The 72,089-nt window shown below is 46.3% G+C and overlaps 5 pseudogenes; all 5 read right to left on the bottom strand.

Moving 5' to 3' along the window:
- Positions 1-15,029: 15,029 nt before the first annotated feature.
- LOC134367862 (melanoma-associated antigen B5-like) lies at positions 15,030-20,590 on the bottom strand (annotated as a pseudogene).
- Positions 20,591-25,440: 4,850 nt separating this feature from the next.
- On the bottom strand, positions 25,441-34,438 carry LOC134367861 (melanoma-associated antigen B5-like; annotated as a pseudogene).
- Positions 34,439-36,538: 2,100 nt separating this feature from the next.
- LOC134367860 (melanoma-associated antigen B5-like) lies at positions 36,539-44,925 on the bottom strand (annotated as a pseudogene).
- Positions 44,926-49,775: 4,850 nt separating this feature from the next.
- Positions 49,776-58,779, bottom strand: LOC134367859 (melanoma-associated antigen B5-like; annotated as a pseudogene).
- Positions 58,780-60,879: 2,100 nt separating this feature from the next.
- LOC134367858 (melanoma-associated antigen B5-like) lies at positions 60,880-69,268 on the bottom strand (annotated as a pseudogene).
- Positions 69,269-72,089: the final 2,821 nt, after the last annotated feature.

The following is a 72,089-nucleotide window of genomic DNA, read 5'->3' as shown; positions in this document are numbered from 1 at the left end:
ATTGGTGTGGAGATAAATGATAAAGGCTTATAATCTCTAAACACACCATAATAATTGTATTGACCTCATAGGTCTGTTGTAAGAAATGACATGAAGCACATAAACCATGTCTGGTACATAGTAACTACTCAATAGAAGTGATTTGTTATTGCTAAAAAAATCTTCTACTGAAAGTATCAGAGAGGTTTCAAGAAAACAATCCTTTCTATAATTTCAAGATTATATCCCAAGAACAAAGAAGGATGTAAGAAGGAAACACAGAGGAAGTCTATCTAATTCGGGCTCACAAGGGTTCACAAGGTGAGGATAGCAAGGGAAGGCTTCCTGAGTATCTTGTTGTCACACCTCATGACTCCATAACTAGGCATGGCTTATGGGAAGGGTGAAAAAAGTCCAGGGAGAACAGAGCTATAAGGAAATCTGACAAATGTACCTGGGGAGAAGAGACACCCAGGTATCTAATCCTCACTCTCCAAAGTCAACTTTTACATTAGATGGGGCTATTGCCATGGGGGGAGCATGATTAGGATGGGTCAGGCAAGGGTCGTCTTCAGAAAGTAAGAAACCTCTAAGTCAAGTTAGGAAAAAGGCAGGTGATTCTAATTTCTTTTTCACTGGGAGCAGTAGAAGAGGCTGTGAAGAGCTGGTTAGCAGGTCAAGATACATAATTTGACAGAAAAACACACTAGGAAGACTGAGGTGAAAGGTCCTCTGATGTGGTATCATGATGGATACAGATAAAATATAGCTTCCTGAATAGTGTCTGCTTTCAAGAAACTCTGGTATTGGGACAGGAAAATCCATGAGTCCAATTGATAATCCCAAAATTATGTTATTTATATTTGCATTTATTTCACATTTTTCCTATGTTCTTTAGGCTTCCTTTTAGGAATGCTGGCCACAGAATTATTTTTATCATATGAGAGATATTATGAATAGTGGGAAGAGCACTGAAGAGGAGACACAAGGCCTACTTCAGGCTCAGAGGAATGGAGACAGTTTGAGATTTACACAAATAAGAGAATCCAACCTCTGTCACTAACTAGCTTTGTGTTCTTGGGGAAATTTCCTAAGATCTCCGAGTCTTTAGTTCTTCATTTGTAAAATGCACTGCCTTTTGTAGCTGTTGGAACGATTAGAAATAATGTATGCAAAAAACCTAGCCAACTTCTCAGCATATATTTAATCTTTAATAAACGAATGTCATTACCATTATGAGTGTTGACTGCAGACACTGCTAACTTCCCTTCCAGATTTTTTTAAACTGTTGAGCAGTTCTCAGAAAACCTGAGGTATTTAGAACCCAGGGTCAAAATTGCTATTTATCAAATAAAACTAAACACCCTAGAGGGGATACTTTAATTTTGGTGTGGGCTAGTTGTTCGTAGCTGGATACAACTCAGATTTCCTAGTAGTTGTACAAGGGACCAAATTCTGTTGTGTTTTGCTCCTTTTTATGCTCCCAACTGTATCTTCAGTCAAACCATCCCAATTGCCACTCATTTTACAGCAAACAAAAATCCAGCCCTTGTAACTCTTTTGAATTACATTTAAAAAATTCCAATGTTATTCTAGTTTACTGGAATCAAATGCTCTCAAGCCAAGGGAAAGAGGGCCCACCACCTGATTTCCAGAGATTATCTCAGAATAATATAATACTTATTTTTCAGTAAATCTTTTAAGAAGGTATAGATAAAACAATTACTTTGGAAACTATTCAAATGCAGTGAGAAAGTGCGCGGCACACCTACTTTGATTCTACCAATGGGAAGTTTCTTTATACTTTATCCAGGATTAAAGAGCCATTTTGCATTTCAAGTCTTAGTATCTCAACTCTGAGATACCCCATCCACAGGGCTGGGCCTTGTTTACCATTCCCACAGCCCTACTTCCCCATGACATAACTAAACTTAAACTTCAATCCCACTGATGAACTTGCGGTTTCCCAAACTAACTTGCCCTGGAGTGTTTCCACTTAATTGACACTTTATTGGACTCATTTGGACATCATTCCTTCTTTTTAATGGTTCCTCTGGTCTACCGCATCTCACAGTTTTCCTTGTGGGATTACTGCTCCTAGACACAATATCCTGGCATCCTCAGCAATAGCAGTGTATTCCAAAGAGCAGATGCCCAATTAATGTTAAGAGAATAAATGAGCCAATAAGCACAGTATCTAATTCATTAAGATTTAATTTCTCCTAAATTCTTAAATAAGCTAAACAAACCCAGGTGTAAGTCATTTAATTGTACAGAACAACAAACTAAAAATAATAGCAAAGAAAGGAATTGAGAATCTTTTATTTTATTTTGCTTTATATCTTGGTCCCAACCATTTTACTGCTGAGTCATCTCACATTTCCAAAAAAACACCCATTCCCATGAAATGTTATCCTGCTCTGGATCACAAAATAAGAGGGAAAGTTTCCCAATTTGTTTTACAAAATATGAAAACTCCTGGTTTTAAACTTAATACATTGTAATGAACATGTAGACAAAGTGATGCATAAACTTATATTCAGAAACCATACCATCTATTAAAAGGAACATTTGAAAAATAAGGATGAGAAAGAGAGAGAGGAGAAGGAAAAGAGGGAGGAAAGGGAGGAAGATCTCCAAGTTATCATATGAACAAGTATACAAAGATAATATACATCCATTGTGAAGAAAGTGACCAACAGGTAATTGGAATGCTCTAAATCAGGGGAAGAGAAAGTGATGGGGTTGTCTGCTCCACTGACAACAGTGGGTAGCCTTCAGGAAAGGACTTAGTGAAGAGTTGGCCATGGGGTCAGTTTCCATATTTGGAAGGAGCACACTCTGGAGAAGTTCCAGGGGAAGGGTGCTATAATGATGGAAAGTGCAAGAGATGAACAAAATACTAGCTCCTAAGCATAGTTAACTCTCAAAAACCATGGCCTAGGAGCAATAGAATCGTAGGAAAATAAAGCCCAAGGACAATCCCCCAAATTTGACTTATTCTCATGTTTCCTTCTCATTATAGTCCTGCCTTTAGTACTTTGGCTACAAGTGCCATTTTATTGCCTGAGATATATTTTGGAATTGTGAAGAGAAAAGTGACAGAAGGTCTGCCTCAGGAGATAGGAGTGGAACAGTATGGATTCTAGATATTCAGAGCAGGGCTCTAGTCCCAGTTCTGGTACTTCCCAATCTTGTGAAGTAAGAAGATTTCAAGTTCATCTGCCAAGGGAATTGATAAACTCTATCTTCTAGGACTGTTGGAATGTATAAACCATATGGCAAGAGGACTGGAAAATAACAGCAAATATTTAAATAATGGCAGTTATTAATATCATGGTTTTGATTCCAGATGAGACCATCCAAAACACTTGGAATTTTTTTAATCTAGGAGATGTCAGAGAATATAGAATACTCTTGTACAAACAAGACTGAGTCAGCCAAAAATTCTCCATAACAAATAAAACTGTAAATTTTTCCCAGGGAGAGAACGTGTTATTTAATTCAGGAGTGAAATTGTCTTTCTCAGCTAGATGCAACTCAAGCTCCTAAAATTTGTGTCAAGGCATGAGTCTTTCTATCCCTCCCAGATGCCCTTCCATTCAAAACATCTTTATTTACACTCATTAGGCCCTTAAAGAAATCTAGCCCTCACTTAGAGTTTGTCAAATTACACTGAAGATCACCTAACTAAAATGCTCTTTTTTAATGGAAAGAGATCTAGTCCACCACTTAAAAAAAAAAAAAAAGTGCCAAAATAGTGGCTTCTGTGCAACTCACCTCAAGGGTTGATCACACTTATTTCTCAGAAACTCCTTGAAGAAAATGTACATAGAACACCTAGTTTGCAAATTGTGTTCACCGGCACGGAAACAAAGACCACAGGACACTTACTTTCCTGCCTAGGCAGAGATTTGTCTCTGGTTTATCAATAATCACAAAGAAACTTGTAGGAGCAGTTTTCCATAACGGAAAGAACATTTGTCTGCCCCTCAAATTCATATGCAGAATCAGTAACATTCAACGTAGTGGCATTTAGAGGTGGGGCCTTTCTTTGCTTGGCAATTAAGTTTGATTGAATTTTAAGGTTGGAGCCAGCGTATTGAGATTAGGGTCCCTAAAAGAAAAATAGGAGAAACTAGCTCTCTTTCTCCCCCTCTCTCTGTCTCTGTCTCTCTCTCACTCCCTTCTATCTATCTCCCCCCTCCCTATCTTTCTCTTTTTGTCTTCACTCTCGCCCTCTTCCTCCATGTGAGGATACAGTGAGAAGGCAACAGTCTGCAAGACACCATTAGGGGCATCAGAGGAAATGAGGGGCCAACCAAGGCAGAAAGCAATATATAGTTTAGGAGGCCCCAACAGCTCCGGGGTGAGCAGTTCCTCATTTCTCATATAGGGTCCCTATCTTGATATTTATTACAGGCTGAGATTTCTCTCTTACTGAGCTGAGGGTACCACAGTTACCAAAGGCTCTGGTGTCCCTGAGAACCTTGAAGAGTAAATGAGATTCACAGCTTATAGCCCTGCCTTGGGCCCTCTAGGTCTGACAGTAGGCAAGGAGCTGGTTTTTTAGTGACCCCTATATTCTAGGCCACTGATCTCCAGAGCCTTTAGTTTTGGTGTTCCTCATCTTGCCTCCTTTCTCTGATTAAAAGCTTCTGGGAAATGTCACACACCATTGAGCAGGTTCTCTCCTGCAAACCTTGCAGAAAATGGCTCTCTGTCCTAGGCTCCATTTGAGATGGGGAAGCTATAGCAGAAGGCAAGAGGCCCGTGACAGGTGGTAGGCGGTCAGAGAAAAAACATTGTGATCTATTCCTTTGCTTCAAAAGCCAGACATAGCCAGTCACGTAGCTTTGCTTAGAAGAGATTTGATTTCTACAGGGAGAGGGCAGACCAGGATGATTTGGTGAGCTCCTGATCTTTTTAGGTTATCGGACATTGCATAGGGAGATGATCATTTTGTCACTAGATATGATGTTTTCTTTTCTTTAAATATACCATCTGTTTATTCAACATTATTAATACTCTAGCTGTGTAATACAAAATTGATTTGTGGACAGGGTCCTTTTTATCCTCTTAGATACACTTAGATTACACCCAAAATAATCTAATTAAAATGCCCTTTTAATGGAGTGTTCTCTGGCTAGTCCTAGCCAACGACAAGAATGTCAGTTGTGTGACTTCTCGGCATCTTATCTCAAGGTGGTGTCACTCTTATTTCCCAGAATCTCCCTAGACATCATGTACCCAAAACACCCAGTTTGTGCACTGTATGCACCTGCACTGGCACATGCGCATGGGAAGCCTTCCACTCCTACTGCAGATGGGGATTACTTTCTGGTGTGCGTAGAATTGCAAAGTAACTATTAGGCACAGTTTCCCATACCTGGCATAGTCTCTGAACGCTGAGATGAAGCATCTGGGGGGGCCTGGCCCCTTTCCATTCAAACCACCATAATTTTTATTCATTTCATCACCACCTGAAATCAAGCCCTCCTTGAGAATTTTACGTGTTACACTCAAGATAATCTAATTATACCAATGTCCTTTTAAGCAGTGGGCTCTGACTCTCCCACCCCCGGACAAAGAATACTGGCACAATGGTTCTTGACATCTCATTTCAAGGGAGTATCACCCTTATTTCTCAGAAACAGTCTGGAGATATAGTGCAGAAAACACCTTGCTTGTGCACTCTGGTCACCTACATTGGGTCAAGAGTTCAGGACACTTACCATCCCTGGCCCAGGTGGAGATTCCCTCTGGTTTACCCACAGTTCCAAAGTCATTGTTAGGAACAGTTTTCCTTCCCAACTTTTAGTCTCTAAACTCTGAGGGTCTGTCCCCCTGCTCACAGTTCTCACAGCCTTACCTAGCCCACCATCCCGCTTAACTTGAAATGTCTTTCTTTAAAGAAATTGCAGTGTCCCAGAGCTTCAGACTGCCTTGCTTCAAGGTATTTCAACTTGATTGCTCTCATCTGGGACCTCCCCTCTTCCTCACCCCTTCATCATAGTTGTAATTAAGTTAGATCCTCGATTCTCACCGTCGTCTTTTACAATGGCAGCCTGACTCTCAAACTCTGTGGGCAGTGGCTAAGTCTTTTTCTTACCATCCTCAGTACTAGCATGAGGCCTTCCAAAGAAGAGATGCTAAATTAATGGTTGGGGAATAAGAGACACAGGAGCAAGATGTCTGATTTATTATGATTTAATTTATCCCACAGTCTTGAATAAGTTAGGAAAATACAGGTATATGTCTCTTAGTTTAACAAAAATCTAAAATAACAACACAACCAAACCAACACTTACTTATCATTTTCTCTTTTTTTTCTTTGACTGTAGGGATTTGCCGGCAGGATTTGTTTCCAGATCCATGAAAATCCCTGTTCCTTTGTCACGTTACCATGTTCTAGGTTATAAAAAATGATCAAACTTCTCTACAAATTGTATAATGTCAAAACTCTAACTTATAAACCCCATAAACAACAATAAACGCGTGGTCCGTAGGATTTATAGTCTTAGGTTCTGAAATGAAGTGCATACGTAAAGAAACAATTAGAAGGCGATAAAGCAATACGTCGGACAATTTTCTTTGAAACTTGATATCTATGCATGTTTTCATGTAAAGGACACGTGGGGGAATGTGTGAATAGTTTATTTTGAATTATTCAAACACCTCATGTTATCTTACACTTTTCCAAGCTTTTAGAAATATATTATTGTCTTCCTGTGAGTATTTCACTTTTTTTCCCTTTTATTTGAGCTCTGATTTCTGTGGGGTGACCTTCGTCCTTTGACCTTAAGTGTTCATAAGCTGTAGCTTATATGACAGTGTAACTTAACTGCCACTCATTCATCATACCTACCCTGCAAATGTTTTCCTTTAGAGTCTTTTTTGAACAGGACCTGGGTTTGCTGGCATGGAGGGACCATTTCATGTTAACCTCAAAACAAACAGATAAACGGGGAGTACTTTGTGTTCCTTCTCACCCCTTCCTTTTACCCCCAATCGCCAACTATTCAAGTGTTGTTATTCTTTTTTCTGTTTATTTTTTTTTTTTTTTCCTCCAAATGCAGGTAAGGAGAGTCTTGCTAAACGCCCTTTCCTGGCTTCTAGAATTGCTGGCTTCTTTGTGATGAGGTGTGAGGCTTGCCTTGCCTCTTTTTTCTTGCTAGCTACAAGCTCATTCTGAGGAATTTTGAAGACATCTTAAGCTCCAGATACTCTCCACTCTGTCTTTCTTTCTATTTATTTGCTTGTTTGTTTGTTTGTTTCTTTCTCTCTTTATTCTGTCCTTCTTTTTAGAAATCATCACCTGCCTCCTCGATTCTGAAGCCCAAGTCTCCAGCAAATATCTATGATGTGCTTGGCTGGCCACCTGCCATGCTTGGCGTTGCCATAAACTTTAGGCCAACCTTGCCTGGGAGATGCCCATAGAGGAGAAATATGCTTTGACAGTTCATGCGGCAGCCCTTGACTGCTGAGGAGCCGTGGGCTGAGTTTTCTAGTTGTTTAATATATAGCACTGGATAGATACAGAAGTGGGGGGCACATAGGCCCTGCTGTAACTTCCATAGTGGTGACAGTTTTCTTTGGTAAATCCATTATTTGCAAATGGTGTTAAAACATGTCTATTTCTTCTCCGTGGCCACCTCTCCAAGACTATCCATTTGTATCCCTGTTTTTTTCTCCTTTATCTCCATTTACTATCTCTTCCCTCTCTTGTGGTGGAGTCAGGAGTGGATCACAGTCCTCTCTTTTTCTCTTTCTCCCGATTAACATCTGTTCCCTGGTGACGAGCTGTGGTTCATCACTGGGGACAGTGAATACACACCGTTCCCCCCCCCCCGCCCCGGCCCAGTCTTGTTGGCTAAAATTTGGCTCCTTATAGGCAGTGGTTGGATCCTGTCACCTCTTCTACCCTTTGCGTTCGGAAACCTCTTGCATATGTGTATGGAGATTTGGCCCTACTTGATAACAGTTTGTATTCTCTGTATTCCCTAAGTTAGTGGGGAATCAGTTTCCTGTGTTCATTTGGGGATTTAATTACTCTGTGAACTACGTTGGTTGACGTTTTAAAAAAAGATCAAGTTTGTGTTTTATAATCATTTCGATGTAATGGCTTTCCAGGTAAGTAGGACCATTTTGAAAGACACTCCTAGTGTTTTGACCCTGGCTTCTTTTCTTGGCTGCTGTCAAGTAGGAAGGGCCCCTCAGTACCAACTCAGGCAGTAAGAAATAACCTGCTCTGTTCAGTGAGATTATTGATACTCACCATGTCAAAATCTCAGTTCTTCATTTTAACCCAAGTATATTTAATAGGAAAATGAGTTTGACTTGAAGATACTTTGCCTAATCTCTCATATCTTGGTTGGAAATAAAAATTTTCTTACTTTGTTGGAGATTACAGCATACCAAATGCACCTACTTGAAACTGACTAGAGCAAACCTTGGAGATGCTCTTCAAGGATTTTTATTTATTTATTTAATTTTATGACCTCATCTCCAGGACCACAGAGCAGATCATCACAGTGGATTGGTGACTTAGTCCATTTTCTGCTGCTGTAACAGAACACCTGAATCTGTGTAACATATAAAGAGCAGTGATTTATTTCTTTCACTTCTGAAGGTGGGGATGTCCAAGATTGAGGAGTTGGCATCTGGCGAGGGCCTTTGTGCTGCGCCATCCCATGGTGAAAGATGGAAGGGCAAGAGAGGGCGCGAGAACAGGACACTGAGAGAGAGAGAGAGAGAGAGAGAGAGAGAGCAAGACGACGGCCAAATGTGTTTTTTAAAATAAGAAACCCACTCCCGCAATGACAAACCCACTTAAACCCACTTGCGTGATAATGGCATTAACCCATTCATGAGGGTGGAGCCCTCAGGTCCTAATCACCTCCCATTAGACACACCTCCAAACGCTGTTGCATTGGGGATTAAGTTGCCAACACATGCCTTTTGGAGGACACATTCAAGCCATAGTAATCATGAATGACCATCTTAATACATGTTTTCCGTGACCTCTGAGTTCTTCTTATGATCAATGAAATGACGTTAAAAGTGACTGATGCTAGGCATCCTTTGAAGATATTTGGGCAAGTGGGTTGTTTCTCCTCTTTCTAAACTGGGTGGTTTGTTTGAGGCTAAGCAAGAGGTTGGACACTAGTTTCTCAAGGCTGCCTGAAACCCTCTTTGCAAATTTGTCTCCTTTTAAGCTAACTTAATATGCTTTGATCATTTGTGGGGAAAAAAGTCATCTGCTCATCATCCAGTCCTCCTTCCTGAGGTCTTTGGCTCTCCATAAACTAAAATCTTACACCGAATGCATATTCCCGTGTAGGTACAAACTCTCTCTCTCCTTTGTGCACCTCAGCATTTTGACAACTGGTCTTTTGGTAAATCTGTATCATTTTTCCCTCCGGTAGATACCTTTATTCGTGGTGGCTTGCCTAGTGAAACAGAGGCCTTTGGCTTGTGAGATTTCACAGTGAATCCCCAAAAATTAGTGTTGTGGAGAATTGCTCAATACCAGCAGAGAAATTCTGGTGAAAGACACACTTCATGGTGATGGAGACATTGGGAGGTTTGAGTGAAGCTGACCTGAGAGTTTCAGGTTGTGTAGGATTCAGGGAAAGGATAATCAGATAGGGATGTGTTTCAGAGGAACAAACCAAGATATATGCTTTCAGATAAATGTTTTTACCTCTGTGCATCTGGGTAAGTGAGGCAAACTTTAGAGTATCGCTAAGGAGCGAGAATAGAAATACGCATAAGGCTGAGATCCTAAGCCTTAGAGGCTGAGCAATGGATTTGGAAAAATTCCTAGTGTGATTTTTCGAAAAGAGACTTCAGTTACTCTCACCTGGTGCTAATAACTGCCTTGCTGATTCACACTCTTAAATTTTTCATCATGATGGCCCCAGATTGCTCTTAGGAGCTAAGCATATTTACAAAGCTAACAATCCACAGGTGTACGGTTGGATCGCCAGCAAACCAAAGGGCTTCTTGAAAGTGACTGGGCCTGAATGGAAGACAGCATCCCACCCAGGGAGAGAGCTTTCAAACCAGCCTCTCCCTCACCAGTCTCTGCAGGTCCCCGTCGGTCCCCATGGTCCCACGTCTACTGCCCTGTCCCTTAATACAGAAAGTTAGATTACTGTTTCCTTTTCGTAAACTGGCATTTCAGGGTGAAATTTGAGGAGAGTTTGGGAGGCAGGAGAAAGGATCTATCTACTAGGAAATTATCCCCCTCCTCCCCACCCCATTTAGATATGTAGGCTGGGCCAGATCTCTATACCTCATGGAGAGACATTCTGTAACCTCTCAATGTGCCTTTCTTCCTCCGTCATGTGCTAAAACATGAAAACCAAAGTCCCGTGCCATTGTTATTTTATGGGGTAAGATGGACAGTATTGAGGTGGAGGAAGCACTTAAAGTAAGCAGGACCCATTCCGCATCTGGAAGGGGATCTGTCTTGGGCCTGATCTCTTTAGGGAGTAGTGAACCCTTGGTCTGTGCCGAGAAGGTGCTCAAAGTGACTCTGATGGAATTGTGGGCAGGCTGAGGCCCTGGGAGCTCAGAGCCACATAGAAAGGCAGTAGGCATGTATGTGCTGGGTCATATCTGTCTGTGTCTCCATTTCCCCCGACCACAGAAGAGCAGTTGGAAATCTGATTTCTTTTGTCTGGGTTAGTTCCTGTAGTGAGAGAGGCAGAAAGCTGGGCTCTCTGCTCTGGAAAATCACCCTGAGGTTTCTGGCAAGTTAACCCTTGAAATTGACACGTCTCAGCCTCTCCCCCTTTGCCCTTCAAGAATCTCCATAATGCGGTTACCCTCTCACCTGGTGCCGTAACATCCTCCATGGCTCAGACTGGAACTTGCTTCACAATACCTGGTGGCATCACACCTGCTAATAATTACGCAACGGTCTAAGGAAGAATTTGAGCATTTAAATTATCTCATTCCACACAGCCTTATAGATTCTGTAAATAAGAGATTACAAGGGTTATATATTGTGTTGTGAAAGATATTTTGTGTTGTTTTCGAAATCATACCAATATCCTAGAAGTTACGTACTCCCCAGATGATTACCGTTCTCAAAATGCTTTGTAAGATGGGAGAAAGGGAGTGGAAAAAAAAAATATATATATAGTGTATGTTTTCCTAACCTTTCTTCTGGGTGTCTCCTTTGGCTATTGCAGTTATGATAGAAGAGGAACTCGAGTTCTGTGTTAAGATAGTGGGATAGGTAAGTCTCCTGCCTGCTGATGAGCTTACAATTGCGGAGTTCAAAAGCTCTAAGAGTTTTGAACAGAAGGCAGATGAGAGGCACTTTATCCAGTCCCCCAAAGAATGTCTAATCGCGTAACTGATAATTCATCTAGAAAAACCTGTATTTTTCATCTTTGAAAACATGGGGCTTCCTGGACCTCACAGAATATTATTTGTCTACAGTGCTCTTCTATTTTATACTCTGATGAGGTTTCTTATGCACAAAAGAGCAGTTGGAAATCTGGTCGCCTGCAATAAAACAAGAAGACCTTTGCGTGTACAAAGATGTTGCATTAATAAAACGGTATGAAAATAGCAAATCAGGCTTACATGCAACTTGCAAAACAGGTTTGTAATTAAGTAAGTCAATAAGTAAAGGAAACAATATTTGAAAAATAACGACCCAAAAAAGTTAATCATGTAGAACCGGAACATGAAGATGTACACTGCAGTCTTTCCAGTCCGGCCTGGGTCCTCTATTACTTAGAACATTAACTGCTTTCTTCAACTAAGGGTGGAGAATCTCCCTCAGCCTTCTCGTGCCATTGGAGAAACTGTTGGGCCCTTAAAGTTGCACTGGCCGTCGCATTAATGCAAAACCTGGCTGCACGTAGGTTTTTTCAAAGCCACTTTCCAAAGGGACGAGAAGACACTGGGGACGATATCATGGACTCTGGCCAAAAAGCACTGACCTTTCACCTTGCTGGTTTCAGCCTGGTCTCCTGAACCCCATAGGAATTCATAGCGTGGAGGTTCACACTTGTGCACCTGCCACTGCTCCAGGTACTTTTCCTACAGGAAATCTTTGGTGATGAGCTTCCTGGGCTCTTCATATATAAAGTCGCTCTCCCAGTATATACCCAAATCTTATTCAGAAATTCTCAGATCTCGTCTCTCTAATGCAGCTGCCCTTCATGAGGATCATACCCAGGAGCATCATTAGAGACGGGTCTTAGGCAACACCTTATGAACACTCAGACTCCCATTGTTGGGGAGGTCCAGTTCACTGACAAGAGCATCGAAGTGACCGCTGGGGTCAACTTCCTTCCGCTCAAGGCCAAAGGCAATCTCTGTGCACTCGGAGGTTCTCCTGAAGATTTCAGGGAAATTTCCCTTGCACTTTCTGTTGACAATGCTGCTGTTGTAATGGGCTCTTTCATTTTATACTTCTCCAGCAGGAATTGTACCAACCATTTGTGACCCTGATTAGGAGGTCTCTGCATGAGCTCTGGGTGGAGGGTGCTGCCAGGGAGGTGCTTGGTCTTTCCTCATCTTGGCTCTTGGCAGCTTCATCAGATCTTAGGCATGAAATACTTGCAGAAGCAGTGGTGACGGACAGGCTCTTTGAGACTCCTGGGACACGTGAGCAGCAGGGGAGCCCTGAGGAGTACCAGGCAGAACAGGAGAGAACGAGAAGGGAGACTCTTCTTTCTCTCCTTCAGTGGGCCTTGAGACCCCAGTGGCATTTCCCATGGGCACGGAGCATACTCTTCCGACCCTGAGGCAGGACCGTGGTGAGAGACAGCAGACCGGAGAGTGGGCAGGACGGCTGGTAATGCGGGCACCTGGAGAAGGGAGAAGGAGATGGTGTGAGCACTTTCAGCAGGGAGATCCCACCTTGGCTTTAATCAAGGCCCCCTCTGCAGATTTCTGGGAGGGCACTGCTCTAGGAAGCCAGAGGGTTCCCTTGGTCAACCTGTCCCCTGATAACCCCGTGGAGGAACTTAGAGTGAGTCTCAGGCTGCAGGCTGCCAGCTCAGCTTGGGGTTTATGGGCTGAGAACAGGGGCTGGTCATGGAGCTCCCTGCGTTTTGGGGTGGGGAGTCCTCTCAGTTCACATTCAGAATCGTCAGGCCAACTGTTGACAGGGCCAGGGACCTTTTTCCTACGCTGCAATAAAGATGACAATTCAAAGCTCCCTGGAACCCACGAAAAATAAGTGAAGGTGTTTCTCAGCCCACCATCTCTGCCAGGGCTTACCCAGGGCTGTTAACTCTTGGGACCCTGTGTGTTCTGGGATCGCTGGATTCTCATTCTTATTCAGAGTTCTTATCTTGGCTCCCCGTGGGTCTGGGACCCACCCTTCCACTCCATGGTGGCTTCACCTTAAGACTAAGGATCTTTCCCTTAGACCCAATATAAAGAAGCAATGTCAGAGCCTCTGGCTGACAGCCCTGCCCTGGCTCTTTAAGTGCCGAAGGCAGGACTGGGGCTGGATTTCTTGGTGTCCCCTCTACTGGGAGGGAAAGTTTTGGTCCCCTAAGCATTCACTCAGGTTTCTCCTTCTGGCTACTGAGAAGGCCTGTAGCTCCTCTCTTCTTTGACCTGAGGACATCCCCTCATGGTAAGGTACAGAACTCTCTGAGACCCAACAGAGGGAAGCGAGGGCAGCTTTATTTGGCCACACCTGCCTGTAGCCCCTCAAGACAGAGAGCTGTGGCAGGCAAGGTCTGGCCTTGTGAAGGTGAGCTTCCTAGTGTGACTCGTAGGAGGGACTAAAATTCCTCCTTCTCTTGGCCTGTTACTGTCCGCCTCAGAACAAGGCCCTCATTTCTCTGTCATCCTGAGGAGGAATTGAGGGCTGCCTCTGCTCCACGTGTCATCTATGCCTGTATCTCCAAGGACTAACGGTAGGGGAGACATTACGTGCCTCCCCCGTTGTTAGGAGTTTTTTGCTCCACTCCTTCCTCAGGGCCCTCACCCAGACCGGTGGCACAATCTGGAAATTTTCCCAATGCTGACTCAGCCAGCCTCAGACCAAGATCCTCACCCCCCACAGTCCTCAGAGATGGAAGTCAGAGGGCATCACATCCATCCACAACTGTCTGGGTATTCTGAGAGCTAACAGCAGGGGAAAAACTCTATGTGACTCCACTGTTCTGGGGTTGGTGACCCTTTTAATTCTCCCTGAGTCAGGGTCTGGTCCTCTACCCTACAGTGACCTGAGTCCTCCAGAACTGAAAGTGAGTGGGTGACACATGTGGTTACCCCTTCCTGGGCCTTCCCAGGTCAGAAAGGGGCAGGACTTTGTGGATTCCTGTCTTTTCGGGGTTGGGTGCTCTCCTCAGTCCTCACTCAGGGTCCTTGCACTGAAAACTCATATGACCTAGAGTCCTATCCCCTTATGCTATGGCCTTTATTTCCTCGAGACTATCCGGAGGGTGTAAGAGTTGACTCATCTGGGTAGAGCTGCCTGTGCTCACCCATTGCTGACAGTAGAAGGATTCTGTGATGTTCCTGCTTATACGGTTTGAGTGGTTCCTTCAGTCCTCAGGCTCCTCAGCTTGGCCCTTGGCATGACCTGGAATTCCTCCCTGTGCAAGCCTGAGGCTGGCCCCTTAGACCAAGTGCCTCACATCCTTGAGATGGCCAAAAGGGAAGTGAACGGGGCTCATCAGTCCAGCATTTCCAGGTCTGCCAAGGACAGATATCAGTGCCAGGGCTCTGTGTGGCCACATTTGTTCTGCGAAGGGTAACATCATCCTCACTTAGGGTCATCAACTTCAGTCCTGTTTTTTTTTTTTTTTTTTTTCTTTTTTTTCGTTTCAAAAATGACCAGGAAGGGGATCCCAACCCAAGCCCCAGCGTCATTAGCACCATGCTCTCCCTAGTGAGCCAACCGGCCACCCCTACACAAGGATCCGAACCGGCGGCCTTGGTGCCATCAGCACCACACTCTCCCAAGTGAGCCACGGGCCAGCCCTCAATTTCAGTCCTCTAAAGGACTAGTTTTCCACCCTCGGCTGAATGGAGCTGCTCCCATTAGACTAAGGGCTTCACAACCCTGAGACCACTCTCAGATGAGATGAGGGGGCACCTCTGCCTGCTAGCTTTGCCCTGCGCCTCTTAGGGCTGACAGCAGAGGCAGAACATGGTGCATTCCCTCTGTTCTCGGGTGAGTGGCCCCCACTCTCCTCAAACATGGTCTCACTTTGACTCCGGAACAGACAGACCTGGAACTCCACTCTCCACTGACCTGAGGCCACGCTCCTCACACCAAGGCCATCACCTTTCCGGAATCTCCAAAGTAGAAGTCAACAGGAACCACAATTGCCCTTGGCTATTGGGGTCTTCTGAGGAATGACAGCAGGGTCAGAATTGTATAAGACTGCACACTTTTGGAATTGGTGGTTCCCTCAGTCCTCATTCAGCTTTCTGTCCTTGACTCGGTGTGGGACGTGGGACGCCTCTCTACTGACCTGAGCCTGCCGGCCTCAGACCGGGGCTTCCACCTTCCTAAGAAACCAGAGGGGGAATGTCAGGGTGCGACGCTTTGGATAATTCTGCCTGGGAACTCTCTGTGGCCCCCTCTGTTATGGGGAATCCACCCATCAGCACTCAGTGTCCTTAACTTAAATCTAGGTAGGTCCTGTTAGGATCTCGTACCTGGGCACAAGTGAGGCTACTACCACCACTTCAAGGCCTTTACCTCCCTCAAACACCATTAGGGGGCACCAGACGAAATGAGAGGCCAACCAAGGCAGAAAGCAATACATAGTTCAGGAGGCCCCTACTGCTCCGGGGTGAGCGGTTCCTCATTTCTCCTTTAGGGTCCCTATCTTGATATTTATTACAGGCTGAGATTTCTCTCTTACTGACCTGAGGGTGCCACACTTACCAAAGGCTCTTATGTCCCTGCGAACCTTGAAGAGTAAATGAGATTCACAGCTTATAGCCCTGCCTTGGGCCCTCTAGGTCTGACAGTAGGCAAGGAGCTGGTTTTTTAGTGACCCCTATATTCTAGGCCACTGATCTCCAGAGCCTTTAGTTATGGTGTTCCTCATCTTGCCTCCTTTCTCTGATTAAAAGCTTCTGGGAAATGTCGCACACCATTGAGCAGGTTCACTCCTGCGAACCTTGCAGAGAATGGCTCTCTGTCCTAGGCTCCATTTGAGATGGGGAAGCTACAGCAGAAGGCAAGAGGCCCGTGACAGGTGGTGGGCTGTCAGAGAAAAAACATTGTGATCTATTCCTTTGCTTCAAAAGCCAGACATAGCCAGTCACGTAGCTTTGCTTAGAAGAGATTTGATTTCTACAGGGAGAGGGCAGACCAGGATGATTTGGTGAGCTCCTGATCTTTTTAGGTTATCTGACATTGCATAGGTAGATGATCATTTTGTCACTAGATATGATGTTTTCTTTTCTTTATATATACCATCTGTTTATTCAACATTATTATTACTCTAGCTGTGTAATACAAAATTGATTTGTGGACAGGGTCCTTTTTATCCTCTTAGATACACTTTGCAGTGGTGAGCAGAAAAATGAATTACAAGATCCAAGATCTAGCTCAAACTGGGATGACTGGAACGATGTGGGCTCTAGACGAATCCAGACCAGGGATCTAGTGCTGGCTTTGTCAATTACAAGCTCATGAGCTTGGGAAACTCACAAGTTGCTCATCTGTAATGTGAGTCTGCTAAGTCATGCCTATCTTGGAGACGTGTTGGAGTGTATGCACTGTAGATAAAGCAAAAGGCATACGGATTAGGAAATATTGGGTATTCAATGAATGGCAGTTATCGTATGATTATTTTAGTTTTTATATAGCAGTATTATTTTCTATTTTCATAATGATATAATGAGAAACAAAATTGTCAAAAGTCTTGCAAACTTTTGAGACAATTTAAACCTACAGGTGTCCCTTGAATTTAGCAGTCTTGTTTTAAAAATGTTTTAGTGAACTCATTCTGGTTCTTATTGATCACTGGATTTAATATTGACCGTTTTAAACCCAGACAATACTACCTTCCAATCAGACTTGTTTTGTTTGTTGGTTGGTTGGTTGGTTTTTATCCACTAGAGAGCAGACAATATGCAGTGCACTAGAACAGAACATTCTCAAACAATCTAAATAAATCAGGTATCTTTTATTTATACTAAAAGAAATACTAAAAGGTATAAGGCCAACGAAGATTTAAGCAGCTTTTACATTTCCGTTTTTTACTCTTTTGTTCTCCTCATATTGTGATCTCAATTATTTTACTGTGAGTTTCTTTCACATTTCCACGAAAACAGTTTGCAAACTGTGTTCACGTGCACTGAATCCAGAGCACAGGACACTTTCTTTCCTGCCCAGACAGAGATTTGTCTCTGGCTTACATATAACCACAAAGTAACTTGTAGGAGCAGCTTTCCATAGTGGAAAGAACATTTGTGTCCCCCTCAAATTCATATGCTGAATCCCTAACACTCAATGGAGTGGTATTTAGAGGCGGGGCCTTTGGGTGGCAATTCTGTTTGGTTGAATTTTAAGGTTGGAGCGAGAGTGTTGGGATTAGGGTCCCTATAAGAAGAATAGGAGACAATAGATCTCTCTCTCTCTCTCTCTCTCTCTCTCTCTCTCTGTCTCTCTCTCTTTTCTTACTGTCCCTCTCTCTGTCTCTCAGTCTCTCTCCCTCTCTTGCTCCGCCCCATTCTCTATCTCCCCCCTCCTCTCCCCTCTCTCCCTCTCTGTCTCTCCCCCGCTCTGTCCCCCCTCCCTAATGTCCTCTTTTTTTCTCTTCTCCCTTTCCCTCTCTCCTCAATGTGATGATACAGTGAGAAGGCAACTGTCTGCAAGTTAGGATGGGCACCGTCATCAGGAACCGAACCTGCTGGCACCTTGATCTTGGATATCCCAGCCTTCAGAACTGTGAAAAATCGATTTCTATTGTTTAAGACACCCAGTATACGGTATTCTGTTAGCACAGCCCCAACACGCTAACTTACATAGTTTTGTCTCTCAACTCTGAAGCACACCATCTGAGGGTATGGCCGCTGCTCACCACTTCCACGAACTCATCCTGCTCACCTCACAGTTTAAATAAAAATTACATCCCACCGAAGACTTGAATTTTTCCAATGCCCCAAAGTGCCTTGTTCAGGAAATTTCCACTAGATTGCATCATAAGGAACTCCCTCAACCTCACTCATTCTTGTTACTTTACTGATAGGCCAGAGGAGAGTGCAACATCTTGTATGATGGCAGCTTAGAGGCTCAAAAGTTCTATGAGCGGGGGCTGTGTCTTCTTTATTGCAGCATCCCTAGTTCTAGCACAGAACCTTCCAAAAAGCAGATGCTCAATTACTGTTTTTGAATAAAAGAGGCAGTAAACATGAAGTCTAATTTATTCAGATTTAATTTTCCTACTACCTTGAATAAGCTAAGATAAACAAAGTATGAATCATTTAATTTTACAAAACACTAACAGAAATTTGGGAAAGCGAGGATTAACTATGTTTTAATTTTATTTCTCCATTGTATTACCCACTATTACATTTAGTTCTCCACTGTAGTTTACTGTAGGGTTCTTTCAAGTGTCTAAGAAAATTCCTATTCTTATATCATATTTTCTTATCTGGGTGATAAAAATACAAACAATCAAACAAACAAACAAACCAACAACAACACAGACTTCAATAAGGGTGAGAACATTTGCTGGACTAATGGTCCAGGAGACCGTACTCGCATTGGCAGATGCCATGCCTGGCTGGGTCTACGGCTGGGGCTGTTTCTTCCTCATCTTCCATAGGCTCTGCATAATGACATAAGTAGTCCAAGGTGATGATTTCCTTGATCTTTCCCAAATGCTCCAGGACTTCCGTCTCGCTGGTTTCAACATGTGCTCTTGGACCCCACAGGAATTGATAGCACGGAGGATCACTTTTGGGGACCTGCCGGTACTCTAGGTAATTCAGCCTCACCAAATCTTGAGTGATGAGCTTCCGGGGCTCTCCGTAGATGAGGTGCTTCCTTCCAGCATATACTTTCATCTTATTCAGGCATTTCCAGATGTGTTCCTCAGTGGCACAGTTGCCATTCGTTAAGATCACACCCAGGACAATCATTAGGAGACCGGTCTTGGGAAACCCTCTGCCAGGACGCACCCTCCCGTTGTTGGGAAGTTTCAGTTTGCTGACTAGGTTATACGAGTGACTGGGTAAGTCGACTTCCACCACCTCAACTGCAAAGGCAGCGTCGACGTGTTGGGAGGCCCTCTTGAGGATCTCAGCAAACTGGTGTTTGTACTTACAGTTGATAACCTTCAGCATGTCTGCCTTCATAATGGGCTGTTTCATTCTATACTTGTAGAGCAGGAACTGCGTCAACAAAACAGCCTTCCTCATTAGAGGGTCTTCGCATGAGTTGTTAGTAGACAGTGGGTCCTCAGAGGTGCTTTTCCGTTCGTCACCTTGGCCATTGCAGCCTTCTTCACATCTAGTGCAAGAAATGCCTTCAGAAGTAGTGGTGGTGGATGGTGCTCTCTGAGGCCCCTCGGAACTGCTACATGACCCAGCAGCAGGCAGGCTCTGGCTATTATCTCCACAAAGAGAAGAGGAGGGACGGGACTCCTCTGCTGCCGCTGCTGTTGCCTGAGCACCTTTCTCACTGGCGTGGAGCTTACTTTTCCGTCTCCGAGGCATGATGACTCTGGTGAGGGACAGTGGGAAGGAGTGCTGGCAGGACGGCTGGTGATGCAGGCACCTGGACAAGAGAGAATTACATCATGTGAGCATCTTCGGCGACAGAGACCACCTTGGCTTTAACAAAGGCACCCTCCGCAGGTTTCTCTGAAGGCACTTCTCTAGAAACCTACCCAGCTCCTGTTCTTCTGGTCAGCCTGTCTCCTGACAACCCTATGGAGGAACTTAGAGTGTGTTCTAGACTGCAGGGTGCCAGCACTGCCTGGGGTGTACTGAGGAGATGGCAGCAGCCGGTAGTGGGGGGCCTTCTGTTCTGGGGGGTGAGGGTCCCCTCAGTTCATCATCTGAATGATCCCGTAAATTGTTGCCAATCCTGGGCCCCCTCTATTCTGCTGCCCTCAAGTGGACACCTCAAATCAAAGCCACGACTCACTGAGACCACAGAGGTGGAAGGGAAGGAGCTTTTCGCCCCGTCATTCCTCTTAGGGGGCACCCAGCTCAAAGCCAGGCGGACTCCTCTCTGTCATGGGCTGTTTGGGGCTTCAGTTCTCATTCAGGGAATTCACCTAAGCTCCAGATAGTGCCTGTTATACATTTCTCTGCTGACCAGCGGCTGTGCCCTCACACCAAAGATATCATCTCCTTTAGATTGAATATAAAGAAGTGAGGGGAAGCCTCAGTCCGACAGCCCTGCTGTGGGCCTGCAAATGATGAATGCAGGGGTGGGGCTCAGATCGTTTGTATTCCGTTCACTGGCGGGTGGTCCCATCACCCTTTCCTTTGAGCCTCGGCATGGCTTGGAACATCTCCTGAGGCCCCCTAGTAGGATACGAGGGCCGACTCACCTCCACATGGTATCCCAAGGCTGAGAATAGGGGATGGATTTGGTGGTACCCTCCTCGTCGATGTTCCCTTCAGACGTCAGGGTCATGCCCTTAACTCAAACCCTCCTACCGTGGACGTTAGGCCGTCCCCTTTAGACAAAATCCCTTACCACCACCAGCAGCAGCACCCCTCTCCCCCCTTCCCCTGTGATACCATATAGGCTTTCCTTCGCTCACTTGAGGACCCTCCTCTCAGACCTAGGACCTCACGTTCCTGAGACTCTCCTTGCAGAAGTTAGCCTGACAGCCCTGCCCAGGGCCTCCCAGGGTCGACAGCAGGGGCGGGCTCTGTGCCACCTGACTCTTCTGGGAAGGATAGTCCCCTCAGAACTCACTCCGGGTTCCACTCTTGATTCCCTGCAGGGCATGCTACTCCTTCCTCTGTTGACATCAGGCCCCTTCACTCAGGCCCAAACCCTCAGCTTTCTAATATCATCACATGGGAAAGGACGGCTCACGTAGGCTCGGCCTCTATGATTGGGACCTCCGGGAGTTGCAAACAGGAGCTGGGTGTGACTCTCGCCTAAGTTTTCCCCCTAGACTGTCAGGGTACGATTCTCCTCCGCTGAACAGGGGCCTCCCACTTTTACCACAGCCCTCCCCTTCCCGAGACTCGAGAGGGAGGATTGAGCGCCCATCTTGGCCGGCCCACTCCCTTCAGAGCTCCTGAGACTGAGAACGGGGGCGCGGTGGCTTTGTGGGAGAGCGGGCTGGGCAGTCTTCTGAGGGGTGGTTCTCTCGTTCTCACTCAAGCTCCTCACCTGGACTCCAGTCAGAGTCGGGGACTCCTCACCCACATGCGATGAGGCCTCTGCCTTAGGCAACGTCCCGCACCCTCCTGAGACGCCCTCAGAGGAAGTCAGTGCAACAAGTGCAAGGGCCTCTCAAGGACGATTGCAGGGGCGGCATCTCTGGCGCCCCCGCTGTTCTGGAGTGGGGCTCGCTCAGTCTCCTAGAGGATTCGCGACTCCACTCCTCTTAGAGCCTTAGGCTCTTCCTTCTGCCACCTCCTGGACTTGCAAGCCTTTCGCATCCCTGAGACCCTCCTTGCAGAGGTCAGCCTGACAACGCTGCCTCAGCCCTCTAGTTCTCAGAGCGGGTGAAGGGGAGTCTCCGTATGGCCCCCTGTATGATCGGGTGTTGTTCTCCTTGGTTGGCATTCAGCCAGGTCCTTATCCTGGCTCCTGTCTCTTTAACGAAAGCCTAACCGGGAAATGCCACATCCCTGCAAACTCTTGAGCAGGGTCCCAACTTCAAATCTTGCAGAGAATAGGTCTGTGTCCCCGGAGTGATGTGAGATGGGGAAGCTGAAGTACATGGCAGAAAGCCAGGGGTAGGAGGTGGCTGTCACTGACTGCCCTGTTCCTTCTCTCCATCACTCAGAGGGTTCTAAACGATTTATTTACCACAGCCTCTGGACTGCGCTGGATAATTTTGTGAGATCCCAACCCTTTGAGGTTAACTGACATTGCATAGGTCGACCTTCATATTGGTACCAAATATCCTGTCCTCCTTTACATTATTCAAGCCTCTCATCTCTTTTGCTCTTCTTACCGCTGTGGCCATGTATTCCAGGGCGGTCCTTTGGGCACAAAATCCTATTTTTCTTTAATTGCCTGACATATATTTTGGGGTAGTGAGGAGAAAAGTGGATAAGATATACAAGGTCGTCTTCAAAATGAGATTAATGGATGAATACAGGTCAGAGGTCCACTCTCACTCTGTCACTTTCTACCTTGTGAATATGACAATAAGGCTAGTTCGTTTTCTGCCCATTGAATTTTGTAAACCCTGTTATGCACGCAATGTTCATGTCCCTCCAAAATTCAAATGCAGAAGTCCTAGTTCCCAATGTGAACGTATTAGAAAGGGGAGCCTCTACAATATTATTAGGTTTAGGCGAGGCCATGTGAGTGGGTCACCTGGGATAGGATCAGTGCTCTTATGGGAAGAGAGCAGAAAGCTTGCACTCCGTCTCTCTCCACCACGTGAGGAGACAGCAAGAAGTCAGGTGTCTGCAAGGTAGCCCTCACCAGGAACCGAATATGCCAGCACCATGATCTTGGACTTTGCGGCCTTTGGAACCTCAGAAAATCAAATTTTTTTGTGTAAGACGCCCAGTCTGTGGTATTCTGTTGTAGCTGCCATAACTATTTATGACAGATCATTTTTCTAGGACCACAGGAATCCATGTACTGTATAAAAAGCACCTATTATGATGACTCACACCCATTGGGTGTTTATGAAATGGCAGTTATGATGAATTTTACCCAGAAAATAAATAGCACCCTCCTATTTGGGAATTTTTTTGTTTTCTTAATGCCTGATATGTCAGAGAACATGCCATTTCAAAGAAGTCCAAGTCAGCCAAGAAATTGCTTTAGCAATTGAAATTAGATTTTCCCTATTAGGGCATCTGTTATTTTACCTGGAGGTAGGCGGTTCTTCTCCGTATAGATACAAGTCAAAGCCCCTAGAATTTTTTCAGGTATGAATTCCTTCCGTGCTTCCCAGTTAACCTTCCATCCAAACCACCTCTACTTTCTTCAGGTCTTCCGCACCAAAATTTAGCCCTCCTTTAGAATGTGCCAAATGTCACTCAAGATAACACAATTAGAATGCCCTTTTAATGCAGTGGAATCTGGTTCTCCAAGACCAAGGCACAAAGCGGCCAGCACAGTGGCTTCTGTGCAACTCACCTCACCATTAAGTATTCAGAAACTCCAAAAACACAATGTGCATGGAACACTTAGTTTGTGCACTGTGTTCCACTGTACTGAGAGGAGAGCAAAGACACCTTCTCTTCATGCCTGTTTTAGTTTGTTTTGTGTTGCTATAACAGAATACCTGAAACTGTGTAATTTGTAAAGAAGAGAGGTTTATTTGGTTGACGATTCTGGGACAGCTGCATCTCGCATGGGCCTGAGGCTGCTTCTACTCACGGCCGAAAGTGGCAGACAGCTGGCGGGTACAAGCAGATCACATGGCGAGAGGAAGCGACAGAGAGAGAGAGGAGGTGCCCGGGTCCTTTAAACCAGCAGCTCTCACAGGAGCTAATAGAGCGGGACTCACTCGCTACTCCTCCTCCCCCAGGGAGACCATTATTCCATTCATGAGGAATCGGCCCCAATGTCTCAATTGGTTTCCAACACAGCCACATTGGAGATCAAATTTCCACATGTGTTTTGGAGGGGACAACACATCCAAAATCCATCAATGCCTATGTGGGCTAAATTGTGTCCCCACAAATTTATATGCTAAAGTCCTAACCCCCAGTACCTCAGAGAACATGATTATACTTGGAGATCAGTTCTTTAAAGAGGTGACTGATTTAAAATGAGACATTCCGGTGAGCCCTAAGACAACAAGACAAACATCTTTCTAAGAACACAGAAGGAAACACCGGGGATGTACACACATAAGGAGACAACCATGTGAATAGGCGGCAAGTGGGCAGTCTTCTGCAAACCAAGGGAAGAGGCCTCAGGGAAAACCAATCCTGCAGGCACCTTGATCTTGGACTTCCAGTCTCCACAAGTGTGAGAAAATTAATTTCACATGTTTAAGCCACCCCGTCTATGGTGATTTTTATGGCAGCCCTAAGAAACTAACACATTGGCCTAAACAGAGATATTTTCTGGATTATCTCTGATGCTAAAGTAATCCATAAGAGCATGCTTTGATGCCTTTCTGTTTGCTCCACTGGCGAGGAAGGAATTCCCACACTCCGGTTCTCTGTTATCCAAAGGCAGAACCCTGGACACCGGAGAGATGAGGCAGACAGCAGGTAATCACATGTTCTCATACACTCACAGCCTGAGGGAGAAGATCTCCACCTGTCACACAGGGCATCATGAGGGTTGCACTTAGGAACAGACTAAATAAGTGGAGTGTGTGGGAGGCTGGACGTGGAGATCAAGCGGAAATGGTGGTCTCCAGTGCCCATGGGAGAATGTGAGTGGCTTGCTTAAATATGTCCACCAATAGGGAGTGGAATAAGGAAGATCTGTGCCTGGTCCCCTTGGGTAAAAATGGTTCTTTGCTAGGGGACCTTATGTGCAAGTGCAGTGTACAGAGGACAACTTGAAGTTAGGCCATTCGAGGCCCCACTGGTTTTGCCTCATGTCAAGGCAGCATGGATTGTTGGGCCTTAATTTTAGTACTTACACTTCCGTGCAGTTTCCCATTCAAGGCATTTCTCCCCTGAATTTGAGCCACATCCTCTGAGGCTCTGGCCTCTACTCAACAGTCCCACCGTCTCATCTACTGCACTATGCACATTAATTTTCAGAGTTACATCATATCGATTAATTTCTCATTTCCCGACAATCAAACGGCCTGGCCTCAGAGACTTTGTACTTACTGCACTCTCTTGGAACACCCCTCTTCTCTCCCATTCTTTTTTCTTGCCTGTAAGTCCAAAGGAGTATATCAACAATCTCCTTTTTGATTTCAGCTTCCAGCTTCTAACATTCTATTGGCAGAAGCCGGGTCTTCACATCAGCATCCCCACTGCTAGCACCGAGCCTTCCAAAGAGCAGATGCTCAGTTGCTGTTTGGTGAATAAGAGAGAGAGTGAGCAAGAGGTCTAACTTATTGAGATTTTGTTTCTGCTACAATTTTTAATAAGCTAACCATATCAAGGTATAAATAATTTAATTTTACAAAAAAGAAACACTAACGAGAATGAGGGAAACCGGGAATGACCGTGTTTTATTTTGTTTCTATTCGGTTATGGCCAGTGTTTTTTTGTGGGGTTCTTTCATATTCCCCCAAAAATCCCTACTGTAATGTCATACTTTTTTGTCAGGATGACAAAGAAAAAGAGAAACCTTAGACTTCAGTAGATGTGGGAGAAGCTCCTGGACGTGGTGGTGCCATATGCCGGGCCACATCGTTAGTGCCAGGCCCAGCTGCAATTTTGGCCCGGACTATCTCTTTCTCGAATCTCAAAGCTTCTTCATACTGTGTTGAGATGGCACTAGGAACAATATCATGGACCTTGGCCACAGACTCGAGAACTTTCACTTTTCCGTTTTCAGCTTGGGCTCTTGGACCCCACAGGAATTCATAGCGTGGAGGATCACCGTTGGGCACCTGCTGGTACTCCAGGAACTTCAGCCTCACCAAATCTTGGGTGATGTGTTTCCTGGGCTCTCCATAGATGAAGTGCTTCCTTCCAGCATATACTCTCATCCTATTCAGGAATTTCCAGAAGTCTTTCTCAGGGGCACAGTTGCCCTTCACAAAGATCCCACCCAGGAGATCCATCCGGAGACGTGTTTTGGGTAACCCTCTACCAGCATGAATTCTTGCATTGCTGGGGAGTTTTGGATTGCTGACAAGGTCATACGAGTGACTGGTTGAGTCGATTTCGTTCACATCCACTGCAAAAACAACCTCAATTTGCTCAGAAGCCGTCTTGAGGATCTCAGCAACTGCTCCTCGTGCTTCACATCAATAATCATCCGCAGCTCTGCGTTCATAAATGGGTTGTTTCATTTTGTACCTGTATAAGAGGAACTCCTCCAACAAACCCACCTTCACAGTCTGACAATCCGTACATACGCTCTCATCGAAGGTTGAGGCCTCTGAGCAACACGGATATTCTTCATCTTTGCTGTTATCCCCTTCGTTAGATCCTGCGTCAAAAACATCTGCACAGGTAGTGGTGGTGGATGGTGCTCCCCGAGGTTCCTGGGAAGTGCTACCTGACCCAGCAACAGCTGAGCTCTAGGGAATATCCCTGAGAACAGGAGAGGAAGAGGGGTGGGTCTCTTCTTCTTTCACTGCGGCCCTGGCCCGAGCTCCCCCATGACCCTGGAAATAACCTAGGGCCTGGTGGCATGTCTCACTGGTGTGGCGCTTACACTTCTGACCATGAGGCATGATGACTATGCTCAGGGCCAGCAAGCAGGCATGCGGGTAGCAGAACAGATGGTGAGGGCCCACTGAAGGAGGGACGATGACAGGGAGGGTGCAACTTCACAATGGGAATTCCACCGTGGCTACAACGAAGGCTACAAGGAAGCCTCCTGTGAGGGCACTCCGCCAGGATCTCTCTGGGGTCTTGTTCTCCTGATGAGTCTGTCCCTTGGGGAACCTGTGGAGGAAGTTAGAGTGACCAGTAGGCTTTAGCTTGTCAGCACTGCCCCAGGTATACTGAGGTGAGGGCAGGGGCTGTCAGTGTTTTGAGTTGAGGGTTTGTGTTCTATGAACTTCAAGACCATCATGACAACTAACAGCGATCATATAAACAATTCCCTCTGCTACTCTTTGGTTGGCGTCCCCAAAAGGATCTGGAACACACAGGAAGGAAGCGAAGGCAGTCCTCGTCTTGTTAATCCTGTCCAGCAGCCCCAGTGCTGGCTGCCCAGTGAGGAGTTTTCTGTCCTGGTCTTTTTCGTGTCCTGGGTCCTCACTCAGGGTCCTCACACTGGCACACAGGACATGGGACACACAATCCCTCCATTTGAATGGTGGCTGCACCTGCACACTAAGGATATCACCTCCCATAGACCTGATGTAAATAAGCAGTGAGAAGCTTCAGCTGAGAACTCTGCCCAGTGTCTTCAAGGGCTAAAACCAGGGTGGAGCAAGATTCTTTGGTATCCCTTCTGTGTAGTGGTAGATGGCCTCCTCACTACTTGTTTTTACCACTTGCATGGCCTAGAACAATTTTCTCCCCGTCCCTGAAGCTTGTCCCCTCATCCTGAGGACAAAATGTCCCTGAGACCTTCCCTACGGAGGTATAAGTGCCTTCTCATCTGAACATACCTGTCTTAGGACTCCCGAAGACGAGAATACGGATGAATTCTGTGGTGCCCCCACTCTTATGGGGTGAATGTTTCCTTTAGTCGTCACGGTACTCACGGTGGCCTCTGGAAAAACCTGAAAATCCTCCCACTACTGACCTTAGGCCATAATCCTTAGACACAGCCCCTCAACCACTTGTGACATCCTAGGGGAAAGTGAGTGTGTCTGATCATGTCAAAAATGCCCAGGTATCCCAGGGCTGCCAGCAAGGTCGGAGGTCTGTGTGGTCCTCTCAGTTCTGAGGGTGGAGGACATCCCAAGTTTTCACTGGGGAACCTCCCTTTTACTACTGGCAGGGCCTGGGGATCCTTCCCTTGCTGACCTGAGGACGCTCACCTCACAGCAAGGCCCTCACATCCCTGAGACCCTTCTCGCAGAAGTCAGCCTGACAGTCCTGCCCAAGGCCTCCCAGAGATTATGGCAGGGGCAGGCTCTGTGCCACCTCACTTTTCTGCGGGTTGTCGTCCAGTAAGTCATCATGCACATCTGTGCATTTGATTCCTGGCAGGACATGGGGCACCTCCCTCCTCTGTCCTAGGTCTCATAGCCTCAGATCAAGGTTCTGATTCCCTGAGGCCCTAGAAGGAGAAGTCAGGGAATGCTACATGAGGGAACCCATCTGCGCCGTTCCAGGGGTGACATCGAGAATCAGGCTCCTTGGGGCTCTCTCTGTTCAGGCTAGGGCTGTGCCCTCAGTCCTCGCTCAGGGTTTTCACCTCGACTCCTTGCAGGCCCCGGATTTCCTCTTTCGTTCAACGTCGGGTTACTCATGTACACCAAGGCTCTCATGTTCCTGATAAGCCTGTACAATAAGTGAGGAAATACTCAGCCTGACAGCCCTGCTTCAGCCTTCTAGGTCTGAGAGACGACACAGGCTGGTCTCTCTGTGACTGCATTTATTATGGGGTATTAGCCTCTTCAGTTCTCATTCATCAGAGTCTTCATCTTGGTCCGTGTACCTTCTATGAGAGGCTTCCGGGGAAAATGCCATATCACTTCAATCTCTTGATTGGTTTCCCTTCTGCAAACCTTGCAGAGGAAAGGCTGTGTCCCAGGAGTGATGTGAGATGGCGAGGCCAAAGCACAAGCAGAGAGCCCAGGACGGGTGTCGTGCTACCAGACACACACACACACACACACATACACACACACACACACACACACACACACACACACACACACACGCTGATTTATGCCTTTGCTTCACCAGCCAGACATAGCCACTTATTAACTTTTCTTCAAATATATCTACTTTCTTTAGGGAAGGACTAAGCCAAATGATTTTGTGAGCCTCCAATCTTTTGAGTTTCACCGAAGGTGATTTTGTAGATCATTAAATTGTCAACAAATAACTCCTTTCTCCTTTCCCACCTCACATTTACTTTGGTATTTTTATTGCTTACCCCTTGGGCTATGTATTCCAAAACAGTACTTCGGGTACACTATTTTATCACCTGTAATACATTTTGAGGTAATAAGCAAAAAATAAATTAGTGACAAAAGGTATGCCTGAGGCTGGGAGTGGGGACCAGTGGGGACTCTGGAGGAATTCAGAGCCGGGGTCTAGTACAGGGCCTATGTCACTTGCGAGCCTTGTGAATCTGAGAAGATTTCAAGTTCTTCATCTGCGAAATAAATCTGATAAATCCTATCAGGAAGGACATAGGCATATACGCAATGCGTATGAAACACCTGGCACAGTGTTGGGCAAAGGTTGGGTCTTTAATGAATTACCAAGTTTATTTTGATCCAAGATGATAACAACCTTCCCTCACAGAATGTCACTTCCAGAATACATTGGAGAGTATGCAACTCCAAATGACATAGAAATCACCGTTATCTCAAATGCTGCTGAGCATAAATAGTGTGTCCCCACTACAGTATCCCTTATGTATTTTGAGTGTGTGATTGTCTTCTCTAGCTGGAGGCCACTCAAGGTTCCTGTTTTGTGTCGAGGACCGACAACCTCCCTCGCAGGTGCCTTCCCTTCCAAGCCACCCCTTTTTCCATTCATGTCATCATCACTAAAAATCGACCCCTCCCGTAGAGTTTCACAATTACACCCCAAATAATCTAATTAAAATGCCCTTTTAATGGAGTGTTCTCTGGCTAGTCCTAGCCAACGACAAGCATGTCAGTTGTGTGACTTCTCGGCATCTTATCTCAAGGTGGTGTCACTCTTATTTCCCAGAATCTCCCTAGACATCACGTACCCAAAACACCCAGTTTGTGCACTGTATGCACCTGCACTGGCACATGCACATGGGAAGCCTTCCACTCCTACTGCAGATGGGGATTCCTTTCTGGTGTGCGTAGAATTGCAAAGTAACTATTAGGCACAGTTTCCCATACCTGGCATAGTCTCTGAACGCTGAGATGAAGCATCTGGGGGGCCTGGCCCCTTTCCATTCAAACCACCATAATTTTTATTCATTTCATCACCACCTGAAATCAAGCCCTCCTTGAGAATTTTACGAGTTACACTCAAGATAATCTAATTATACCAATGTCCTTTTAAGCAGTGGGCTCTGACTCTCCCACCCCCGGACAAAGAATACTGGCACAATGGTTCTTGACATCTCATTTCAAGGGAGTATCACCCTTATTTCTCAGAAACAGTCTGGAGATATAGTGCAGAAAACACCTTGCTTGTGCACTCTGGTCACCTACATTGGGTCAAGAGTTCAGGACACTTACCATCCCTGGCCCAGGTGGAGATTCCCTCTGGTTTACCCACAGTTCCAAAGTCATTGTTAGGAACAGTTTTCCTTCCCAACTTTTAGTCTCTAAACTCTGAGGGTCTGTCCCCCTGCTCACAGTTCTCACAGCCTTACCTAGCCCACCATCCCGCTTAACTTGAAATGTCTTTCTTTAAAGAAATTGCAGTGTCCCAGAGCTTCAGACTGCCTTGCTTCAAGGTATTTCAACTTGATTGCTCTCATCTGGGACCTCCCCTCTTCCTCACCCCTTCATCATAGTTGTAATTTAGTTAGATCCTCGATTCTCACCGTCGTCTTTTACAATGGCAGCCTGACTCTCAAACTCTGTGGGCAGTGGCTAAGTCTTTTTCTTACCATCCTCAGTACTAGCATGAGGCCTTCCAAAGAAGAGATGCTAAATTAATGGTTGGGGAATAAGAGACACAGGAGCAAGATGTCTGATTTATTATGATTTAATTTATCCCACAGTCTTGAATAAGTTAGGAAAATACAGGTATATGTCTCTTAGTTTAACAAAAATCTAAAATAACAACACAACCAAACCAACACTTACTTATCATTTTCTCTTTTTTTTTTTTTTTTGACTGTAGGGATTTGCCGGCAGGATTTGTTTCCAGATCCATGAAAATCCCTGTTCCTTTGTCACGTTACCATGTTCTAGGTTATAAAAAATGATCAAACTTCTCTACAAATTGTATAATGTCAAAACTCTAACTTATAAACCCCATAAACAACAATAAACGCGTGGTCCGTAGGATTTATAGTCTTAGGTTCTGAAATGAAGTGCATACGTAAAGAAACAATTAGAAGGCGATAAAGCAATACGTCGGACAATTTTCTTTGAAACTTGATATCTATGCATGTTTTCATGTAAAGGACACGTGGGGGAATGTGTAAATAGTTTATTTTGAATTATTCAAACACCTCATGTTATCTTACACTTTTCCAAGCTTTTAGAAATATATTATTGTCTTCCTGTGAGTATTTCACTTTTTTTCCCTTTTATTTGAGCTCTGATTTCTGTGGGGTGACCTTCGTCCTTTGACCTTAAGTGTTCATAAGCTGTAGCTTAAATGACAGTGTAACTTAACTGCCACTCATTCATCATACCTACCCTGCAAATGTTTTCCTTTAGAGTCTTTTTTGAACAGGACCTGGGTTTGCTGGCATGGAGGGACCATTTCATGTTAACCTCAAAACAAACAGATAAACGGGGAGTACTTTGTGTTCCTTCCCACCCCTTCCTTTTACCCCCAATCGCCAACTATTCAAGTGTTGTTATTCTTTTTTCTGTTTATTTATTTATTTTTCCTCCAAATGCAGGTAAGGAGAGTCTTGCTAAACGCCCTTTTCTGGCTTCTAGAATTGCTGGCTTCTTTGTGATGAGGTGTGAGGCTTGCCTTGCCTCTTTTTTCTTGCTAGCTACAAGCTCATTCTGAGGAATTTTGAAGACATCTTAAGCTCCAGATACTCTCCACTCTGTCTTTCTTTCTATTTATTTGCTTGTTTGTTTGTTTCTTTCTCTCTTTATTCTGTCCTTCTTTTTAGAAATCATCACCTGCCTCCTCGATTCTGAAGCCCAAGTCTCCAGCAAATATCTATGATGTGCTTGGCTGGCCACCTGCCATGCTTGGCGTTGCCATAAACTTTAGGCCAACCTTGCCTGGGAGATGCCCATAGAGGAGAAATATGCTTTGACAGTTCATGCGGCAGCCCTTGACTGCTGAGGAGCCGTGGGCTGAGTTTTCTAGTTGTTTAATATATAGCACTGGATAGATACAGAAGTGGGGGGCACACAGGCCCTGCCGTAACTTCCATAGTGGTGACAGTTTTCTTTGGTAAATCCATTATTTGCAAATGGTGTTAAAACATGTCTATTTCTTCTCCGTGGCCACCTCTCCAAGACTATCCATTTGTATCCCTGTTTTTTTCTCCTTTATCTCCATTTACTATCTCTTCCCTCTCTTGTGGTGGAGTCAGGAGTGGATCACAGTCCTCTCTTTTTCTCTTTCTCCCGATTAACATCTGTTCCCTGGTGACGAGCTGTGGTTCATCACTGGGGACAGTGAATACACACCGTTCCCCCCCCCCCCCCCGCCCCGGCCCAGTCTTGTTGGCTAAAATTTGGCTCCTTATAGGCAGTGGTTGGATCCTGTCACCTCTTCTACCCTTTGCGTTCGGAAACCTCTTGCATATGTGTATGGAGATTTGGCCCTACTTGATAACAGTTTGTATTCTCTGTATTCCCTAAGTTAGTGGGGAATCAGTTTCCTGTGTTCATTTGGGGATTTAATTACTCTGTGAACTACGTTGGTTGACGTTTTAAAAAAAGATCAAGTTTGTGTTTTATAATCATTTCGATGTAATGGCTTTCCAGGTAAGTAGGACCATTTTAAAAGACACTCCTAGTGTTTTGACCCTGGCTTCTTTTCTTGGCTGCTGTCAAGTAGGAAGGGCCCCTCGGTACCAACTCAGGCAGTAAGAAATAACCTGCTCTGTTCAGTGAGATTATTGATACTCACCATGTCAAAATCTCAGTTCTTCATTTTAACCCAAATATATTTAATAGGAAAATGAGTTTGACTTGAAGATACTTTGCCTAATCTCTCATATCTTGGTTGGAAATAAAAATTTTCTTACTTTGTTGGAGATTACAGCATACCAAATGCACCCACTTGAAACTGACTAGAGCAAACCTTGGAGATGCTCTTCAAGGATTTTTATTTATTTATTTAATTTTATGACCTCATCTCCAGGACCACAGAGCAGATCATCACAGTGGATTGGTGACTTAGTCCATTTTCTGCTGCTGTAACAGAACACCTGAATCTGTGTAACATATAAAGAGCAGTGATTTATTTCTTTCACTTCTGAAGGTGGGGATGTCCAAGATTGAGGAGTTGGCATCTGGCGAGGGCCTTTGTGCTGCGCCATCCCATGGTGGAAGATGGAAGGGCAAGAGAGGGCGCGAGAACAGGACACTGAGAGAGAGAGAGAGAGAGAGAGAGAGAGAGAGCAAGACGACGGCCAACTGTGTTTTTTAAAATAAGGAACCCACTCCCGCAATGACAAACCCACTTATACCCACTTGCGTGATAATGGCATTAACCCATTCATGAGGGTGGAGCCCTCAGGTCCTAATCACCTCCCATTAGACACACCTCCAAACGCTGTTGCATTGGGGATTAAGTTGCCAACACATGCCTTTTGGAGGACACATTCAAGCCATAGTAATCATGAATGACCATCTTAATACATGTTTTCCGTGACCTCTGAGTTCTTCTTATGATCAATGAAATGACGTTAAAAGTGACTGATGCTAGGCATCCTTTGAAGATATTTGGGCAAGTGGGTTGTTTCTCCTCTTTCTAAACTGGGTGGTTTGTTTGAGGCTAAGCAAGAGGTTGGACACTAGTTTCTCAAGGCTGCCTGAAACCCTCTTTGCAAATTTGTCTCCTTTTAAGCTAACTTAATATGCTTTGATCATTTGTGGGGAAAAAAGTCATCTGCTCATCATCCAGTCCTCCTTCCTGAGGTCTTTGGCTCTCCATAAACTAAAATCTTACACCGAATGCAAATTCCCGTGTAGGTACAAACTCTCTCTCTCCTTTGTGCACCTCAGCATTTTGACAACTGGTCTTTTGGTAAATCTGTATCATTTTTCCCTCCGGTAGATACCTTTATTCGTGGTGGCTTGCCTAGTGAAACAGAGGCCTTTGGCTTGTGAGATTTCACAGTGAATCCCCAAAAATTAGTGTTGTGGAGAATTGCTCAATACCAGCAGAGAAATTCTGGTGAAAGACACACTTCATGGTGATGGAGACATTGGGAGGTTTGAGTGAAGCTGACCTGAGAGTTTCAGGTTGTGTAGGATTCAGGGAAAGGATAATCAGATAGGGATGTGTTTCAGAGGAACAAACCAAGATATATGCTTTCAGATAAATGTTTTTACCTCTGTGCATCTGGGTAAGTGAGGCAAACTTTAGAGTATCGCTAAGGAGCGAGAATAGAAATACGCATAAGGCTGAGATCCTAAGCCTTAGAGGCTGAGCAATGGATTTGGAAAAATTCCTAGTGTGATTTTTCGAAAAGAGACTTCAGTTACTCTCACCTGGTGCTAATAACTGCCTTGCTGATTCACACTCTTAAATTTTTCATCATGATGGCCCCAGATTGCTCTTAGGAGCTAAGCATATTTACAAAGCTAACAATCCACAGGTGTACGGTTGGATCGCCAGCAAACCAAAGGGCTTCTTGAAAGTGACTGGGCCTGAATGGAAGACAGCATCCCACCCAGGGAGAGAGCTTTCAAACCAGCCTCTCCCTCACCAGTCTCTGCAGGTCCCCGTCGGTCCCCATGGTCCCACGTCTACTGCCCTGTCCCTTAATACAGAAAGTTAGATTACTGTTTCCTTTTCGTAAACTGGCATTTCAGGGTGAAATTTGAGGAGAGTTTGGGAGGCAGGAGAAAGGATCTATCTACTAGGAAATTATCCCCCTCCTCCCCACCCCATTTAGATATGTAGGCTGGGCCAGATCTCTATACCTCATGGAGAGACATTCTGTAACCTCTCAATGTGCCTTTCTTCCTCCGTCATGTGCTAAAACATGAAAACCAAAGTCCCGTGCCATTGTTATTTTATGGGGTAAGATGGACAGTATTGAGGTGGAGGAAGCACTTAAAGTAAGCAGGACCCATTCCGCATCTGGAAGGGGATCTGTCTTGGGCCTGATCTCTTTAGGGAGTAGTGAACCCTTGGTCTGTGCCGAGAAGGTGCTCAAAGTGACTCTGATGGAATTGTGGGCAGGCTGAGGCCCTGGGAGCTCAGAGCCACATAGAAAGGCAGTAGGCATGTATGTGCTGGGTCATATCTGTCTGTGTCTCCATTTCCCCCGACCACAGAAGAGCAGTTGGAAATCTGATTTCTTTTGTCTGGGTTAGTTCCTGTAGTGAGAGAGGCAGAAAGCTGGGCTCTCTGCTCTGGAAAATCACCCTGAGGTTTCTGGCAAGTTAACCCTTGAAATTGACACGTCTCAGCCTCTCCCCCTTTGCCCTTCAAGAATCTCCATAATGCGGTTACCCTCTCACCTGGTGCCGTAACACCCTCCATGGCTCAGACTGGAACTTGCTTCACAATACCTGGTGGCATCACACCTGCTAATAATTACGCAACGGTCTAAGGAAGAATTTGAGCATTTAAATTATCTCATTCCACACAGCCTTATAGATTCTGTAAATAAGAGATTACAAGGGTTATATATTGTGTTGTGAAAGATATTTTGTGTTGTTTTCGAAATCATACCAATATCCTAGAAGTTACGTACTCCCCAGATGATTACCGTACTCAAAATGCTTTGTAAGATGGGAGAAAGGGAGTGGAAAAAAAATATATATATATAGTGTATGTTTTCCTAACCTTTCTTCTGGGGCTCTCCTTTGGCTATTGCAGTTATGATAGAAGAGGAACTCGAGTTCTGTGTTAAGATAGTGGGATAGGTAAGTCTCCTGCCTGCTGATGAGCTTACAATTGCGGAGTTCAAAAGCTCTAAGAGTTTTGAACAGAAGGCAGATGAGAGGCACTTTATCCAGTCCCCCAAAGAATCTCTAATCGCGTAACTGATAATTCATCTAGAAAAACCTGTATTTTTCATCTTTGAAAACATGGGGCTTCCTGGACCTCACAGAATATTATTTGTCTACAGTGCTCTTCTATTTTATACTCTGATGAGGTTTCTTATGCACAAAAGAGCAGTTGGAAATCTGGTCGCCTGCAATAAAACAAGAAGACCTTTGTGTGTACAAAGATGTTGCATTAATAAAATGGTATGAAAATAGCAAATCAGGCTTAGATGCAACTTGCAAAATAGGTTTGTAATTAAGTAAGTCAATAAGTAAAGGAAACAATATTTGAAAAATAACGACCCAAAAAAGTTAATCATGTAGAACCGGAACATGAAGATGTACACTGCAGTCTTTCCAGTCCGGCCTGGGTCCTCTATTACTTAGAACATTAACTGCTTTCTTCAACTAAGGGTGGAGAATCTCCCTCAGCCTTCTCGTGCCATTGGAGAAACTGTTGGGCCCTTAAAGTTGCACTGGCCGTCGCATTAATGCAAAACCTGGCTGCACGTAGGTTTTTTCAAAGCCACTTTCCAAAGGGACGAGAAGACACTGGGGACGATATCATGGACTCTGGCCAAAAAGCACTGACCTTTCACCTTGCTGGTTTCAGCCTGGTCTCCTGAACCCCATAGGAATTCATAGCGTGGAGGTTCACACTTGTGCACCTGCCACTGCTCCAGGTACTTTTCCTACAGGAAATCTTTGGTGATGAGCTTCCTGGGCTCTTCATATATAAAGTCGCGCTCCCAGTATATACCCAAATCTTATTCAGAAATTCTCAGATCTCGTCTCTCTAATGCAGCTGCCCTTCATGAGGATCATACCCAGGAGCATCATTAGAGACGGGTCTTAGGCAACACCTTATGAACACTCAGACTCCCATTGTTGGGGAGGTCCAGTTCACTGACAAGAGCATCGAAGTGACCGCTGGGGTCAACTTCCTTCCGCTCAAGGCCAAAGGCAATCTCTGTGCACTCGGAGGTTCTCCTGAAGATTTCAGGGAAATTTCCCTTGCACTTTCTGTTGACAATGCTGCTGTTGTAATGGGCTCTTTCATTTTATACTTCTCCAGCAGGAATTGTACCAACCATTTGTGACCCTGATTAGGAGGTCTCTGCATGAGCTCTGGGTGGAGGGTGCTGCCAGGGAGGTGCTTGGTCTTTCCTCATCTTGGCTCTTGGCAGCTTCATCAGATCTTATGCATGAAATACTTGCAGAAGCAGTGGTGACGGACAGGCTCTTTGAGACTCCTGGGACACGTGAGCAGCAGGGGAGCCCTGAGGAGTACCAGGCAGAACAGGAGAGAACGAGAAGGGAGACTCTTCTTTCTCTCCTTCAGTGGGCCTTGAGACCCCAGTGGCATTTCCCATGGGCACGGAGCATACTCTTCCGACCCTGAGGCAGGACCGTGGTGAGAGACAGCAGACCGGAGAGTGGGCAGGACGGCTGGTAATGCGGGCACCTGGAGAAGGGAGAAGGAGATGGTGTGAGCACTTTCAGCAGGGAGATCCCACCTTGGCTTTAATCAAGGCCCCCTCTGCAGATTTCTGGGAGGGCACTGCTCTAGGAAGCCAGAGGGTTCCCTTGGTCAACCTGTCCCCTGATAACCCCGTGGAGGAACTTAGAGTGAGTCTCAGGCTGCAGGCTGCCAGCTCAGCTTGGGGTTTATGGGCTGAGAACAGGGGCTGGTCATGGAGCTCCCTGCGTTTTGGGGTGGGGAGTCCTCTCAGTTCACATTCAGAATCGTCAGGCCAACTGTTGACAGGGCCAGGGACCTTTTTCCTACGCTGCAATAAAGATGACAATTCAAAGCTCCCTGGAACCCACGAAAAATAAGTGAAGGTGTTTCTCAGCCCACCATCTCTGCCAGGGCTTACCCAGGGCTGTTAACTCTTGGGACCCTGTGTGTTCTGGGATCGCTGGATTCTCATTCTTATTCAGAGTTCTTATCTTGGCTCCCCGTGGGTCTGGGACCCACCCTTCCACTCCATGGTGGCTTCACCTTAAGACTAAGGATCTTTCCCTTAGACCCAATATAAAGAAGCAATGTCAGAGCCTCTGGCTGACAGCCCTGCCCTGGCTCTTTAAGTGCCGAAGGCAGGACTGGGGCTGGATTTCTTGGTGTCCCCTCTACTGGGAGGGAAAGTTTTGGTCCCCTAAGCATTCACTCAGGTTTCTCCTTCTGGCTACTGAGAAGGCCTGTAGCTCCTCTCTTCTTTGACCTGAGGACATCCCCTCATGGTAAGGTACAGAACTCTCTGAGACCCAACAGAGGGAAGCGAGGGCAGCTTTATTTGGCCACACCTGCCTGTAGCCCCTCAAGACAGAGAGCTGTGGCAGGCAAGGTCTGGCCTTGTGAAGGTGAGCTTCCTAGTGTGACTCGTAGGAGGGACTAAAATTCCTCCTTCTCTTGGCCTGTTACTGTCCGCCTCAGAACAAGGCCCTCATTTCTCTGTCATCCTGAGGAGGAATTGAGGGCTGCCTCTGCTCCACGTGTCATCTATGCCTGTATCTCCAAGGACTAACGGTAGGGGAGACATTACGTGCCTCCCCCATTGTTAGGAGTTTTTTGTTCCACTCCTTCCTCAGGGCCCTCACCCAGACCGGTGGCACAATCTGGAAATTTTCCCAATGCTGACTCAGCCAGCCTCAGACCAAGATCCTCACCCCCCACAGTCCTCAGAGATGGAAGTCAGAGGGCATCACATCCATCCACAACTGTCTGGGTATTCTGAGAGCTAACAGCAGGGGAAAAACTCTATGTGACTCCACTGTTCTGGGGTTGGTGACCCTTTTAATTCTCCCTGAGTCAGGGTCTGGTCCTCTACCCTACAGTGACCTGAGTCCTCCAGAACTGAAAGTGAGTGGGTGACACATGTGGTTACCCCTTCCTGGGCCTTCCCAGGTCAGAAAGGGGCAGGACTTTGTGGATTCCTGTCTTTTCGGGGTTGGGTGCTCTCCTCAGTCCTCACTCAGGGTCCTTGCACTGAAAACTCATATGACCTAGAGTCCTATCCCCTTATGCTATGGCCTTTATTTCCTCGAGACTATCCGGAGGGTGTAAGAGTTGACTCATCTGGGTAGAGCTGCCTGTGCTCACCCATTGCTGACAGTAGAAGGATTCTGTGATGTTCCTGCTTATACGGTTTGAGTGGTTCCTTCAGTCCTCAGGCTCCTCAGCTTGGCCCTTGGCATGACCTGGAATTCCTCCCTGTGCAAGCCTGAGGCTGGCCCCTTAGACCAAGTGCCTCACATCCTTGAGATGGCCAAAAGGGAAGTGAACGGGGCTCATCAGTCCAGCATTTCCAGGTCTGCCAAGGACAGATATCAGTGCCAGGGCTCTGTGTGGCCACATTTGTTCTGCGAAGGGTAACATCATCCTCACTTAGGGTCATCAACTTCAGTCCTGTTTTTTTTTTTTTTTTTTTCTTTTTTTTCGTTTCAAAAATGACCAGGAAGGGGATCCCAACCCAAGCCCCAGCGTCATTAGCACCATGCTCTCCCTAGTGAGCCAACCGGCCACCCCTACACAAGGATCCGAACCGGCGGCCTTGGTGCCATCAGCACCACACTCTCCCAAGTGAGCCACGGGCCGGCCCTCAATTTCAGTCCTCTAAAGGACTAGTTTTCCACCCTCGGCTGAATGGAGCTGCTCCCATTAGACTAAGGGCTTCACAACCCTGAGACCACTCTCAGATGAGATGAGGGGGCACCTCAGCCTGCTAGCTTTGCCCTGCGCCTCTTAGGGCTGACAGCAGAGGCAGAACATGGTGCATTCCCTCTGTTCTCGGGTGAGTGGCCCCCACTCTCCTCAAACATGGTCTCACTTTGACTCCGGAACAGACAGACCTGGAACTCCACTCTCCACTGACCTGAGGCCACGCTCCTCACACCAAGGCCATCACCTTTCCGGAATCTCCAAAGTAGAAGTCAACAGGAACCACAATTGCCCTTGGCTATTGGGGTCTTCTGAGGAATGACAGCAGGGTCAGAATTGTATAAGACTGCACACTTTTGGAATTGGTGGTTCCCTCAGTCCTCATTCAGCTTTCTGTCCTTGACTCGGTGTGGGACGTGGGACGCCTCTCTACTGACCTGAGCCTGCCGGCCTCAGACCGGGGCTTCCACCTTCCTAAGAAACCAGAGGGGGAATGTCAGGGTGCGACGCTTTGGATAATTCTGCCTGGGAACTCTCTGTGGCCCCCTCTGTTATGGGGAATCCACCCATCAGCACTCAGTGTCCTTAACTTAAATCTAGGTAGGTCCTGTTAGGATCTCGTACCTGGGCACAAGTGAGGCTACTACCACCACTTCAAGGCCTTTACCTCCCTCAAACACCATTAGGGGGCACCAGACGAAATGAGAGGCCAACCAAGGCAGAAAGCAATACATAGTTCAGGAGGCCCCTACTGCTCCGGGGTGAGCGGTTCCTCATTTCTCCTTTAGGGTCCCTATCTTGATATTTATTACAGGCTGAGATTTCTCTCTTACTGACCTGAGGGTGCCACACTTACCAAAGGCTCTTATGTCCCTGCGAACCTTGAAGAGTAAATGAGATTCACAGCTTATAGCCCTGCCTTGGGCCCTCTAGGTCTGACAGTAGGCAAGGAGCTGGTTTTTTAGTGACCCCTATATTCTAGGCCACTGATCTCCAGAGCCTTTAGTTATGGTGTTCCTCATCTTGCCTCCTTTCTCTGATTAAAAGCTTCTGGGAAATGTCGCACACCATTGAGCAGGTTCACTCCTGCGAACCTTGCAGAGAATGGCTCTCTGTCCTAGGCTCCATTTGAGATGGGGAAGCTACAGCAGAAGGCAAGAGGCCCGTGACAGGTGGTGGGCTGTCAGAGAAAAAACATTGTGATCTATTCCTTTGCTTCAAAAGCCAGACATAGCCAGTCACATAGCTTTGCTTAGAAGAGATTTGATTTCTACAGGGAGAGGGCAGACCAGGATGATTTGGTGAGCTCCTGATCTTTTTAGGTTATCTGACATTGCATAGGTAGATGATCATTTTGTCACTAGATATGATGTTTTCTTTTCTTTATATATACCATCTGTTTATTCAACATTATTATTACTCTAGCTGTGTAATACAAAATTGATTTGTGGACAGGGTCCTTTTTATCCTCTTAGATACACTTTGCAGTGGTGAGCAGAAAAATGAATTACAAGATCCAAGATCTAGCTCAAACTGGGATGACTGGAACGATGTGGGCTCTAGACGAATCCAGACCAGGGATCTAGTGCTGGCTTTGTCAATTACAAGCTCATGAGCTTGGGAAACTCACAAGTTGCTCATCTGTAATGTGAGTCTGCTAAGTCATGCCTATCTTGGAGACGTGTTGGAGTGTATGCACTGTAGATAAAGCAAAAGGCATACGGATTAGGAAATATTGGGTATTCAATGAATGGCAGTTATCGTATGATTATTTTAGTTTTTATATAGCAGTATTATTTTCTATTTTCATAATGATATAATGAGAAACAAAATTGTCAAAAGTCTTGCAAACTTTTGAGACAATTTAAACCTACAGGTGTCCCTTGAATTTAGCAGTCTTGTTTTAAAAATGTTTTAGTGAACTCATTCTGGTTCTTATTGATCACTGGATTTAATATTGACCGTTTTAAACCCAGACAATACTACCTTCCAATCAGACTTGTTTTGTTTGTTGGTTGGTTGGTTGGTTTTTATCCACTAGAGAGCAGACAATATGCAGTGCACTAGAACAGAACATTCTCAAACAATCTAAATAAATCAGGTATCTTTTATTTATACTAAAAGAAATACTAAAAGGTATAAGGCCAACGAAGATTTAAGCAGCTTTTACATTTCCGTTTTTTACTCTTTTGTTCTCCTCATATTGTGATCTCAATTATTTTACTGTGAGTTTCTTTCACATTTCCACGAAAACAGTTTGCAAACTGTGTTCACGTGCACTGAATCCAGAGCACAGGACACTTTCTTTCCTGCCCAGACAGAGATTTGTCTCTGGCTTACATATAACCACAAAGTAACTTGTAGGAGCAGCTTTCCATAGTGGAAAGAACATTTGTGTCCCCCTCAAATTCATATGCTGAATCCCTAACACTCAATGGAGTGGTATTTAGAGGCGGGGCCTTTGGGTGGCAATTCTGTTTGGTTGAATTTTAAGGTTGGAGCGAGAGTGTTGGGATTAGGGTCCCTATAAGAAGAATAGGAGACAATAGATCTCTCTCTGTCTCTCTCTCTCTCTGTCTCTCTCTCTTTTCTTACTGTCCCTCTCTCTGTCTCTCAGTCTCTCTCCCTCTCTTGCTCCGCCCCATTCTCTATCTCCCCCCTCCTCTCCCCTCTCTCCCTCTCTGTCTCTCCCCCGCTCTGTCCCCCCTCCCTAATGTCCTCTTTTTTTCTCTTCTCCCTCTCCCTCTCTCCTCAATGTGATGATACAGTGAGAAGGCAACTGTCTGCAAGTTAGGATGGGCACCGTCATCAGGAACCGAACCTGCTGGCACCTTGATCTTGGATATCTCAGCCTTCAGAACTGTGAAAAATCGACTTCTATTGTTTAAGACACCCAGTCTACGGTGTTCTGTTAGCACAGCCCCAACACGCTAACTTACACAGTTTTGTCTCTCAACTCTGAAGCACACCATCTGAGGGTATGGCCGCTGCTCACCACTTCCACGAACTCATCCTGCTCACCTCACAGTTTAAATAAAAATTACATCCCACCGAAGACTTGAATTTTTCCAATGCCCCAAAGTGCCTTGTTCAGGAAATTTCCACTAGATTGCATCATAAGGAACTCCCTCAACCTCACTCATTCTTGTTACTTTACTGATAGGCCAGAGGAGAGTGCAACATCTTGTATGATGGCAGCTTAGAGGCTCAAAAGTTCTATGAGCGGGGGCTGTGTCTTCTTTATTGCAGCATCCCTAGTTCTAGCACAGAACCTTCCAAAAAGCAGATGCTCAATTACTGTTTTTGAATAAAAGAGGCAGTAAACATGAAGTCTAATTTATTCAGATTTAATTTTCCTACTACCTTGAATAAGCTAAGATAAACAAAGTATGAATCATTTAATTTTACAAAACACTAACAGAAATTTGGGAAAGCGAGGATTAACTATGTTTTAATTTTATTTCTCCATTGTATTACCCACTATTACATTTAGTTCTCCACTGTAGTTTACTGTAGGGTTCTTTCAAGTGTCTAAGAAAATTCCTATTCTTATATCATATTTTCTTATCTGGGTGATAAAAATACAAACAATCAAACAAACAAACAAACCAACAACAACACAGACTTCAATAAGGGTGAGAACATTTGCTGGACTAATGGTCCAGGAGACCGTACTCGCATTGGCAGATGCCATGCCTGGCTGGGTCTACGGCTGGGGCTGTTTCTTCCTCATCTTCCATAGGCTCTGCATAATGACATAAGTAGTCCAAGGTGATGATTTCCTTGATCTTTCCCAAATGCTCCAGGACTTTCGTCTCGCTGGTTTCAACATGTGCTCTTGGACCCCACAGGAATTGATAGCACGGAGGATCACTGTTGGGGACCTGCCGGTACTCTAGGTAATTCAGCCTCACCAAATCTTGAGTGATGAGCTTCCGGGGCTCTCCGTAGATGAGGTGCTTCCTTCCAGCATATACTTTCATCTTATTCAGGCATTTCCAGATGTGTTCCTCAGTGGCACAGTTGCCATTCGTTAAGATCACACCCAGGACAATCATTAGGAGACCGGTCTTGGGAAACCCTCTGCCAGGACGCACCCTCCCGTTGTTGGGAAGTTTCAGTTTGCTGACTAGGTTATACGAGTGACTGGGTAAGTCGACTTCCACCACCTCAACTGCAAAGGCAGCGTCGACGTGTTGGGAGGCCCTCTTGAGGATCTCAGCAAACTGGTGTTTGTACTTACAGTTGATAACCTTCAGCATGTCTGCCTTCATAATGGGCTGTTTCATTCTATACTTGTAGAGCAGGAACTGCGTCAACAAAACAGCCTTCCTCATTAGAGGGTCTTCGCATGAGTTGTTAGTAGACAGTGGGTCCTCAGAGGTGCTTTTCCGTTCGTCACCTTGGCCATTGCAGCCTTCTTCACATCTAGTGCAAGAAATGCCTTCAGAAGTAGTGGTGGTGGATGGTGCTCTCTGAGGCCCCTCGGAACTGCTACATGACCCAGCAGCAGGCAGGCTCTGGCTATTATCTCCACAAAGAGAAGAGGAGGGACGGGACTCCTCTGCTGCCGCTGCTGTTGCCTGAGCACCTTTCTCACTGGCGTGGAGCTTACTTTTCCGTCTCCGAGGCATGATGACTCTGGTGAGGGACAGTGGGAAGGAGTGCTGGCAGGACGGCTGGTGATGCAGGCACCTGGACAAGAGAGAATTACATCATGTGAGCATCTTCGGCGACAGAGACCACCTTGGCTTTAACAAAGGCACCCTCCGCAGGTTTCTCTGAAGGCACTTCTCTAGAAACCTACCCAGCTCCTGTTCTTCTGGTCAGCCTGTCTCCTGACAACCCTATGGAGGAACTTAGAGTGTGTTCTAGACTGCAGGGTGCCAGCACTGCCTGGGGTGTACTGAGGAGATGGCAGCAGCCGGTAGTGGGGGGCCTTCTGTTCTGGGGGGTGAGGGTCCCCTCAGTTCATCATCTGAATGATCCCGTAAATTGTTGCCAATCCTGGGCCCCCTCTATTCTGCTGCCCTCAAGTGGACACCTCAAATCAAAGCCACGACTCACTGAGACCACAGAGGTGGAAGGGAAGGAGCTTTTCGCCCCGTCATTCCTCTTAGGGGGCACCCAGCTCAAAGCCAGGCGGACTCCTCTCTGTCATGGGCTGTTTGGGGCTTCAGTTCTCATTCAGGGAATTCACCTAAGCTCCAGATAGTGCCTGTTATACATTTCTCTGCTGACCAGCGGCTGTGCCCTCACACCAAAGATATCATCTCCTTTAGATTGAATATAAAGAAGTGAGGGGAAGCCTCAGTCCGACAGCCCTGCTGTGGGCCTGCAAATGATGAATGCAGGGGTGGGGCTCAGATCGTTTGTATTCCGTTCACTGGCGGGTGGTCCCATCACCCTTTCCTTTGAGCCTCGGCATGGCTTGGAACATCTCCTGAGGCCCCCTAGTAGGATACGAGGGCCGACTCACCTCCACATGGTATCCCAAGGCTGAGAATAGGGGATGGATTTGGTGGTACCCTCCTCGTCGATGTTCCCTTCAGACGTCAGGGTCATGCCCTTAACTCAAACCCTCCTACCGTGGACGTTAGGCCGTCCCCTTTAGACAAAATCCCTTACCACCACCAGCAGCAGCACCCCTCTCCCCCCTTCCCCTGTGATACCATATAGGCTTTCCTTCGCTCACTTGAGGACCCTCCTCTCAGACCTAGGACCTCACGTTCCTGAGACTCTCCTTGCAGAAGTTAGCCTGACAGCCCTGCCCAGGGCCTCCCAGGGTCGACAGCAGGGGCGGGCTCTGTGCCACCTGACTCTTCTGGGAAGGATAGTCCCCTCAGAACTCACTCCGGGTTCCACTCTTGATTCCCTGCAGGGCATGCTACTCCTTCCTCTGTTGACATCAGGCCCCTTCACTCAGGCCCAAACCCTCAGCTTTCTAATATCATCACATGGGAAAGGACGGCTCACGTAGGCTCGGCCTCTATGATTGGGACCTCCGGGAGTTGCAAACAGGAGCTGGGTGTGACTCTCGCCTAAGTTTTCCCCCTAGACTGTCAGGGTACGATTCTCCTCCGCTGAACAGGGGCCTCCCACTTTTACCACAGCCCTCCCCTTCCCGAGACTCGAGAGGGAGGATTGAGCGCCCATCTTGGCCGGCCCACTCCCTTCAGAGCTCCTGAGACTGAGAACGGGGGCGCGGTGGCTTTGTGGGAGAGCGGGCTGGGCAGTCTTCTGAGGGGTGGTTCTCTCGTTCTCACTCAAGCTCCTCACCTGGACTCCAGTCAGAGTCGGGGACTCCTCACCCACATGCGATGAGGCCTCTGCCTTAGGCAACGTCCCGCACCCTCCTGAGACGCCCTCAGAGGAAGTCAGTGCAACAAGTGCAAGGGCCTCTCAAGGACGATTGCAGGGGCGGCATCTCTGGCGCCCCCGCTGTTCTGGAGTGGGGCTCGCTCAGTCTCCTAGAGGATTCGCGACTCCACTCCTCTTAGAGCCTTAGGCTCTTCCTTCTGCCACCTCCTGGACTTGCAAGCCTTTCGCATCCCTGAGACCCTCCTTGCAGAGGTCAGCCTGACAACGCTGCCTCAGCCCTCTAGTTCTCAGAGCGGGTGAAGGGGAGTCTCCGTATGGCCCCCTGTATGATCGGGTGTTGTTCTCCTTGGTTGGCATTCAGCCAGGTCCTTATCCTGGCTCCTGTCTCTTTAACGAAAGCCTAACCGGGAAATGCCACATCCCTGCAAACTCTTGAGCAGGGTCCCAACTTCAAATCTTGCAGAGAATAGGTCTGTGTCCCCGGAGTGATGTGAGATGGGGAAGCTGAAGTACATGGCAGAAAGCCAGGGGTAGGAGGTGGCTGTCACTGACTGCCCTGTTCCTTCTCTCCATCACTCAGAGGGTTCTAAACGATTTATTTACCACAGCCTCTGGACTGCGCTGGATAATTTTGTGAGATCCCAACCCTTTGAGGTTAACTGACATTGCATAGGTCGACCTTCATATTGGTACCAAATATCCTGTCCTCCTTTACATTATTCAAGCCTCTCATCTCTTTTGCTCTTCTTACCGCTGTGGCCATGTATTCCAGGGCGGTCCTTTGGGCACAAAATCCTATTTTTCTTTAATTGCCTGACATATATTTTGGGGTAGTGAGGAGAAAAGTGGATAAGATATACAAGGTCGTCTTCAAAATGAGATTAATGGATGAATACAGGTCAGAGGTCCACTCTCACTCTGTCACTTTCTACCTTGTGAATATGACAATAAGGCTAGTTCGTTTTCTGCCCATTGAATTTCGTAAACCCTGTTATGCACGCAATGTTCATGTCCCTCCAAAATTCAAATGCAGAAGTCCTAGTTCCCAATGTGAACGTATTAGAAAGGGGAGCCTCTACAATATTATTAGGTTTAGGCGAGGCCATGTGAGTGGGTCACCTGGGATAGGATCAGTGCTCTTATGGGAAGAGAGCAGAAAGCTTGCACTCCGTCTCTCTCCACCACGTGAGGAGACAGCAAGAAGTCAGGTGTCTGCAAGGTAGCCCTCACCAGGAACCGAATATGCCAGCACCATGATCTTGGACTTTGCGGCCTTTGGAACCTCAGAAAATCAAATTTTTTTGTGTAAGACGCCCAGTCTGTGGTATTCTGTTGTAGCTGCCATAACTATTTATGACAGATCATTTTTCTAGGACCACAGGAATCCATGTACTGTATAAAAAGCACCTATTATGATGACTCACACCCATTGGGTGTTTATGAAATGGCAGTTATGATGAATTTTACCCAGAAAATAAATAGCACCCTCCTATTTGGGAATTTTTTTGTTTTCTTAATGCCTGATATGTCAGAGAACATGCCATTTCAAAGAAGTCCAAGTCAGCCAAGAAATTGCTTTAGCAATTGAAATTAGATTTTCCCTATTAGGGCATCTGTTATTTTACCTGGAGGTAGGCGGTTCTTCTCCGTATAGATACAAGTCAAAGCCCCTAGAATTTTTTCAGGTATGAATTCCTTCCGTGCTTCCCAGTTAACCTTCCATCCAAACCACCTCTACTTTCTTCAGGTCTTCCGCACCAAAATTTAGCCCTCCTTTAGAATGTGCCAAATGTCACTCAAGATAACACAATTAGAATGCCCTTTTAATGCAGTGGAATCTGGTTCTCCAAGACCAAGGCACAAAGCGGCCAGCACAGTGGCTTCTGTGCAACTCACCTCACCATTAAGTATTCAGAAACTCCAAAAACACAATGTGCATGGAACACTTAGTTTGTGCACTGTGTTCCACTGTACTGAGAGGAGAGCAAAGACACCTTCTCTTCATGCCTGTTTTAGTTTGTTTTGTGTTGCTATAACAGAATACCTGAAACTGTGTAATTTGTAAAGAAGAGAGGTTTATTTGGTTGACGATTCTGGGACAGCTGCATCTCGCATGGGCCTGAGGCTGCTTCTACTCACGGCCGAAAGTGGCAGACAGCTGGCGGGTACAAGCAGATCACATGGCGAGAGGAAGCGACAGAGAGAGAGAGGAGGTGCCCGGGTCCTTTAAACCAGCAGCTCTCACAGGAGCTAATAGAGCGGGACTCACTCGCTACTCCTCCTCCCCCAGGGAGACCATTATTCCATTCATGAGGAATCGGCCCCAATGTCTCAATTGGTTTCCAACACAGCCACATTGGAGATCAAATTTCCACATGTGTTTTGGAGGGGACAACACATCCAAAATCCATCAATGCCTATGTGGGCTAAATTGTGTCCCCACAAATTTATATGCTAAAGTCCTAACCCCCAGTACCTCAGAGAACATGATTATACTTGGAGATCAGTTCTTTAAAGAGGTGACTGATTTAAAATGAGACATTCCGGTGAGCCCTAAGACAACAAGACAAACATCTTTCTAAGAACACAGAAGGAAACACCGGGGATGTACACACATAAGGAGACAACCATGTGAATAGGCGGCAAGTGGGCAGTCTTCTGCAAACCAAGGGAAGAGGCCTCAGGGAAAACCAATCCTGCAGGCACCTTGATCTTGGACTTCCAGTCTCCACAAGTGTGAGAAAATTAATTTCACATGTTTAAGCCACCCCGTCTATGGTGATTTTTATGGCAGCCCTAAGAAACTAACACATTGGCCTAAACAGAGATATTTTCTGGATTATCTCTGATGCTAAAGTAATCCATAAGAGCATGCTTTGATGCCTTTCTGTTTGCTCCACTGGCGAGGAAGGAATTCCCACACTCCGGTTCTCTGTTATCCAAAGGCAGAACCCTGGACACCGGAGAGATGAGGCAGACAGCAGGTAATCACATGTTCTCATACACTCACAGCCTGAGGGAGAAGATCTCCACCTGTCACACAGGGCATCATGAGGGTTGCACTTAGGAACAGACTAAATAAGTGGAGTGTGTGGGAGGCTGGACGTGGAGATCAAGCGGAAATGGTGGTCTCCAGTGCCCATGGGAGAATGTGAGTGGCTTGCTTAAATATGTCCACCAATAGGGAGTGGAATAAGGAAGATCTGTGCCTGGTCCCCTTGGGTAAAAATGGTTCTTTGCTAGGGGACCTTATGTGCAAGTGCAGTGTACAGAGGACAACTTGAAGTTAGGCCATTCGAGGCCCCACTGGTTTTGCCTCATGTCAAGGCAGCATGGATTGTTGGGCCTTAATTTTAGTACTTACACTTCCGTGCAGTTTCCCATTCAAGGCATTTCTCCCCTGAATTTGAGCCACATCCTCTGAGGCTCTGGCCTCTACTCAACAGTCCCACCGTCTCATCTACTGCACTATGCACATTAATTTTCAGAGTTACATCATATCGATTAATTTCTCATTTCCCGACAATCGAACGGCCTGGCCTCAGAGACTTTGTACTTACTGCACTCTCTTGGAACACCCCTCTTCTCTCCCATTCTTTTTTCTTGCCTGTAAGTCCAAAGGAGTATATCAACAATCTCCTTTTTGATTTCAGCTTCCAGCTTCTAACATTCTATTGGCAGAAGCCGGGTCTTCACATCAGCATCCCCACTGCTAGCACCGAGCCTTCCAAAGAGCAGATGCTCAGTTGCTGTTTGGTGAATAAGAGAGAGAGTGAGCAAGAGGTCTAACTTATTGAGATTTTGTTTCTGCTACAATTTTTAATAAGCTAACCATATCAAGGTATAAATAATTTAATTTTACAAAAAAGAAACACTAACGAGAATGAGGGAAACCGGGAATGACCGTGTTTTATTTTGTTTCTATTCGGTTATGGCCAGTGTTTTTTTGTGGGGTTCTTTCATATTCCCCCAAAAATCCCTACTGTAATGTCATACTTTTTTGTCAGGATGACAAAGAAAAAGAGAAACCTTAGACTTCAGTAGATGTGGGAGAAGCTCCTGGACGTGGTGGTGCCATATGCCGGGCCACATCGTTAGTGCCAGGCCCAGCTGCAATTTTGGCCCGGACTATCTCTTTCTCGAATCTCAAAGCTTCTTCATACTGTGTTGAGATGGCACTAGGAACAATATCATGGACCTTGGCCACAGACTCGAGAACTTTCACTTTTCCGTTTTCAGCTTGGGCTCTTGGACCCCACAGGAATTCGTAGCGTGGAGGATCACCGTTGGGCACCTGCTGGTACTCCAGGAACTTCAGCCTCACCAAATCTTGGGTGATGTGTTTCCTGGGCTCTCCATAGATGAAGTGCTTCCTTCCAGCATATACTGTCATCCTATTCAGGAATTTCCAGAAGTCTTTCTCAGGGGCACAGTTGCCCTTCACAAAGATCCCACCCAGGAGATCCATCCGGAGACGTGTTTTGGGTAACCCTCTACCAGCATGAATTCTTGCATTGCTGGGGAGTTTTGGTTTGCTGACAAGGTCATACGAGTGACTGGTTGAGTCGATTTCGTTCACATCCACTGCAAAAACAACCTCAATTTGCTCAGAAGCCGTCTTGAGGATCTCAGCAACTGCTCCTCGTGCTTCACATCAATAATCATCCGCAGCTCTGCGTTCATAAATGGGTTGTTTCATTTTGTACCTGTATAAGAGGAACTCCTCCAACAAACCCACCTTCACAGTCTGACAATCCGTACATACGCTCTCATCGAAGGTTGAGGCCTCTGAGCAACACGGATATTCTTCATCTTTGCTGTTATCCCCTTCGTTAGATCCTGCGTCAAAAACATCTGCACAGGTAGTGGTGGTGGATGGTGCTCCCCGAGGTTCCTGGGAAGTGCTACCTGACCCAGCAACAGCTGAGCTCTAGGGAATATCCCTGAGAACAGGAGAGGAAGAGGGGTGGGTCTCTTCTTCTTTCACTGCGGCCCTGGCCCGAGCTCCCCCATGACCCTGGAAATAACCTAGGGCCTGGTGGCATGTCTCACTGGTGTGGCGCTTACACTTCTGACCATGAGGCATGATGACTATGCTCAGGGCCAGCAAGCAGGCATGCGGGTAGCAGAACAGATGGTGAAGGCCCACTGAAGGAGGGACGATGACAGGGAGGGTGCAACTTCACAATGGGAATTCCACCGTGGCTACAACGAAGGCTACAAGGAAGCCTCCTGTGAGGGCACTCCGCCAGGATCTCTCTGGGGTCTTGTTCTCCTGATGAGTCTGTCCCTTGGGGAACCTGTGGAGGAAGTTAGAGTGACCAGTAGGCTTTAGCTTGTCAGCACTGCCCCAGGTATACTGAGGTGAGGGCAGGGGCTGTCAGTGTTTTGAGTTGAGGGTTTGTGTTCTATGAACTTCAAGACCATCATGACAACTAACAGCGATCATATAAACAATTCCCTCTGCTACTCTTTGGTTGGCGTCCCCAAAAGGATCTGGAACACACAGGAAGGAAGCGAAGGCAGTCCTCGTCTTGTTAATCCTGTCCAGCAGCCCCAGTGCTGGCTGCCCAGTGAGGAGTTTTCTGTCCTGGTCTTTTTCGTGTCCTGGGTCCTCACTCAGGGTCCTCACACTGGCACACAGGACATGGGACACACAATCCCTCCATTTGAATGGTGGCTGCACCTGCACACTAAGGATATCACCTCCCATAGACCTGATGTAAATAAGCAGTGAGAAGCTTCAGCTGAGAACTCTGCCCAGTGTCTTCAAGGGCTAAAACCAGGGTGGAGCAAGATTCTTTGGTATCCCTTCTGTGTAGTGGTAGATGGCCTCCTCACTACTTGTTTTTACCACTTGCATGGCCTAGAACAATTTTCTCCCCATCCCTGAAGCTTGTCCCCTCATCCTGAGGACAAAATGTCCCTGAGACCTTCCCTACGGAGGTATAAGTGCCTTCTCATCTGAACATACCTGTCTTAGGACTCCCGAAGACGAGAATACGGATGAATTCTGTGGTGCCCCCACTCTTATGGGGTGAATGTTTCCTTTAGTCGTCCCGGTACTCACGGTGGCCTCTGGAAAAACCTGAAAATCCTCCCACTACTGACCTTAGGCCATAATCCTTAGACACAGCCCCTCAACCACTTGTGACATCCTAGGGGAAAGTGAGTGTGTCTGATCATGTCAAAAATGCCCAGGTATCCCAGGGCTGCCAGCAAGGTCGGAGGTCTGTGTGGTCCTCTCAGTTCTGAGGGTGGAGGACATCCCAAGTTTTCACTGGGGAACCTCCCTTTTACTACTGGCAGGGCCTGAGGATCCTTCCCTTGCTGACCTGAGGACGCTCACCTCACAGCAAGGCCCTCACATCCCTGAGACCCTTCTCGCAGAAGTCAGCCTGACAGTCCTGCCCAAGGCCTCCCAGAGATTATGGCAGGGGCAGGCTCTGTGCCACCTCACTTTTCTGCGGGTTGTCGTCCAGTAAGTCATCATGCACATCTGTGCATTTGATTCCTGGCAGGACATGGGGCACCTCCCTCCTCTGTCCTAGGTCTCATAGCCTCAGATCAAGGTTCTGATTCCCTGAGGCCCTAGAAGGAGAAGTCAGGGAATGCTACATGAGGGAACCCATCTGCGCCGTTCCAGGGGTGACATCGAGAATCAGGCTCCTTGGGGCTCTCTCTGTTCAGGCTAGGGCTGTGCCCTCAGTCCTCGCTCAGGGTTTTCACCTCGACTCCTTGCAGGCCCCGGATTTCCTCTTTCGTTCAACGTCGGGTTACTCATGTACACCAAGGCTCTCATGTTCCTGATAAGCCTGTACAATAAGTGAGGAAATACTCAGCCTGACAGCCCTGCTTCAGCCTTCTAGGTCTGAGAAAAGACACAGGCTGGTCTCTCTGTGACTGCATTTATTATGGGGTATTAGCCTCTTCAGTTCTCATTCATCAGAGTCTTCATCTTGGTCTGTGTACCTTCTATGAGAGGCTTCCGGGGAAAATGCCATATCACTTCAATCTCTTGATTGGTTTCCCTTCTGCAAACCTTGCAGAGGAAAGGCTGTGTCCCAGGAGTGATGTGAGATGGCGAGGCCAAAGCACAAGCAGAGAGCCCAGGACGGGTGTCGTGCTACCAGACACACACACACACACACACACATACACACACACACACACACACACACACACACACACACACACGCTGATTTATGCCTTTGCTTCACCAGCCAGACATAGCCACTTATTAACTTTTCTTCAAATATATCTACTTTCTTTAGGGAAGGACTAAGCCAAATGATTTTGTGAGCCTCAAATCTTTTGAGTTTCACCGAAGGTGATTTTGTAGATCATTAAATTGTCAACAAATAACTCCTTTCTCCTTTCCCACCTCACATTTACTTTGGTATTTTTATTGCTTACCCCTTGGGCTATGTATTCCAAAACAGTACTTCGGGTACACTATTTTATCACCTGTAATACATTTTGAGGTAATAAGCAAAAAATAAATTAGTGACAAAAGGTATGCCTGAGGCTGGGAGTGGGGACCAGTGGGGACTCTGGAGGAATTCAGAGCCGGGGTCTAGTACAGGGCCTATGTCACTTGCGAGCCTTGTGAATCTGAGAAGATTTCAAGTTCTTCATCTGCGAAATAAATCTGATAAATCCTATCAGGAAGGACATAGGCATATACGCAATGCGTATGAAACACCTGGCACAGTGTTGGGCAAAGGTTGGGTCTTTAATGAATTACCAAGTTTATTTTGATCCAAGATGATAACAACCTTCCCTCACAGAATGTCACTTCCAGAATACATTGGAGAGTATGCAACTCCAAATGACATAGAAATCACCGTTATCTCAAATGCTGCTGAGCATAAATAGTGTGTCCCCACTACAGTATCCCTTATGTATTTTGAGTGTGTGATTGTCTTCTCTAGCTGGAGGCCACTCAAGGTTCCTGTTTTGTGTCGAGGACCGACAACCTCCCTCGCAGGTGCCTTCCCTTCCAAGCCACCCCTTTTTCCATTCATGTCATCATCACTAAAAATCGACCCCTCCCGTAGAGTTTCACAATTACACCCCAAATAATCTAATTAAAATGCCCTTTTAATGGAGTGTTCTCTGGCTAGTCCTAGCCAACGACAAGCATGTCAGTTGTGTGACTTCTCGGCATCTTATCTCAAGGTGGTGTCACTCTTATTTCCCAGAATCTCCCTAGACATCACGTACCCAAAACACCCAGTTTGTGCACTGTATGCACCTGCACTGGCACATGCGCATGGGAAGCCTTCCACTCCAACTGCAGATGGGGATTACTTTCTGGTGTGCGTAGAATTGCAAAGTAACTATTAGGCACAGTTTCCCATACCTGGCATAGTCTCTGAACGCTGAGATGAAGCATCTGGGGGGCCTGGCCCCTTTCCATTCAAACCACCATAATTTTTATTCATTTCATCACCACCTGAAATCAAGCCCTCCTTGAGAATTTTACGAGTTACACTCAAGATAATCTAATTATACCAATGTCCTTTTAAGCAGTGGGCTCTGACTCTCCCACCCCCGGACAAAGAATACTGGCACAATGGTTCTTGACATCTCATTTCAAGGGAGTATCACCCTTATTTCTCAGAAACAGTCTGGAGATATAGTGCAGAAAACACCTTGCTTGTGCACTCTGGTCACCTACATTGGGTCAAGAGTTCAGGACACTTACCATCCCTGGCCCAGGTGGAGATTCCCTCTGGTTTACCCACAGTTCCAAAGTAATTGTTAGGAACAGTTTTCCTTCCCAACTTTTAGTCTCTAAACTCTGAGGGTCTGTCCCCCTGCTCACAGTTCTCACAGCCTTACCTAGCCCACCATCCCGCTTAACTTGAAATGTCTTTCTTTAAAGAAATTGCAGTGTCCCAGAGCTTCAAACTGCCTTGCTTCAAGGTATTTCAACTTGATTGCTCTAATCTGGGACCTCCCCTCTTCCTCACCCCTTCATCATAGTTGTAATTTAGTTAGATCCTCGATTCTCACCGTCGTCTTTTACAATGGCAGCCTGACTCTCAAACTCTGTGGGCAGTGGCTAAGTCTTTTTCTTACCATCCTCAGTACTAGCATGAGGCCTTCCAAAGAAGAGATGCTAAATTAATGGTTGGGGAATAAGAGACACAGGAGCAAGATGTCTGATTTATTATGATTTAATTTATCCCACAGTCTTGAATAAGTTAGGAAAATACAGGTATATGTCTCTTAGTTTAACAAAAATCTAAAATAACAACACAACCAAACCAACACTTACTTATCATTTTCTCTTTTTTTTTTTTTTTGACTGTAGGGATTTGCCGGCAGGATTTGTTTCCAGATCCATGAAAATCCCTGTTCCTTTGTCACGTTACCATGTTCTAGGGTATAAAAAATGATCAAACTTCTCTACAAATTGTATAATGTCAAAACTCTAACTTATAAACCCCATAAACAACAATAAACGCGTGGTCCGTAGGATTTATAGTCTTAGGTTCTGAAATTAAGTGCATACGTAAAGAAACAATTAGAAGGCGATAAAGCAATACGTCGGACAATTTTCTTTGAAACTTGATATCTATGCATGTTTTCATGTAAAGGACACGTGGGGGAATGTGTGAATAGTTTATTTTGAATTATTCAAACACCTCATGTTATCTTACACTTTTCCAAGCTTTTAGAAATATATTATTGTCTTCCTGTGAGTATTTCACTTTTTTTCCCTTTTATTTGAGCTCTGATTTCTGTGGGGTGACCTTCGTCCTTTGACCTTAAGTGTTCATAAGCTGTAGCTTAAATGACAGTGTAACTTAACTGCCACTCATTCATCATACCTACCCTGCAAATGTTTTCCTTTAGAGTCTTTTTTGAACAGGACCTGGGTTTGCTGGCATGGAGGGACCATTTCATGTTAACCTCAAAACAAACAGATAAACGGGGAGTACTTTGTGTTCCTTCCCACCCCTTCCTTTTACCCCCAATCGCCAACTATTCAAGTGTTGCTATTCTTTTTTCTGTTTATTTATTTTTTTTTCCTCCAAATGCAGGTAAGGAGAGTCTTGCTAAACGCCCTTTTCTGGCTTCTAGAATTGCTGGCTTCTTTGTGATGAGGTGTGAGGCTTGCCTTGACTCTTTTTTCTTGCTAGCTACAAGCTCATTCTGAGGAATTTTGAAGACATCTTAAGCTCCAGATACTCTCCACTCTGTCTTTCTTTCTATTTATTTGCTTGTTTGTTTGTTTGTTTCTTTCTCTCTTTATTCTGTCCTTCTTTTTAGAAATCATCACCTGCCTCCTCGATTCTGAAGCCCAAGTCTCCAGCAAATATCTATGATGTGCTTGGCTGGCCACCTGCCATGCTTGGCGTTGCCATAAACTTTAGGCCAACCTTGCCTGGGAGATGCCCATAGAGGAGAAATATGCTTTGACAGTTCATGCGGCAGCCCTTGACTGCTGAGGAGCCGTGGGCTGAGTTTTCTAGTTGTTTAATATATAGCACTGGATAGATACAGAAGTGGGGGGCACATAGGCCCTGCTGTAACTTCCATAGTGGTGACAGTTTTCTTTGGTAAATCCATTATTTGCAAATGGTGTTAAAACATGTCTATTTCTTCTCCGTGGCCACCTCTCCAAGACTATCCATTTGTATCCCTGTTTTTTTCTCCTTTATCTCCATTTACTATCTCTTCCCTCTCTTGTGGTGGAGTCAGGAGTGGATCACAGTCCTCTCTTTTTCTCTTTCTCCCGATTAACATCTGTTCCCTGGTGACGAGCTGTGGTTCATCACTGGGGACAGTGAATACACACCGTCCCCCCCCCCCCCCCGCCCCGGCCCAGTCTTGTTGGCTAAAATTTGGCTCCTTATAGGCAGTGGTTGGATCCTGTCACCTCTTCTACCCTTTGCGTTTGGAAACCTCTTGCATATGTGTATGGAGATTTGGCCCTACTTGATAACAGTTTGTATTCTCTGTATTCCCTAAGTTAGTGGGTAATCAGTTTCCTGTGTTCATTTGGGGATTTAATTACTCTGTGAACTACGTTGGTTGACGTTTTAAAAAAAGATCAAGTTTGTGTTTTATAATCATTTCGATGTAATGGCTTTCCAGGTAAGTAGGACCATTTTAAAAGACACTCCTAGTGTTTTGACCCTGGCTTCTTTTCTTGGCTGCTGTCAAGTAGGAAGGGCCCCTCGGTACCAACTCAGGCAGTAAGAAATAACCTGCTCTGTTCAGTGAGATTATTGATACTCACCATGTCAAAATCTCAGTTCTTCATTTTAACCCAAATATATTTAATAGGAAAATGAGTTTGACTTGAAGATACTTTGCCTAATCTCTCATATCTTGGTTGGAAATAAAAATTTTCTTACTTTGTTGGAGATTACAGCATACCAAATGCACCCACTTGAAACTGACTAGAGCAAACCTTGGAGATGCTCTTCAAGGATTTTTATTTATTTATTTAATTTTATGACCTCATCTCCAGGACCACAGAGCAGATCATCACAGTGGATTGGTGACTTAGTCCATTTTCTGCTGCTGTAACAGAACACCTGAATCTGTGTAACATATAAAGAGCAGTGATTTATTTCTTTCACTTCTGAAGGTGGGGATGTCCAAGATTGAGGAGTTGGCATCTGGCGAGGGCCTTTGTGCTGCGCCATCCCATGGTGGAAGATGGAAGGGCAAGAGAGGGCGCGAGAACAGGACACTGAGAGAGAGAGAGAGAGAGAGAGAGAGAGAGAGAGAGCAAGACGACGGCCAAATGTGTTTTTTAAAATAAGAAACCCACTCCCGCAATGACAAACCCACTTAAACCCACTTGCGTGATAATGGCATTAACCCATTCATGAGGGTGGAGCCCTCAGGTCCTAATCACCTCCCATTAGACACACCTCCAAACGCTGTTGCATTGGGGATTAAGTTGCCAACACATGCCTTTTGGAGGACACATTCAAGCCATAGTAATCATGAATGACCATCTTAATACATGTTTTCCATGACCTCTGAGTTCTTCTTATGATCAATGAAATGACGTTAAAAGTGACTGATGCTAGGCATCCTTTGAAGATATTTGGGCAAGTGGGTTGTTTCTCCTCTTTCTAAACTGGGTGGTTTGTTTGAGGCTAAGCAAGAGGTTGGACACTAGTTTCTCAAGGCTGCCTGAAACCCTCTTTGCAAATTTGTCTCCTTTTAAGCTAACTTAATATGCTTTGATCATTTGTGGGGAAAAAAGTCATCTGCTCATCATCCAGTCCTCCTTCCTGAGGTCTTTGGCTCTCCATAAACTAAAATCTTACACCGAATGCAAATTCCCGTGTAGGTACAAACTCTCTCTCTCCTTTGTGCACCTCAGCATTTTGACAACTGGTCTTTTGGTAAATCTGTATCATTTTTCCCTCCGGTAGATACCTTTATTCGTGGTGGCTTGCCTAGTGAAACAGAGGCCTTTGGCTTGTGAGATTTCACAGTGAATCCCCAAAAATTAGTGTTGTGGAGAATTGCTCAATACCAGCAGAGAAATTCTGGTGAAAGACACACTTCATGGTGATGGAGACATTGGGAGGTTTGAGTGAAGCTGACCTGAGAGTTTCAGGTTGTGTAGGATTCAGGGAAAGGATAATCAGATAGGGATGTGTTTCAGAGGAACAAACCAAGATATATGCTTTCAGATAAATGTTTTTACCTCTGTGCATCTGGGTAAGTGAGGCAAACTTTAGAGTATCGCTAAGGAGCGAGAATAGAAATACGCATAAGGCTGAGATCCTAAGCCTTAGAGGCTGAGCAATGGATTTGGAAAAATTCCTAGTGTGATTTTTCGAAAAGAGACTTCAGTTACTCTCACCTGGTGCTAATAACTGCCTTGCTGATTCACACTCTTAAATTTTTCATCATGATGGCCCCAGATTGCTCTTAGGAGCTAAGCATATTTACAAAGCTGACAATCCACAGGTGTACGGTTGGATCGCCAGCAAACCAAAGGGCTTCTTGAAAGTGACTGGGCCTGAATGGAAGACAGCATCCCACCCAGGGAGAGAGCTTTCAAACCAGCCTCTCCCTCACCAGTCTCTGCAGGTCCCCGTCGGTCCCCATGGTCCCACGTCTACTGCCCTGTCCCTTAATACAGAAAGTTAGATTACTGTTTCCTTTTCGTAAACTGGCATTTCAGGGTGAAATTTGAGGAGAGTTTGGGAGGCAGGAGAAAGGATCTATCTACTAGGAAATTATCCCCCTCCTCCCCACCCCATTTAGATATGTAGGCTGGGCCAGATCTCTATACCTCATGGAGAGACATTCTGTAACCTCTCAATGTGCCTTTCTTCCTCCGTCATGTGCTAAAACATGAAAACCAAAGTCCCGTGCCATTGTTATTTTATGGGGTAAGATGGACAGTATTGAGGTGGAGGAAGCACTTAAAGTAAGCAGGACCCATTCCGCATCTGGAAGGGGATCTGTCTTGGGCCTGATCTCTTTAGGGAGTAGTGAACCCTTGGTCTGTGCCGAGAAGGTGCTCAAAGTGACTCTGATGGAATTGTGGGCAGGCTGAGGCCCTGGGAGCTCAGAGCCACATAGAAAGGCAGTAGGCATGTATGTGCTGGGTCATATCTGTCTGTGTCTCCATTTCCCCCGACCACAGAAGAGCAGTTGGAAATCTGATTTCTTTTGTCTGGGTTAGTTCTTGTAGTGAGAGAGCCAGAAAGCTGGGCTCTCTGCTCTGGAAAATCACCCTGAGGTTTCTGGCAAGTTAACCCTTGAAATTGACACGTCTCAGCCTCTCCCCCTTTGCCCTTCAAGAATCTCCATAATGCGGTTACCCTCTCACCTGGTGCCGTAACATCCTCCATGGCTCAGACTGGAACTTGCTTCACAATACCTGGTGGCATCACACCTGCTAATAATTACGCAACGGTCTAAGGAAGAATTTGAGCATTTAAATTATCTCATTCCACACAGCCTTATAGATTCTGTAAATAAGAGATTACAAGGGTTATATATTGTGTTGTGAAAGATATTTTGTGTTGTTTTCGAAATCATACCAATATCCTAGAAGTTACGTACTCCCCAGATGATTACCGTTCTCAAAATGCTTTGTAAGATGGGAGAAAGGGAGTGGAAAAAAAATATATATATATAGTATATGTTTTCCTAACCTTTCTTCTGGGGCTCTCCTTTGGCTATTGCAGTTATGATAGAAGAGGAACTCGAGTTCTGTGTTAAGATAGTGGGATAGGTAAGTCTCCTGCCTGCTGATGAGCTTACAATTGCGGAGTTCAAAAGCTCTAAGAGTTTTGAACAGAAGGCAGATGAGAGGCACTTTATCCAGTCCCCCAAAGAATCTCTAATCGCGTAACTGATAATTCATCTAGAAAAACCTGTATTTTTCATCTTTGAAAACATGGGGCTTCCTGGACCTCACAGAATATTATTTGTCTACAGTGCTCTTCTATTTTATACTCTGATGAGGTTTCTTATGCACAAAAGAGCAGTTGGAAATCTGGTCGCCTGCAATAAAACAAGAAGACCTTTGTGTGTACAAAGATGTTGCATTAATAAAACGGTATGAAAATAGCAAATCAGGCTTAGATGCAACTTGCAAAAAAGGTTTGTAATTAAGTAAGTCAATAAGTAAAGGAAACAATATTTGAAAAATAACGACCCAAAAAAGTTAATCATGTAGAACCGGAACATGAAGATGTACACTGCAGTCTTTCCAGTCCGGCCTGGGTCCTCTATTACTTAGAACATTAACTGCTTTCTTCAACTAAGGGTGGAGAATCTCCCTCAGCCTTCTCGTGCCATTGGAGAAACTGTTGGGCCCTTAAAGTTGCACTGGCCGTCGCATTAATGCAAAACCTGGCTGCACGTAGGTTTTTTCAAAGCCACTTTCCAAAGGGACGAGAAGACACTGGGGACGATATCATGGACTCTGGCCAAAAAGCACTGACCTTTCACCTTGCTGGTTTCAGCCTGGTCTCCTGAACCCCATAGGAATTCATAGCGTGGAGGTTCACACTTGTGCACCTGCCACTGCTCCAGGTACTTTTCCTACAGGAAATCTTTGGTGATGAGCTTCCTGGGCTCTTCATATATAAAGTCGCGCTCCCAGTATATACCCAAATCTTATTCAGAAATTCTCAGATCTCGTCTCTCTAATGCAGCTGCCCTTCATGAGGATCATACCCAGGAGCATCATTAGAGACGGGTCTTAGGCAACACCTTATGAACACTCAGACTCCCATTGTTGGGGAGGTCCAGTTCACTGACAAGAGCATCGAAGTGACCGCTGGGGTCAACTTCCTTCCGCTCAAGGCCAAAGGCAATCTCTGTGCACTCGGAGGTTCTCCTGAAGATTTCAGGGAAATTTCCCTTGCACTTTCTGTTGACAATGCTGCTGTTGTAATGGGCTCTTTCATTTTATACTTCTCCAGCAGGAATTGTACCAACCATTTGTGACCCTGATTAGGAGGTCTCTGCATGAGCTCTGGGTGGAGGGTGCTGCCAGGGAGGTGCTTGGTCTTTCCTCATCTTGGCTCTTGGCAGCTTCATCAGATCTTATGCATGAAATACTTGCAGAAGCAGTGGTGACGGACAGGCTCTTTGAGACTCCTGGGACACGTGAGCAGCAGGGGAGCCCTGAGGAGTACCAGGCAGAACAGGAGAGAACGAGAAGGGAGACTCTTCTTTCTCTCCTTCAGTGGGCCTTGAGACCCCAGTGGCATTTCCCATGGGCACGGAGCATACTCTTCCGACCCTGAGGCAGGACCGTGGTGAGAGACAGCAGACTGGAGAGTGGGCAGGACGGCTGGTAATGCGGGCACCTGGAGAAGGGAGAAGGAGATGGTGTGAGCACTTTCAGCAGGGAGATCCCACCTTGGCTTTAATCAAGGCCCCCTCTGCAGATTTCTGGGAGGGCACTGCTCTAGGAAGCCAGAGGGTTCCCTTGGTCAACCTGTCCCCTGATAACCCCGTGGAGGAACTTAGAGTGAGTCTCAGGCTGCAGGCTGCCAGCTCAGCTTGGGGTTTATGGGCTGAGAACAGGGGCTGGTCATGGAGCTCCCTGCGTTTTGGGGTGGGGAGTCCTCTCAGTTCACATTCAGAATCGTCAGGCCAACTGTTGACAGGGCCAGGGACCTTTTTCCTACGCTGCAATAAACATGACAATTCAAAGCTCCCTGGAACCCACGAAAAATAAGTGAAGGTGTTTCTCAGCCCACCATCTCTGCCAGGGCTTACCCAGGGCTGTTAACTCTTGGGACCCTGTGTGTTCTGGGATCGCTGGATTCTCATTCTTATTCAGAGTTCTTATCTTGGCTCCCCGTGGGTCTGGGACCCACCCTTCCACTCCATGGTGGCTTCACCTTAAGACTAAGGATCTTTCCCTTAGACCCAATATAAAGAAGCAATGTCAGAGCCTCTGGCTGACAGCCCTGCCCTGGCTCTTTAAGTGCCGAAGGCAGGACTGGGGCTGGATTTCTTGGTGTCCCCTCTACTGGGAGGGAAAGTTTTGGTCCCCTAAGCATTCACTCAGGTTTCTCCTTCTGGCTACTGAGAAGGCCTGTAGCTCCTCTCTTCTTTGACCTGAGGACATCCCCTCATGGTAAGGTACAGAACTCTCTGAGACCCAACAGAGGGAAGCGAGGGCAGCTTTATTTGGCCACACCTGCCTGTAGCCCCTCAAGACAGAGAGCTGTGGCAGGCAAGGTCTGGCCTTGTGAAGGTGAGCTTCCTAGTGTGACTCGTAGGAGGGACTAAAATTCCTCCTTCTCTTGGCCTGTTACTGTCCGCCTCAGAACAAGGCCCTCATTTCTCTGTCATCCTGAGGAGGAATTGAGGGCTGCCTCTGCTCCACGTGTCATCTATGCCTGTATCTCCAAGGACTAACGGTAGGGGAGACATTACGTGCCTCCCCCGTTGTTAGGAGTTTTTTGTTCCACTCCTTCCTCAGGGCCCTCACCCAGACCGGTGGCACAATCTGGAAATTTTCCCAATGCTGACTCAGCCAGCCTCAGACCAAGATCCTCACCCCCCACAGTCCTCAGAGATGGAAGTCAGAGGGCATCACATCCATCCACAACTGTCTGGGTATTCTGAGAGCTAACAGCAGGGGAAAAACTCTATGTGACTCCACTGTTCTGGGGTTGGTGACCCTTTTAATTCTCCCTGAGTCAGGGTCTGGTCCTCTACCCTACAGTGACCTGAGTCCTCCAGAACTGAAAGTGAGTGGGTGACACATGTGGTTACCCCTTCCTGGGCCTTCCCAGGTCAGAAAGGGGCAGGACTTTGTGGATTCCTGTCTTTTCGGGGTTGGGTGCTCTCCTCAGTCCTCACTCAGGGTCCTTGCACTGAAAACTCATATGACCTAGAGTCCTATCCCCTTATGCTATGGCCTTTATTTCCTCGAGACTATCCGGAGGGTGTAAGAGTTGACTCATCTGGGTAGAGCTGCCTGTGCTCACCCATTGCTGACAGTAGAAGGATTCTGTGATGTTCCTGCTTATACGGTTTGAGTGGTTCCTTCAGTCCTCAGGCTCCTCAGCTTGGCCCTTGGCATGACCTGGAATTCCTCCCTGTGCAAGCCTGAGGCTGGCCCCTTAGACCAAGTGCCTCACATCCTTGAGATGGCCAAAAGGGAAGTGAACGGGGCTCATCAGTCCAGCATTTCCAGGTCTGCCAAGGACAGATATCAGTGCCAGGGCTCTGTGTGGCCACATTTGTTCTGCGAAGGGTAACATCATCCTCACTTAGGGTCATCAACTTCAGTCCTGTTTTTTTTTTTTTTTTTTTCTTTTTTTTCGTTTCAAAAATGACCAGGAAGGGGATCCCAACCCAAGCCCCAGCGTCATTAGCACCATGCTCTCCCTAGTGAGCCAACCGGCCACCCCTACACAAGGATCCGAACCGGCGGCCTTGGTGCCATCAGCACCACACTCTCCCAAGTGAGCCACGGGCCGGCCCTCAATTTCAGTCCTCTAAAGGACTAGTTTTCCACCCTCGGCTGAATGGAGCTGCTCCCATTAGACTAAGGGCTTCACAACCCTGAGACCACTCTCAGATGAGATGAGGGGGCACCTCAGCCTGCTAGCTTTGCCCTGCGCCTCTTAGGGCTGACAGCAGAGGCAGAACATGGTGCATTCCCTCTGTTCTCGGGTGAGTGGCCCCCACTCTCCTCAAACATGGTCTCACTTTGACTCCGGAACAGACAGACCTGGAACTCCACTCTCCACTGACCTGAGGCCACGCTCCTCACACCAAGGCCATCACCTTTCCGGAATCTCCAAAGTAGAAGTCAACAGGAACCACAATTGCCCTTGGCTATTGGGGTCTTCTGAGGAATGACAGCAGGGTCAGAATTGTATAAGACTGCACACTTTTGGAATTGGTGGTTCCCTCAGTCCTCATTCAGGTTTCTGTCCTTGACTCGGTGTGGGACGTGGGACGCCTCTCTACTGACCTGAGCCTGCCGGCCTCAGACCGGGGCTTCCACCTTCCTAAGAAACCAGAGGGGGAATGTCAGGGTGCGACGCTTTGGATAATTCTGCCTGGGAACTCTCTGTGGCCCCCTCTGTTATGGGGAATCCACCCATCAGCACTCAGTGTCCTTAACTTAAATCTAGGTAGGTCCTGTTAGGATCTCGTACCTGGGCACAAGTGAGGCTACTACCACCACTTCAAGGCCTTTACCTCCCTCAAACACCATTAGGGGGCACCAGACGAAATGAGAGGCCAACCAAGGCAGAAAGCAATACATAGTTCAGGAGGCCCCTACTGCTCCGGGGTGAGCGGTTCCTCATTTCTCCTTTAGGGTCCCTATCTTGATATTTATTACAGGCTGAGATTTCTCTCTTACTGACCTGAGGGTGCCACACTTACCAAAGGCTCTTATGTCCCTGCGAACCTTGAAGAGTAAATGAGATTCACAGCTTATAGCCCTGCCTTGGGCCCTCTAGGTCTGACAGTAGGCAAGGAGCTGGTTTTTTAGTGACCCCTATATTCTAGGCCACTGATCTCCAGAGCCTTTAGTTATGGTGTTCCTCATCTTGCCTCCTTTCTCTGATTAAAAGCTTCTGGGAAATGTCGCACACCATTGAGCAGGTTCACTCCTGCGAACCTTGCAGAGAATGGCTCTCTGTCCTAGGCTCCATTTGAGATGGGGAAGCTACAGCAGAAGGCAAGAGGCCCGTGACAGGTGGTGGGCTGTCAGAGAAAAAACATTGTGATCTATTCCTTTGCTTCAAAAGCCAGACATAGCCAGTCACGTAGCTTTGCTTAGAAGAGATTTGATTTCTACAGGGAGAGGGCAGACCAGGATGATTTGGTGAGCTCCTGATCTTTTTAGGTTATCTGACATTGCATAGGTAGATGATCATTTTGTCACTAGATATGATGTTTTCTTTTCTTTATATATACCATCTGTTTATTCAACATTATTATTACTCTAGCTGTGTAATACAAAATTGATTTGTGGACAGGGTCCTTTTTATCCTCTTAGATACACTTTGCAGTGGTGAGCAGAAAAATGAATTACAAGATCCAAGATCTAGCTCAAACTGGGATGACTGGAACGATGTGGGCTCTAGACGAATCCAGACCAGGGATCTAGTGCTGGCTTTGTCAATTACAAGCTCATGAGCTTGGGAAACTCACAAGTTGCTCATCTGTAATGTGAGTCTGCTAAGTCATGCCTATCTTGGAGACGTGTTGGAGTGTATGCACTGTAGATAAAGCAAAAGGCATACGGATTAGGAAATATTGGGTATTCAATGAATGGCAGTTATCGTATGATTATTTTAGTTTTTATATAGCAGTATTATTTTCTATTTTCATAATGATATAATGAGAAACAAAATTGTCAAAAGTCTTGCAAACTTTTGAGACAATTTAAACCTACAGGTGTCCCTTGAATTTAGCAGTCTTGTTTTAAAAATGTTTTAGTGAACTCATTCTGGTTCTTATTGATCACTGGATTTAATATTGACCGTTTTAAACCCAGACAATACTACCTTCCAATCAGACTTGTTTTGTTTGTTGGTTGGTTGGTTGGTTTTTATCCACTAGAGAGCAGACAATATGCAGTGCACTAGAACAGAACATTCTCAAACAATCTAAATAAATCAGGTATCTTTTATTTATACTAAAAGAAATACTAAAAGGTATAAGGCCAACGAAGATTTAAGCAGCTTTTACATTTCCGTTTTTTACTCTTTTGTTCTCCTCATATTGTGATCTCAATTATTTTACTGTGAGTTTCTTTCACATTTCCACGAAAACAGTTTGCAAACTGTGTTCACGTGCACTGAATCCAGAGCACAGGACACTTTCTTTCCTGCCCAGACAGAGATTTGTCTCTGGCTTACATATAACCACAAAGTAACTTGTAGGAGCAGCTTTCCATAGTGGAAAGAACATTTGTGTCCCCCTCAAATTCATATGCTGAATCCCTAACACTCAATGGAGTGGTATTTAGAGGCGGGGCCTTCGGGTGGCAATTCTGTTTGGTTGAATTTTAAGGTTGGAGCGAGAGTGTTGGGATTAGGGTCCCTATAAGAAGAATAGGAGACAATAGATCTCTCTCTCTCTCTCTCTCTCTCTCTGTCTCTCTCTCTTTTCTTACTGTCCCTCTCTCTGTCTCTCAGTCTCTCTCCCTCTCTTGCTCCGCCCCATTCTCTATCTCCCCCCTCCTCTCCCCTCTCTCCCTCTCTGTCTCTCCCCCGCTCTGTCCCCCCTCCCTAATGTCCTCTTTTTTTCTCTTCTCCCTCTCCCTCTCTCCTCAATGTGATGATACAGTGAGAAGGCAACTGTCTGCAAGTTAGGATGGGCACCGTCATCAGGAACCGAACCTGCTGGCACCTTGATCTTGGATATCTCAGCCTTCAGAACTGTGAAAAATCGACTTCTATTGTTTAAGACACCCAGTCTACGGTGTTCTGTTAGCACAGCCCCAACACGCTAACTTACACAGTTTTGTCTCTCAACTCTGAAGCACACCATCTGAGGGTATGGCCGCTGCTCACCACTTCCACGAACTCATCCTGCTCACCTCACAGTTTAAATAAAAATTACATCCCACCGAAGACTTGAATTTTTCCAATGCCCCAAAGTGCCTTGTTCAGGAAATTTCCACTAGATTGCATCATAAGGAACTCCCTCAACCTCACTCATTCTTGTTACTTTACTGATAGGCCAGAGGAGAGTGCAACATCTTGTATGATGGCAGCTTAGAGGCTCAAAAGTTCTATGAGCGGGGGCTGTGTCTTCTTTATTGCAGCATCCCTAGTTCTAGCACAGAACCTTCCAAAAAGCAGATGCTCAATTACTGTTTTTGAATAAAAGAGGCAGTAAACATGAAGTCTAATTTATTCAGATTTAATTTTCCTACTACCTTGAATAAGCTAAGATAAACAAAGTATGAATCATTTAATTTTACAAAACACTAACAGAAATTTGGGAAAGCGAGGATTAACTATGTTTTAATTTTATTTCTCCATTGTATTACCCACTATTACATTTAGTTCTCCACTGTAGTTTACTGTAGGGTTCTTTCAAGTGTCTAAGAAAATTCCTATTCTTATATCATATTTTCTTATCTGGGTGATAAAAATACAAACAATCAAACAAACAAACAAACCAACAACAACACAGACTTCAATAAGGGTGAGAACATTTGCTGGACTAATGGTCCAGGAGACCGTACTCGCATTGGCAGATGCCATGCCTGGCTGGGTCTACGGCTGGGGCTGTTTCTTCCTCATCTTCCATAGGCTCTGCATAATGACATAAGTAGTCCAAGGTGATGATTTCCTTGATCTTTCCCAAATGCTCCAGGACTTTCGTCTCGCTGGTTTCAACATGTGCTCTTGGACCCCACAGGAATTGATAGCACGGAGGATCACTGTTGGGGACCTGCCGGTACTCTAGGTAATTCAGCCTCACCAAATCTTGAGTGATGAGCTTCCGGGGCTCTCCGTAGATGAGGTGCTTCCTTCCAGCATATACTTTCATCTTATTCAGGCATTTCCAGATGTGTTCCTCAGTGGCACAGTTGCCATTCGTTAAGATCACACCCAGGACAATCATTAGGAGACCGGTCTTGGGAAACCCTCTGCCAGGACGCACCCTCCCGTTGTTGGGAAGTTTCAGTTTGCTGACTAGGTTATACGAGTGACTGGGTAAGTCGACTTCCACCACCTCAACTGCAAAGGCAGCGTCGACGTGTTGGGAGGCCCTCTTGAGGATCTCAGCAAACTGGTGTTTGTACTTACAGTTGATAACCTTCAGCATGTCTGCCTTCATAATGGGCTGTTTCATTCTATACTTGTAGAGCAGGAACTGCGTCAACAAAACAGCCTTCCTCATTAGAGGGTCTTCGCATGAGTTGTTAGTAGACAGTGGGTCCTCAGAGGTGCTTTTCCGTTCGTCACCTTGGCCATTGCAGCCTTCTTCACATCTAGTGCAAGAAATGCCTTCAGAAGTAGTGGTGGTGGATGGTGCTCTCTGAGGCCCCTCGGAACTGCTACATGACCCAGCAGCAGGCAGGCTCTGGCTATTATCTCCACAAAGAGAAGAGGAGGGACGGGACTCCTCTGCTGCCGCTGCTGTTGCCTGAGCACCTTTCTCACTGGCGTGGAGCTTACTTTTCCGTCTCCGAGGCATGATGACTCTGGTGAGGGACAGTGGGAAGGAGTGCTGGCAGGACGGCTGGTGATGCAGGCACCTGGACAAGAGAGAATTACATCATGTGAGCATCTTCGGTGACAGAGACCACCTTGGCTTTAACAAAGGCACCCTCCGCAGGTTTCTCTGAAGGCACTTCTCTAGAAACCTACCCAGCTCCTGTTCTTCTGGTCAGCCTGTCTCCTGACAACCCTATGGAGGAACTTAGAGTGTGTTCTAGACTGCAGGGTGCCAGCACTGCCTGGCGTGTACTGAGGAGATGGCAGCAGCCGGTAGTGGGGGGCCTTCTGTTCTGGGGGGTGAGGGTCCCCTCAGTTCATCATCTGAATGATCCCGTAAATTGTTGCCAATCCTGGGCCCCCTCTATTCTGCTGCCCTCAAGTGGACACCTCAAATCAAAGCCACGACTCACTGAGACCACAGAGGTGGAAGGGAAGGAGCTTTTCGCCCCGTCATTCCTCTTAGGGGGCACCCAGCTCAAAGCCAGGCGGACTCCTCTCTGTCATGGGCTGTTTGGGGCTTCAGTTCTCATTCAGGGAATTCACCTAAGCTCCAGATAGTGCCTGTTATACATTTCTCTGCTGACCAGCGGCTGTGCCCTCACACCAAAGATATCATCTCCTTTAGATTGAATATAAAGAAGTGAGGGGAAGCCTCAGTCCGACAGCCCTGCTGTGGGCCTGCAAATGATGAATGCAGGGGTGGGGCTCAGATCGTTTGTATTCCGTTCACTGGCGGGTGGTCCCATCACCCTTTCCTTTGAGCCTCGGCATGGCTTGGAACATCTCCTGAGGCCCCCTAGTAGGATACGAGGGCCGACTCACCTCCACATGGTATCCCAAGGCTGAGAATAGGGGATGGATTTGGTGGTACCCTCCTCGTCGATGTTCCCTTCAGACGTCAGGGTCATGCCCTTAACTCAAACCCTCCTACCGTGGACGTTAGGCCGTCCCCTTTAGACAAAATCCCTTACCACCACCAGCAGCAGCACCCCTCTCCCCCCTTCCCCTGTGATACCATATAGGCTTTCCTTCGCTCACTTGAGGACCCTCCTCTCAGACCTAGGACCTCACATTCCTGAGACTCTCCTTGCAGAAGTTAGCCTGACAGCCCTGCCCAGGGCCTCCCAGGGTCGACAGCAGGGGCGGGCTCTGTGCCACCTGACTCTTCTGGGAAGGATAGTCCCCTCAGAACTCACTCCGGGTTCCACTCTTGATTCCCTGCAGGGCATGCTACTCCTTCCTCTGTTGACATCAGGCCCCTTCACTCAGGCCCAAACCCTCAGCTTTCTAATATCATCACATGGGAAAGGACGGCTCACGTAGGCTCGGCCTCTATGATTGGGACCTCCGGGAGTTGCAAACAGGAGCTGGGTGTGACTCTCGCCTAAGTTTTCCCCCTAGACTGTCAGGGTACGATTCTCCTCCGCTGAACAGGGGCCTCCCACTTTTACCACAGCCCTCCCCTTCCTGAGACTCGAGAGGGAGGATTGAGCGCCCATCTTGGCCGGCCCACTCCCTTCAGAGCTCCTGAGACTGAGAACGGGGGCGCGGTGGCTTTGTGGGAGAGCGGGCTGGGCAGTCTTCTGAGGGGTGGTTCTCTCGTTCTCACTCAAGCTCCTCACCTGGACTCCAGTCAGAGTCGGGGACTCCTCACCCACATGCGATGAGGCCTCTGCCTTAGGCAACGTCCCGCACCCTCCTGAGACGCCCTCAGAGGAAGTCAGTGCAACAAGTGCAAGGGCCTCTCAAGGACGATTGCAGGGGCGGCATCTCTGGCGCCCCCGCTGTTCTGGAGTGGGGCTCGCTCAGTCTCCTAGAGGATTCGCGACTCCACTCCTCTTAGAGCCTTAGGCTCTTCCTTCTGCCACCTCCTGGACTTGCAAGCCTTTCGCATCCCTGAGACCCTCCTTGCAGAGGTCAGCCTGACAACACTGCCTCAGCCCTCTAGTTCTCAGAGCGGGTGAAGGGGAGTCTCCGTATGGCCCCCTGTATGATCGGGTGTTGTTCTCCTTGGTTGGCATTCAGCCAGGTCCTTATCCTGGCTCCTGTCTCTTTAACGAAAGCCTAACCGGGAAATGCCACATCCCTGCAAACTCTTGAGCAGGGTCCCAACTTCAAATCTTGCAGAGAATAGGTCTGTGTCCCCGGAGTGATGTGAGATGGGGAAGCTGAAGTACATGGCAGAAAGCCAGGGGTAGGAGGTGGCTGTCACTGACTGCCCTGTTCCTTCTCTCCATCACTCAGAGGGTTCTAAACGATTTATTTACCACAGCCTCTGGACTGCGCTGGATAATTTTGTGAGATCCCAACCCTTTGAGGTTAACTGACATTGCATAGGTCGACCTTCATATTGGTACCAAATATCCTGTCCTCCTTTACATTATTCAAGCCTCTCATCTCTTTTGCTCTTCTTACCGCCGTGGCCATGTATTCCAAGGCGGTCCTTTGGGCACAAAATCCTATTTTTCTTTAATTGCCTGACATATATTTTGGGGTAGTGAGGAGAAAAGTGGATAAGATATACAAGGTCGTCTTCAAAATGAGATTAATGGATGAATACAGGTCAGAGGTCCACTCTCACTCTGTCACTTTCTACCTTGTGAATATGACAATAAGGCTAGTTCGTTTTCTGCCCATTGAATTTCGTAAACCCTGTTATGCACGCAATGTTCATGTCCCTCCAAAATTCAAATGCAGAAGTCCTAGTTCCCAATGTGAAAGTATTAGAAAGGGGAGCCTCTACAATATTATTAGGTTTAGGCGAGGCCATGTGAGTGGGTCACCTGGGATAGGATCAGTGCTCTTATGGGAAGAGAGCAGAAAGCTTGCACTCCGTCTCTCTCCACCACGTGAGGAGACAGCAAGAAGTCAGGTGTCTGCAAGGTAGCCCTCACCAGGAACCGAATATGCCAGCACCATGATCTTGGACTTTGCGGCCTTTGGAACCTCAGAAAATCAAATTTTTTTGTGTAAGACGCCCAGTCTGTGGTATTCTGTTGTAGCTGCCATAACTATTTATGACAGATCATTTTTCTAGGACCACAGGAATCCATGTACTGTATAAAAAGCACCTATTATGATGACTCACACCCATTGGGTGTTTATGAAATGGCAGTTATGATGAATTTTACCCAGAAAATAAATAGCACCCTCCTATTTGGGAATTTTTTTGTTTTCTTAATGCCTGATATGTCAGAGAACATGCCATTTCAAAGAAGTCCAAGTCAGCCAAGAAATTGCTTTAGCAATTGAAATTAGATTTTCCCTATTAGGGCATCTGTTATTTTACCTGGAGGTAGGCGGTTCTTCTCCGTATAGATACAAGTCAAAGCCCCTAGAATTTTTTCAGGTATGAATTCCTTCCGTGCTTCCCAGTTAACCTTCCATCCAAACCACCTCTACTTTCTTCAGGTCTTCCGCACCAAAATTTAGCCCTCCTTTAGAATGTGCCAAATGTCACTCAAGATAACACAATTAGAATGCCCTTTTAATGCAGTGGAATCTGGTTCTCCAAGACCAAGGCACAAAGCGGCCAGCACAGTGGCTTCTGTGCAACTCACCTCACCATTAAGTATTCAGAAACTCCAAAAACACAATGTGCATGGAACACTTAGTTTGTGCACTGTGTTCCACTGTACTGAGAGGAGAGCAAAGACACCTTCTCTTCATGCCTGTTTTAGTTTGTTTTGTGTTGCTATAACAGAATACCTGAAACTGTGTAATTTGTAA

This window comes from Cynocephalus volans, chromosome X (genome assembly GCF_027409185.1).
Source record: "Cynocephalus volans isolate mCynVol1 chromosome X, mCynVol1.pri, whole genome shotgun sequence".
Lineage (NCBI taxonomy): Eukaryota > Metazoa > Chordata > Mammalia > Dermoptera > Cynocephalidae > Cynocephalus > Cynocephalus volans.
The sequence above is the reverse complement of the archived record's forward strand: the minus strand, read 5'-3'. Positions and strand labels throughout refer to the sequence as shown.